Below are 72089 nucleotides of genomic sequence, written 5' to 3'. Positions count from 1 at the left end.
ATAACTTTTTGGAAAAGAGACTTACACAGTGGAACATTCAGGAGCCTTATATTCTCTTGCTTAAGTGAAAGGAGAGCAGAGGAGATTCGTTATTTAAAATAGTATAAAGAAAACTGTCATTTAAAACATCTGGTATTTTTAAATGTTCCTGGTTATGTTTCTGTTCTAGCAAAAGATTCTTTTCTTAGTTAGTGGAAGACAAGAAATTGTTTTTGATTTCCTACTTTAGTCCATAAGCCTTAGCCAAACTGCTCATTTGTGATATTGTATAGAAAACCTGATATCCTTGGGAATACTCACTGAAGAGCTGCTGTGCTGATGTTGGGATTTTTATTACACTAAATGAAATTCAGGACCTGTTAGTGTTCTGTTTTCTAGTTTTTCTAGTCTTGTAGTACATGTTGCAAAACACTTGAACTAAAATCCCCATTGATTATTACCAGTTAACAAAATACCAGTACCTGGTCTCTGTTATTAATTTATACTAAACTAAATTTACAGGTTAATAGGGAAGTGTAATGGCTCTCTATGGACTGTGTTGCTTTTTAAACCTTTAGAATTCCATTTCATGTACTTACTTTCTCTCTGTTTCGTGTGTTGGTTGGGGTATTTTTCTTTTTAATTAGTTTAATATACAAGCTGTGTTTCTGAATATGCCTTGATTACTTCCAAAATTTCTGAAGCAATGCTTTTCTCTCATGCATTTTGTATTTTGAATATGCCCAACTAGCAGACTTCAAACATGTTCATTTCATTTAACCTTTCAACCATTGTAGTTGAAAGTGACATCAAAATGCTGTAGCTCTGCTCAAAGAAAAGACAGTTTCATACCCTTCATTGAGTTTGTGAGACTTAACCAGTGTAAATCTTTTGAATAATGGAAAATTTTGTAAAGTCCAGGTTGCCCTTGTCCCAGAATAGAATTATGTAGTTCTTTCTGAAACACATTTTCTAAGTGCAGATTTTCTGATTTTTTGCAGGTTCATATTGATCCGATTTAGACCTGATTGGATTATCTGCCACTGTGGCAATATATTTCTATCAGAAACACATGGGAGGGAGATACACTGCATTCTTAACTGGATTCTGATACATCCTATGAATAAATTGCAGCTTCATCTGCTCCTCTTAGCCAGTCTGAAGGGCACTGTATATAGTCTCAGCCCATAAGGATTCTGCCCTTTGCTTGAAATATTACATCTAGTAGCACTTCAGCTCTTTCACTGACAGTTCAGAATGGGTAAAAAAATACCACATTTCACTGCTAAATAACATGTTAAAGCTGAGCAATTTCTATCAGTCCCCCCGAAGTTTAAGTGCTTTATAAGCATTAATCTGTGTTAAGCAAGTCTCACCAGCAGAACACTGCAGTGATTCTGACATTGGTGGTGTAGTAATTTATGGAGCTCTCACAGTCCCAGATCATCCCCAGTAGCTACAAAGATACTTCCAGACTAATATTTAAAGCTGCTCTTGTTTCACGTGATTCCTGTATTCCTTAAAGGAATGGAATAAAAGCTCTGCATATCATTTGACACAAATTAATTTCACTCCTTCCATCCACTTTTTCAATGACTGCAATTTTATTTTGCGTACCTGCATCTAAAATGATGGGTGTGCGTGCAGTAACTGTTCTTTCCATGTTGTGTATAAATCAGGCCAAATGGAATTTTTCTACAAATCTTTTTGTAAGAGGACAGTACATGTTGCTGTCAAAGTTAATATCTCCTCATTGACACTGGTCTGTTAGGATTCTTCATTTCCCATGAATGCAGTTGAAGACATACAACTTTACTGCATGTCAACCAGATCTACTAATATTGTATTTTTTATAGCATCTGAGGGATTTGTGTTTGCTCTTTTTAAAATACATCAATAAGATTTTTTAAAAAATTTTCTTAGTTACATTCACATTCTGGTGATGATAATGATGTTATAATAATAAATATAATAATGTTGATTGAGGAGGGATTATATGCCAGTTTTGCTGTATTGCTAAAATAAAAATAATCTTTATCCCAGAAGTAACTAGTTTTAGATGCGTGCTTTAGGGGAACTAAATGAAATATTAAAATTACACTTTACTGAATCCAGGTTAGAGTGTTGTTTCCTCAGACCCCTCACTTTCCAAGCTATTGGGACTATATGCAGCATCAGCTAGATCAGACTTTAGTTGCCAGTGTTTCAAAAAGGAGATGATGATGGAAGACTAGGTCTGAAAAAGTTTTTTGTAAGTGGAAATCTGTATTGGATTTGGATTATTTTGATGTAGATTTTTCAAACATTCTGTGATTGAAGCAGCTGCAATTGTTTTTTACCATTTCTTTTCTGCACAGGATAAGATACAAATTCTGAGCAGTAGTTAAAGCAGAAAAACTTGTTACCAAATTCATGTAAAGAATACATAAAACCCAGTATCAGTACTGCCCTGTATAATGCCCACCCTTTTTATTTCCTGTTTGCACTATCAACATAAAATAGGCAGTATAGTAGAATCTTTATATATAGTCATATCCTCAAAAATGTCTGAAACAGAATGTACTAAGTTAAACATACTAGTATTAGGTGGATTTTTCTTAATGACAGTAGAAAAAGCAAGAAGTACAGCTTAATTTCTAGCCTATTATGGGATTGTTTTCAGCTCCATTAGGACAAAGCTAATGCCACACTTACTTTCTATTAAATCTTATTGGAACGTATTATAATGCATTAAAATGTCTCCCCTGTGTGAAGAGGAATTTCTCTCTGAATGATGTAATCAAGATTAATTTTCTGTAATTTTGTCTCACCTGGTCCCTCCCAAATTATATCATATAGAAAATATGCCCAAAGAGAGAGAATTCTGTTATATTTTGGGGATGTTACATTTTGAGTATGTCACTTAATATCTCATATTATGAGTAATTTTTATTTTAAAAGAAGAAGTTATTTTCTTGTATTTCTGGACTTATTTTAATTACTTACATTCAAGCATATAGTAGCAAGCAGAGCAAAGATGTAAAATTCTGTGGTGCTGTCATCATGTGTTCTGAAACCTAATACAAAATCATGTTGGCTTTTAATAGTGTCTAATATAAAGATAAATGCTAGACATATCTGTAGGCCATATGATTAAATATTTATGCCTATATCAAGAAATAGTGGGAAGCTTTTTATTTATTGATAATTTTGTGTCTTTTCAAGTCATATTCTAGAATCAATGTCCTACAGTCTGTTCAACTCTCAGAAGAGCTCCTAAAGAGCACAAGCACTGAAGCAGAGAAGCAGAACTCCATTTTATTTGATAAAGCTGCCGAAAACCACCCCTACTACCAAAGAGGAGAATGTCTAACCTTTCCCTGACATAGTAGTAAGGTCATGAGTTCTATTGTGAAATATGTATTAACTGGAGTAGATCGCATACTGGTTTCAGAGTCATAAAGGAAAAGCCATTGGCAGTAAGAAAACAGTGCAAGAGAAAATGCCTGAACAGCCCAAGTAAGCAGGTTGTGAAAAAATTAAAAATAATTTTAAATGAATTAATTCTGTTTAACTAGCATATTTCCAAAATTAAATGTTACCATTTTAGATACAAATTTCAAGACATCTCTTTTTACTTATCAATTTAATCTAATTAAGCCAGTTTAAATCAAGACAGCTAATAAAAGCTCAGATCCTTTGTCCTTTATTAGTTTTATTCTTAAACATCTACAAAGCAACCCACAACCGTATGTCACATTGAGTAGTCACTTGGCATATTACTATATAAATAGCTCATCAATTCTATATGAGGGAAAATTTCTTCTTAAGAAATATTGGAAGAGGTTTTGGTTTTGCCTACAAGCCTAAATAATAAAACATTTTTTTCTACACCATAGTTGCAGGATTCATGTCAATACAGTCATGGCCTGTAGCCAGAAAGTAAGTAATTGAGAATAGTAGGGTTTCAAGAAGGGATTCACTGTTTATTCATACCATTTTCCACTACTACCTGACACATAATGTGAGTTATTTGAATAACAAAAAAGTATTGTAAATGATATTGTTAATAGGAAATGGAGTCTGATGATATTGAATATGCACATGCAAAGGATGTAGAAAGTACCCTAAGAGCCAGTGCCACAACACTGAATTGAGTGAACCCTGTGTTCGATGAAAATCTCCTTGCTTACTTAACAGGATGGGGAGGAGGAATAACAAAAATTAAAAAAAATTTAATTGATTTTTTTTTTTTTTTTTTTTTTTTTTTTTTTTTGGTATGAAATGGCACATTAATGTTACATGACTTCTCATACTAAATAATTAGGGACCCATGAATTCCACTTCAAATATGAAAAACTGTAATTTTCTGTATTTTGCATTTTTGTGACATTATTGTAGAGGATTGAGAGAGATCAAGCAAGGACTCTAAATATCGTAATGATAACTTCCGATAAAATGCTCTTTTATATTAGTCTCAGCAGTCAATAACACACAACTGTTTGCTGTATATGCTGGGGGGGGGTTCTCTTTCACACATAGTTATTGGAGGAATAACCTCTTTACCTAATGCCATTGAAAACTAAGTTTTTGTGAAAAGAATGGCAGCATTTTTCATAGCAGTTTACACAGCTGACCATAAACCAAGCATGGATCAGTACATCACATTCTGTAATTCCTGTGCAAAGCCTCGCATTGATTGGAGTTGACAGGGAAATGCCCACTGTTAAAACCCATCCACTGTTTGCAGAAATGTGGCATGAAACAGGTTGAACATGTGATAGCTGCTGGCACTTTGAACGTAGTCTATTCAAATGTCAGATTAGTAAAGCAGTTTGGGGTGGGTTTTTTTTGCATTGTGCTTAGCACAAGCTGGAAAAATCTAGTGCGATGGTCATTTCCTGCTGAGTCAGAAGGCAGCAAAGCTGCTCCAGCATGAATGCAGTGGCCCACAGGAGATGGTTGCTTTCTGGTCTGTGCTGGAGAAGAGACTGCAGTGTGTTTGGAAAAGTAGAACTGATCAAAGAGCTTCTATGACATTTGTGAAGGAAAGTATTTCAGTATGTTTTTACAACTCTTCTTTCAGAGCATGGTTTATCTTTTGGATGCTCTGCCTTGAGGATGAGTTTTTTAGTGAATTACTAACATTCGTGAATATGTGGTTGCTAGAAGAGATAGCACTTCAGAGTGTTTAGCACATAATATTGAAAGAGGCTTAAAATCAACAACAGATCTGTAAAGATAACTGGATTATATTACAGAAATAATTTTAGTAAATGAGATTTACCCAATATATTTCTCTAAACAGAAGTCTCGACATATGGCTATTTCTATCCAAACTGGAGAAGTTGGACTCCTTCCTCTCTTTCAGAGAAAACAGACTGAAAATATCCCAGCTGTATTCCTGCTCTACTAATTTTTTTTCCCTCCTTTCCACCAGTTTTTGCCCATGTGGAGAAGAATAGGCATTTCTTGTGTTCCCTGCAAGTGAACCTTTGCAAGAAGTTCTTTTTTGTGGAAAGTAAGTTTCTCTGTATTTATTTGTCTATCTATATTTTTTTTTCCTTCTCTTATTTCCTAAATATGCTCAGCTTCTATTTAAAGGAAACTTTTTAAACCTTTGAAAATATCACATGTTGGGTAGGTCTGTGGATGATATCTTATGGAAGTTGCTGAGCTCATATATTCATTTTAGGTTATGTCTGAAACGTTGGCAAATTCCCTTCACAGAACAAAAAAAGTGCGAGAGATGAATGATAAAAGATTGGTTTGATGAACTGGGAAAAGATGATCTTCCATTAGGGAAGAGAGGCACAAATTTCCCATCTACTTTGCCCTGTCAGCATGACTGAGCTCCAATACTGAGAGTTTCATCTACAAGTAATTGCTTCTGGCCTCTCATAAGAACACTTCGTCTACACAGTGTTTGATAGATGAGTGCAAAGAAGGGCCATACATGTTGCACCGCCCATTCACCTTTCTTTCCATGCCTGGGAAGAAAGCCTGCAGTTGCAGAACAGTGATTAATTCAAAACTGATCATTGGCCACTGGCCTGTTTGGGCTGATGATCCACTGCACTCTGTCTGGCCATATGTGGGGTCATACATTAGAGCTTGCAACTCATTGTGGTCCTGTGGGTCACCTCCTCTCGCCCTCAAGGGAGGGTATTCCCCCTGATTCTGGGACTGCCCTCCAGCAGTCACATGGAGCGCTGTAGTGACTGCTTGTGCTCTTCTGCCATCCGGAAGATTCCTCTCTGTCTTCAGCTTTTCTTTCTTTTTAGTAAAAGTTTCAAGTAGAGGAGTTTGTAAGGTACAGGACAGGTGGCACCAGGACAGAAAGAGAAGGAGTCAGAGCTCAAGCAGCAGCAGGAATGATGGATTCATTCCTGCAGCACTTAGTCAGGACTCTTACAAAAGACAAGTGCTTGTCGTAGGATAACAGATGTGCTTGTTCTTGAATAAACTGCAGTGGATACTGTCATCATTGGACGTGTCTTGTAGTTTATATTTTGTTCAGAAAGCTGCTGTGTGCTACATAATAGTCACAGGAATGAAACATTCTGCAGTTGCATTGTGTTGATCCCATCAGATAGATTCTGTGGAGGACAGGATAGCAGAAGGACTCTAGGTTTTGTAAAAGTGAATTTGTTTGTTAAATGAAAGAATTATTATCTAGGAGAGTTGTTTAGCTACGTGAACAATTGTCAGCCTGATTCTTTATTCAGTAAGAGATAAAGCTTTTCAAACAGGTCACATAGAGTGAGTTCAGGATACCAAAACACTGAATCATAGAATAATTTGTTTTAGAAAGAATCTCCAGGAAAATCCAGTTCCATTTGCTCAAAGCAGGGCTCAAGTCCAAGGCAGAGTGGCAGGGTTGTATCCAGTCAAGGATATCTGTAAGGTTGCAGATTTCACTTACATCTGTCTTGACATGTATTCAGTGTTTGAATACCTTGTGTACTATTTTTTTTTCTAATCTGTAATTGAAATTTCTGTAGTTACAGCTTGTGTCTCTTGATATCAAACAAGCAGGTGAGACAAGTCTAAGTTCAGGTGAAAAACTGGACATGAGAGGCAGCTTAAAGTCATGACAAATATCAGAATTAATAAAAATACACACATAAATAAATAAAATAAAATAGACATGGGACTTCACTTTGATCTCCAGTCACTACAAATTTTTTACTTGAAGTGAAAGAGGTTAGACTCATCATGACTGCCCCTGGATTTCAAGGTCAAAAAGAACATGCAGGTTGCAGCTCAATATTTAAAATAGCCCAAATATTAATGGAGTATTGGAGCACATAATAGGGTTATACCTTCTCGTGGCATCATAAAAAAAAAGTGTCTCAAAGAGGAGGATACAACATGAACACATAGACACAATCTCTTTTTTTTTCCTACATAAAATTGTTTTTAACACTCAACAAGAAGAAGTATGTGAATTGTCACCTTTTTGGTGAGGGAGCGGGATTCAGAGGGGCAGTAGTTAACCTCTTCCTTTCTTTAATTCCTTATCCTGCTGGCTACCAGTAAATACTCACCTGGGAAGCATGCAAAAGACCAGCTAGGAAGTCTTTGATATAGAGAAGAATTTGCTTGAAGGAGTAGCTGGCCATATTTCTTGAGAAATGCTTCATTTCTCAAGAAATAGGAATAATTTGAAGCCAAATTTCTTTAAAAGCCTCAGTTTCCATATATTTTTAATAAGTCTCTGATTGGAGAACTTTTTAGTTTATGTGATCTATATAATAGCAGAGCAGCATTAATTATTAATGCAATTAAACCCAAAAATGTGCCAGTTCCCAGGAGAGGAAAAAAATAAGCAGTAAAGTAGATATTGAAAAGGAAAAATTTCCATAAGAAATCAGGAAAGCAAAAAAGACAGAAGAAGCATCTAAAACCACCACAGAGCTGAGAGGGTAAAAAATGCTTGAAAAGCCTTAATAGGAACTAGTGATTAAATTTTAATTTTCAAAGGAAAAGATGTATAAATAACGAATAGGAATAAGCAGTATTCACACTAAAACACGTAAGGAGAAATCCAACATCTAAAGTTAGCCAAAGAAAAAATAATCAATGATGTTTTATTACAGATGGATTTTTTTTTTTTGAAAGTCTGTGAAGTGAGAAAGACGGTGAAAGTCACTCTTTCTTGTTCAGTACATTATATTAAAAAAAAAGTTTGAAAAAAATATTGTAGAATAGCTCGTGACACAAACTACAATAGGAGGATCACTGTGCTCTGGAAATGGAGCTAATGATCTGCATTTAGCAACTGGAACATTGCTAGTCCCAGAGACTTGTTATTCCTTGTATTAATGTCAAATTTTGGCACTTCAAATCAGGAAAACACATGCAGTTTGAAAACTGATTCAGGGAGAGGTTCTCCATGTCTGAAGAGAACTGGTTGGAAAGTGAGTTGGGTTTTAGGAAAACCTGGAAATATTAATTAGAAAGATAAACACTAAAATATCAAGATTTTTCTAGTTGGAAGTTTTCAGAGAAAGGTCATAATTTTCTATGAGAAACAGACACATATTTTGGGAGATTTTTGGTTATTCAGGAATCTAGTTTTATGTTGTAGGACAATGTTTACCAGCAGTACCTTATTAGTAATCCTAATTCACCTCAGATACAGAAGATAAATGATACTCAAGATGTAAAAGTCCAAAACCATAACTTTTTTGTTTGGCATCTTAATTTTGCAGCAGTTCTTCACCTTCCCATAGGCTGGCATTTCACTTTTTTTGGTCCATTTTGTTGTTTATTCATCCTTTGGAAAGTTAGCAGCTCATGTCATTTATACCTACCTAAAAGTCATCTAGAAGATTATATTTGGGATGAAATAAAAAGAGTAGCAGAAATTAATAAGGAAGCACACAGTGTAACAAAGGATAAAGGATAAATTTTAAGTTCTGTAAAAGATGTCCTTTTTGTGTCTTAGAAGATGTCCAGCTTGTACACTTTGAAAATTGTGGCTGGTCTTATGTTTGCCTTGCCCAATGCAACATGCCACAAATATATCCACAGTACAAATAATAGAAACAACAGTAAGGCAGAGAACTTTTAGAGCACTAAAGACATAAATTGGAAGTGGCAGGAAAGGAATTATTGAAGTAATTGAATGGAAAGGGGGCCATGTCTGTAACAATTCTTAGAGAAATATGTGGGGTTTTTTCACTATGCTGTCATGTTATTTTCATTACTGCATTGTCTAATTGGTTGCATCTTTGTTTTAAAATCCAGGAGGTGAGTTTTACAAATTATGTTGCTTATAGAAGTAATATATCCACCTGTCTCATATCTCTCCATCTTCTGATGGATATGCAGAAATAGAAAATACTTAAAGCACAGTAAGAACAAGAGGCCCATGAAAGTGACTTTACTGTACCTGATGGTTGGCAGATAAAATGTATTGACAGAAGGAGCACATTGCTTAAAAGAGTTGCTTCCTGCCTTGGCCTCAAAAAAAAGAACAAAAACCTGAATGCTAGGAGTGAGTAGAAACTTCCTAATGGATATGGAAAGAAATCAAATATTTACTAAAACAAATAGTCAAAAAATAAGTTTCTTGAAATAGGCCACTTTTTCATATTCAGTGTGCCTGATACTTACTGATAATGCAAGAGGCAGCTGGACACAAGTGCTGACTTTGCCCGTCATTTGACTGTGGCAAATTCCTTGCTACTCTAGGGATGAGTCTGAAAGCCTGCAAAATGCAGTGCTGCCCTCATTTCTGTGAGCAAGCATGTGCCTGAATCTGGAAGAAGTTTTTATCTTCTGGCAGATAAGAGCTGGTTTTGTAAATGCTGGTGATTATTGATCCCCAGAGCACATACTCCTGGTGAATGTTTTGTTTATAATACATGGACTGTTTCTGAAGTTATGTTACAAAATATGACAAGACATTTGTTTAAGTGAGGCAGATGGGTCTAGTGGCAAAACCGCTGCGCAGAGTGGGAGTGCAGCAGTGCATGCATGCCACAGACCTCTCCTTAGCTGAGGTGTGAAACAGCTGTCACAGCCATGACACCCTTGAAAACCAGAGCATCTGGTGAATGCCTTTGAGAGACACATTAGCCTTCATCCCAGCAGCCACATATCGAAGGAGGCATTTGTTGCAAGCTAAAGAACACTCATTTTTGTAATCGTATGTCCAGAAGCTGGGTGGAGAAAAAGAAATTAACTGCTCCACAAACAGAAAAATTAACAAAGCCTAATCCAAATTTGACCTAGGTCCCCACATAACTCTTTGCAACAACCCTAGATCTCTTTCATACCTACTCCACTCCCCCAAATTCTTTATTTCCCCAGAGTATCACTAGCTTCCCTCAGGTTGCCTTCCTCTCTGGCTGAGCTACAGGCAGTATGCTGCCCCTTCAGAGCAGAGGTTGGGGTGTGCCATTGCCCTCCAGGATAAATGGTACTTATTATAGATATCTCTCCTCTACCCAATAGCCAGTGTTCATTTCTTTTTAGAAACTTAATTATCTTCAGTACTGCGACCCTTCTGCAGATCTGTTTGAAATTGGACAGCAGGTTCACAAGTTACCAGGAAAGACCAAAAGCTCCAGGTGTCAGGTCTCATTTCCTTGGGAAACCAGAGTTTAAACAAATGGTCACAGCTCAGTGATTAGATTGCAGCTTCTGCTGAGACTTTCATGGGCTGAGCCAGTCAGGGCTTCAACTCCAAGATAAATCTGTGCAGCATGATGCTAAGTTTTATCAGCATGACTGCTATATAGGCCTCATGTGCCACAGGAAAAAGCTACCTTTGAGGTAGTTTTAGCAAAGGAAGCTGAGCTTATAAAAAGTAGAACTTGTGTATTTCATTTGCTAAAGCTTTCCCTTTTCCTCTCCATTTTCCTCTCTCCCTTTCCATTTTCTTTTCCCCTTCCCCTCTCCTTTCCTGTTTTTGCCTTTGCCTTCAACAGAAATTCCACTTTGGCTTTTTCAGATGGATGCCTGGCTCAGAGTAAAGGACATGCAGTGCACAATCCCTAGTAGAAGATGAAAATGTCTACTGATGATGTCTACTGATGCTTTTCAATTATGTCATCTCCTCTTTTCCTGTTTGAGATGGGTGATAGGAAAATGTTCTAAAATAAGCCTGAGTGACCTCTTCATCCCTTGACTTCTCTTTCCACAAGTCTAAAAACCATCTGAAGAAATGACCACTCAACTACCAGAGGAGTCCGTGGAGACCCAGAGCTCAGATGAGCTTGAGTGCAAGATCTGTTACAACCGCTATAACCTGCGACAGAGAAAACCAAAAGTGCTGGAGTGTTGTCACAGAGTGTGCGCCAAATGCCTTTGCAAGATCATAGACTTCGGTGATTCCCCGCAAGGAGTCATAGTGTGCCCGTTTTGCAGGTTTGAAACATGCCTGCCAGACGATGAGGTTAGTAGTCTTCCTGATGACAACAACATCCTTCTGAATTTAGCTTGTGGGGGAAAGGGGAAGAAGTGCCTACCAGACAATCCAACAGAACTGTTGCTGACTCCCAAAAGGCTGGCGTCTCTGGTTAGCCCTTCTCACACCTCTTCTAACTGCCTGGTTATAACAATCATGGAAGTACAAAGAGAAAGTCCCCAGACTCTGAACTCAACCCCTGTGGTGGAATTTTACAGGCCTACAAGTTTTGACTCTGTTGCAACTGTGTCCCACAACTGGACAGTGTGGAACTGCACATCTTTGCTCTTCCAGACCTCGATTCGGGTGCTAGTGTGGTTGCTAGGGCTGCTGTACTTTAGCTCCTTGCCTTTAGGGATTTATTTACTGGTATCCAAGAAAGTCACCCTTGGGGTTGTCTTTGTAAGCCTTGTTCCTTCGAGCCTTGTTATTCTCATGATTTATGGCTTTTGCCAGTGTGTTTGCCATGAAGTTCTAGACTGCATGTCATCTTGATAACAAAGACAGTAAAATAAGATGTATTACCAGATGTGTAGCATAGTTGATTTATCCCGTTTTTGTATTCTTTGTATTCTTATTTATTCTTATTGTCCATCCCTCTAAATGGAAGCAGTGGCCGTAGCTACATGGTCCCTTTTGTTCCAACTGAATTTGACCCCACTCACCCCAAGCTTTTTTAGATCTAAGAATTGGAAATAAAAATTACCTGTTGATTTTGAAGGGCTGAGTTTTAGAAAGGGATAAAGCAAAACCTCCAAACTTGGTGCCTGCTGCTGCTGCTGCTGCTGCTGCTACTACCACTGTTCAGACGAGTAGCACTTTGCTTTGTATTGACTTGATCAAGTCAGTTCAGGCTGTAGGATTCACCCAAGAAGAAATTACTGTCGCAGACACCTTCTAGATCTAAGTACTGCATCTCTTCACCCAAAGCATCTCATGCTCTGGAATATCTGTTATTTATCATCCATCATCATTTACAGCTAATTAAATCACTCTATTAGTTAATATTTTAAGAAGAATAAAACAAATTACCAATTTTTTTTAGTTCTTGTTATAGCAAAATACTTGTGGCAGGCAAACTTTTTTTTGAATGTTAAAAATTTGTCTCCAGAACACTTTCCCCAATGAGAAGCCCAATTTTCTTGCCATACACTTGCAGCTCACTGTGAAATATTCCTGCTAATGAGTACTTCTGGGGACCCAGCCACGTGTTTGCTATTCTCCAGATGCACTTATTTCAGTGTACACACCTTAGGCATCCCTTTGAGGGTTCAGAGCTGCAGATTTCTCTAGCTATGTTCTGTTATGCTTACCCTCCCTCCCAGCATTTCTACCACCACTAATGACATTTCCATGCCACCAGCCCTTCTAACAGATTACCAACATCATGCACATGTACTCTGTGGTAGCTGTGCTGGAGAATTTGGCTTATGTGACTTTAGCTCTTAAGATAGACTTTTATTCCCAACCATTAGGAAACAGATCTTCAATCACTAATACAAATTTGAGAAAAAAATCTGAAATGGTTAACTGGGGTTTTGTTTGGTTGGTTTTTTTTGGATTTGGGGTTTCGTTTGTTTGTTTGTTTGTGTTCTGAGTTCACAGAGTGAGCACTGTAAGGAGATACTATGACTTTGGAAAGGTTTCTGTTTAAGGCATAGTACTTCAAAATGTTCAGTACTCTGAACTCCCCCTGTCACCACTGTGAGTTGATGGCAGTCTAGATGTGGCAATTAGCGTGTCTCAATTAGTGGAGCTCAGAGGAATTACTGATACTTTACCATTCCACAAATAGAACCAGGCCCTGTAAGGCTTGCTTGTTTGTTGCATGGTTTAGGCTGCTTTTGAACTACTGGAAGAGCACAAAAAATAAGTAATATTTAATGTTTATGTGTATAATTAGGTCTAGCAACACCACAGCTGCAAACTGGTTTTCTTGTGCACTGCAGGGTGGACTTGAGCAGTGCAAGCCTGGTTTTTGGGTCTGGCACAAGATTTAGTCATTTCAGGACAGTGTAAAAGGGAGAGGGGTTTGTTGCATGCAAATTGAATGTATGGCCTAACAATATACTCTTAGAGCAAACAGACTTTGGTAAGAATGAAAAATGACAGTGGGAAAAGCAGAGCCTGTCAAGAGGATTTGAAGTCAAGCTGGTTCAATTTTTGTAGATGGCACAGGTGGTATCTGCAGTTTTATTCCTATTGCAAGCAGAGAAAACATAGAAATGTAAAGGTCCTGCTTTTCTTGACACTCATTTTATAATAGTGCGTATATATGTGTGTATGTACATATAGACACATATGTAAGAAGAAAACTTACAGTGAAATTATAGTTTTCAAGTGTATGGAGTTATGGAGCTATGTATTGAATGATTAAAGGAAATGTTTCCGAGTTTTCTGTAATGACAATAATTATATCTAAAATATTTTCAGAATTCCTAGAAATTACTATTCCAAAGTAATTGTTTTTAATGTTTGTGGTAAAGCACATGTAGTTAGAAGAGGAATCATCTCCAGTCAAGGTTTGACTCATCTATGAACTCATAAATTTTAAGTAGCCAACAACAATCATGTCAAAAAGAAAGAAAGATAGAAACCTATGTGGTTTTGTAGAACTTCATAACTTTGGGAAAAGATGTATTTGTAGTGTTAGGGGTTTATATGTTTTAGGATTTGTTCAGTTTGTTTGGATATAGTGTCTCTAATAAAGGGCTGACTAACAGAGGAAATAGGTTTTGCAAATGTGTGATATATATGAATTACCTCTGCACAACATGCTCTACAGTGCTACCTGTTGTCTTTTCCTTTTGATTTTCAGCTGATTATCTTAGCTCCAGCACCAGGTATTTTGTACTCTGTGTTAAAACAGAGCCTAATTGTAGCAAAATTACAGTGATACTGGTTACACATCACAGCACAAATTAATACCCCTGTTGTTGTACTTCTCTACTTTTCGGACTGCCAGCCCATTAAATTTATGCTGTTATTTCAGACTGTGCTGCAATACAAACCCACTCAAAGATGAAAGCGTGCAAAAGCATATTGATTGTACAGCTATCCTGCCACTCAGCCAGAGCATGCTATTGCAGCTTTGGTGTCATAAAATACCTGTATGACTTACAGTATGGCCACTGAGAATTGCTGGGAGATAAATCTCAATTATTTGTGGAGAAGAATTTTTGCTGTGTGACTGAGACTAGAAGAACTTCAGATATTACTCTTTCCTTATTTTTATTCTCTACCGTCCTTTAGACTTTGAACTGAAAATTCTTGTGTCTTCTGCAGTAGAATAGCTCTGCTGAAATCAATGTACGTGGGGCTAAAATCAAGACTTGCACACTTCTCTGCCTGCTTTTCCTTCCTTTTCTCTGACTTTTTCTCTCCTTGGAAACTAATGGCTCTTGGGGCTGTAAAATATTGCCTGCGCACCAAGACAATTTCCTTTCAGTGGGATTTATTCCTGCTATGCCCAGACATGACTCAACCAAGTAAAAAGTACTAGAAATTCATTTCTACAGGATTAATTTAGTCCAAATGAGATTTGTTTTGTTTTGTTTTTAATTCCTGTTTATCCTATGGATACAGAGTGTGTCCTCACCAGCTGCTCATTTATGGTATGATATCATGGTATCCCCCGAGGGCTGGGGCAGGATAATGCAGAAGCAGCTGCTGGGCACAGCATAGGAAGGATGTGCTGAGCTGGACCATCCTGTGAGCAGGACTCAGTGAGGGATGAAGCTCTGCCAGTGTGGCCTGAGCCCAGAGCCAAAAGGGCAATTGACAAAGAGTGGGTTAACAGAGTCTGTGGGTTCTTACATAGGACGTGGGGCTGGGGTTGGGCTGGCTGAGAGGCTGAGCAAAGCAGAGAGGGGTTTTTGTCTATGCCTGGGACAAAGGAGCTGTGTTTTGAATAAATATTTTGGGGTAGAGCTGCTGCAAACAGTTTAATGTTTTTCATACTGACCCTTCTGGGGTTTAAAATTAATTTGGTAATTAAATTAATTGGCTTCTGTTTTTACAGTTGAGTACATTTACTTTCCAAATGGCAAAGTATTGAACTTAATTCTAATTTAAACAGATCCTTAGATTTGGGCATACTCCCACTGTTACGTTAACTATTTAAAGCTACAGGACTGGCCAAAGTAAGGGCTGTCTTTGATTTAGCTTCATTGTGAGCTTTGGTAGCTCCTACTATATCGACTAAAACTGTATATGCTAGTATAAAACATTCAAAATAGGCAAACTGATAACATTATTGGCAAACTTTGCTGTTGCCAGCATTTTACAATGTATCCAAGAATAGACTTTTTCAAACAGACTTGATTACCTGAAGATACAGATAAGTTGGTCAGGGCATGATGCTGATAACACCAAGGTCATGGGTTCGATCCATGTGTGGACGATTCACTTAAAAGTCAGATTCGATGATCCTTGTGGGTCCCTTCCAACTCAGACAATTCTCTGATTCTGTGGAGTCCAGCAGCCCACAGCCAGATAGACAAGCACAGAACAGGAAAACACAGCTTTCCACCTAAGTGGAAAGCGCAAGCAAACACTACTTCCGCTACACTTCAACCTGAGGAGGAGGAACTGAGGAGGTTCACAGGAAGGTGGATGATGTTTCTGAGGGAGTTCCTTGTCACTGAGGTACAGGACCATTGTTTTTCTTAATTTTAGCCAGTTCTAGTGGTAGATTCAATTCACTATTCCCTTATTTTTCTGCCACCTCTGCTGAGACAAGTCTACATGGAGCTGTGGATGAACAGTATATTGAAATGAAGCAACCTTTTCTACTACACTGAGTTTGCAGCCCAGTCCAGCAGAGCAAGACTAATACTGGAAATATGGCAAATTGCAGTCAGGATGCAAGAGTGAACAGGGTGCAGAGGGGAAACAGCAGCATGTTGTTAAAACAGTTTTGATGTCAAAGCAAGGAAAACATGTGGCTATATCCTGCCTTGTCTTGGCTGGTTCAAAATTACCAAGAGTCTGTCCTAAGCCTGAGGGCCACCATGGCTCAACACGCACCCCTGCATTACCTCTGGGACAGTTCACTTCAGCTGAGCATCCTGATTTCTTGTACAGGAATTCTGCATCATGATTTCATCTTCCTGCATGGATGATGGGTGGAGTGAGAGGTCCACAGTGTTACACTCTTAAACGTTTTGACTATCCTAAGGTTTCTCAGGGTTGGAGTTTTTTCGATTTCTTCATATTTCTACAAAGTAAGACAGTGCACTTTATTTTAAATAAAGCAGTGCCTGCATGGATTAAAAAAAAAAAAATTAAAAATGTGGGGAAGAAGAAGAACAGAGAATTTTAATTTAATTTTAAGATATTCAAAGTGATAGAGACTGTTCTGAGAGTCTATTTTTACTTTCATACTAGCAGACTAGATGTTATCCTTTGAGTGACATCAGTAAATATTTAGTGTTGGAAATTCCCAAGGGAGTTGATAAATCTGCCAGACCTTAGGCACAAACCCCATACTCCACTGCTTTTCTGTAAAGCACCATTCTTCCTTTTGCATCAGCCACCTTTGTCAAAAGTTGAACCATCACAGTTCACAAAGAGTTCTGGCAGAAAGAATAAATCCCCAGTCTGGGGACAGTAAATCATCTTCTTAGAGACAAGTGTGACAGTAACAAAGCTTTCAGTGCTAGACCTTAAACAAAGAGAAGTCATCTTGCAGTCTGAATTGCTAACATAAATTTAATTTTAAATCAAGTTCCATTGTGCTGGGCAACACTACAACTAGAAAACGTTTTTTTGTTTTTCTGCCTTTTGCTTGTGCTATACAAATGCGGTTTGCATTTTAAAAAATTTATTAAATCATAGAAATCAGAGATGGGTAGAAAGAAGCCTAACAAGTAATTTTATCCATTTCCTCTGCCCCTGTAGAGATGAATGCTTTGTCTAGTCTGGTTTTAAATATCTGAAGTGATGAGGCCTCCACCTCTTCCCACAAGGGACTTTTCAACCATTTAATAGGCTTCTTCGTTAGGAAATACTTGCCTCATACTGATCTCATTTTTTTCTTCTGCATAATGTAATCCCTTTCTTCTGTGCCCACTATTTTAACTTTTATGAAATCTGGGAAATGTATATTTATCCATTTCATACTGTAGCTGAATAATTCATAATCTGAGTTGTTCAAGTAACAAAAGAGATAAGCAACCAGTAGCTGAACAGCTAATACTTCAGTGAGATGGTGTACCATGTACTAGTAGATGTATTTCCTGGCAAGTCCTGCCTGACACTGCTTTCTACACTAGGGAGTGAAAAATGTCAAGTGAAATTGAAGAATGCATCTTCCCAAGTGCATGCATGGCAATATTACTGAAATTTCAAGAGGTGCTGAGGCAAACAGCCTACTTCTTTGGATAGAGCTTTTCTTTCTAAAAGCAGATGATTTTATTAAAAGTACGCTTTCAAAAAGCATTTGAATTTTTCTTTTCATAAGCAAACCTCTAGATGAGAACCACGCTATGTCAAAACTCTTTAACTTGTTGAGAGACAAGGCTGGATTGATTGCCACTCACTGCTAAGCAGTTTTTGCTGACAGCTTAGCTTGGAAGAAAAAATTAATCCAGCGTTATAGTTTCAAAAGATGCCTTTGCAACTGTGTCACTGGAATCAGATCTGCGCATGAAAAAATGACTCATGTCTTGACAACAGTAACTGCATTTCTGATTTAATTGCAACCTATTAGATAATCCTCTGTCTCACTCAAAGGACAAGAAGGAGCAGTGTGACTAAGGAAATCCTAGGTGAACAGCTAGATTTTATGTGGTTTTGCATTCAAAAGATACTTACTTTAAAAAAGCAGTGCTATGCTTTGTGCTGACCCTGGGCCAGTGGGAGGTCTGCTGGGTCTCTCTTACCTCAGAGCAATAGTAGATGCATGTAAAAAACGTATATGAGCAGCCCACATGGATGGTGAGCTCCTCATATACCTCCTAATTTATGGCAATCCGCAGTTTGGAGATCTCTTGAGATGGAGGTTGTGTTTGTATCTGCGGGTTTGATCCTTGCCTATGGATTTCTGTGGATTCCTTTAAATGTTGTGTTTAACCCACTTATAGTCTTATAAACTCCCACAGCATAGAGTCCCACAATTTAACTCTATACTTTGTGGAAAAGGTCTGCTTTGTCTTAAAAACTCCTGGGATACTTGTTACATCTGCCCTACTTGTTCAAATAAGGAAAGGAGTTCTGAGGTATGATGGCACATTGTTTCCTCTACACCCCTCAGAACTTCATCTATCCTTAGAAACGTTAACATCATGATTTTATCCCTCATACTTCTCCTCGGCTGCCTCTTGTCCAGGCTGAACATCCTAGTCTATTTGATCTCTCCTTAAACAACAGGCTTTCCATGCTCACCACCAGCCACTGCACTTAGCTGAAACTTTTCTACTGCTGCTTCTTTTTTACATTGAGGTGGGATGAAGCACTCAGAAAGAGATTCTAATTAGTGCCATTTGTTAATAAGCCATGTGACCACATAAGACACCTGTACTCCTATGGCCATGGAAATCACTTTGTCATTGATATTGGTCCTGACAGCACATCTGAGGTTACAGTTGATTACTGTTAGTTTATCTATCATGCACTATATGGATGTGCATTGATAAACTTGCTAATATGTATTTATCCTGTGTGTTCTAATATCCCTATTTAAATTGTCCGGTTCATATTGGTGCAGGAGACAGTAGATTCTGGAGAATATTTAATTTATTCTGGGCATAGACTGTACAGATTTTAGCTCTGTTAAGCACATGGCCTGACATTGCTGGACTGAGCAGCCAATCATCTCTCTCTACCATAGTGGTGCACCTACCTCACCCATTGCTGCAGCTATCCCGAACTACAGCCTAGAGCTTTTTATTGCAAGAATACATTTTTTTAAAAAACACCTTTTACTGAATCTTTTATTTCCTCAAGACCTGTGGCCTTTTTCATGTCCTTCTTCCTTCATTCCAAGAAGAGGACGTGCTCTCAGATAAAATTAATAATAATGATGCTGTTTAGACAGTAAGCCCCTTACATTGGGTCCTTCATATTTCCAAGTAGGGCAAAAGTTTGGGTTCTCTGCCTTCAGATGGCCTAGCAGATATAAGCACAGACCTCAGCATCTTGCTGTTCTGGGCCTCACAGAAGGCTCCTTGCAGCCCCTGGAGGTCTTCATGCTGATGCTCTTTATATCAGTGTCCCAACTTCCAGTTAGAAAAACTGAGTGACTCTAAGGAAACATTATTATTGTATTACGACAGATAGGGCTTATTTCCTCTTAGCAAAGAATGAAATTCTGAGGCTGAAACTTTTTGTGGCACTTCCAGGGTCAGCTGCAAATCTCTAATGGCTTTTTTGTTTGTTTTAGTAATTAAATGCAATAATAAAACCAGGTCAGTGAGGCTGCATGAATCATGCAGGTAGTTAATGAAATTTCACAAGTAGGTACTGAAAAGGGGGGGGGTTAAGAAAATGGAGAAGAAGGCTTGATCATACAATAGGGCTTGGGTGAAGAAGGCAAATAGGTGTAGATCTTCTACAAGAGATTGTAGAAATAATGCACAAAGACAGGTAGAATGTGAAGAATGTGTGTGTATGCTCCCATGAATTATGGACACATTTTAGAGTGAAAGTCTCAATCCAACAAACTCAAAATATATGGAAGTTTTAATCATATATTGCTTTACTTTTTACTTTGTCACCAGAAATCCATGGGTTTTAAATTCCAGATGAAGTTGAGGCTTACCAAATGTAACATGAGTTTTATGAGAGGAGTTTGGCTGCTGTAACTTTGCCTTCTCTAACTGTCTTTTTTAGAGTTATGAGGAAAAGTCATAGTGTGGGAACTTCTTTTTGTTTGTGTTTATTGCATGAGTGGACAAAATCTACCATAATCTTGCAGACAAGAAAACTACGACATGGTAGCAAATGGCAAAAATATAACCATTCCTATCTGAAATAATGAAGTACTAATGTAAAAGCAATTGTTTCACTCAATAAAAATTTAATTTTTCAGTAAAGATTTGTCATGATAAGCATATTTCTTAATGCCTGGGTTTGAAGGTCTTTCAGATTTCATTCCTGTTATTCACTGGAATAGTTTAAAAAATAGACTGAAGGTGAGTATGTGACAGTATTTCACAGTGTTTTAAACAAATAAGACAAAATATTTCTTTTTACTGCACAAGTATGTAAAGTATTCTGTGCAAAGGAAGATTGCAAAAATCCTAAATGAAAGCTAGACCAATTTCTAGATGATCGCTCAACCATGTATTTTTAAAATAAAATGACAGCATGTATGAGGGAGCATTCCAGGTAGCAGCCAGAAAGTAGTTTGCAGCATGTATTTTGCATTGGAGTCCTACATTTTCTGGCCTTGCCAACTGACTGTTATTAAAAACACAGGGCTGATTCCTGGTTTAGAGTACTTGCTTGGAAACCCTTAGTCCAGGCATCTCTAAAGCCTGAGTCAACCAGTGTTTGCTGCTGTTGGAGGCTGTGAGCTGCAGGTTGTCCCTCGCATAGTCAGAGAGGTGTTGGTGGAGCCTGGTCACAGGGGACATGGATGTGATTTGCACACATGTGCACAGGGAAATAGAGCTGCTGAGCAAACACACACTCCCCTGGTGTGAATTATTCCTTCTTTTAGCAGGACTGCAAGGAGTAGGTGTGTTGTGTAACTCTGCTGGCTTCACGTGCAGCTGGACCACAAAGGAGTGCAACTCACAGGGGTGCGGTATGTGATCTTGTAGAATTGGGTAGAATAGGAAGATTTATTCACATTAGCAGCATGTGGCCACTGGTGTAATTTGCATTTTGAATGGTTGAGACTTTGGTTTAGTGATGGCTAGATATAAAACTCGTGCAGTGCTTCTTTATTTTTTAAATTGCAAAACCTTGCCTGCCACACTTTGCTTCCTTTTTCTCTGTTAAGCTGAGGGATGGCCCAGAACTGATAAGCTTTCTGATATCCAGATCTCATGAACCTCTAGAATTGCAGATATTTGAACCCTGGATTGTGGGCTAAACCCACTCTTAGCTGAAAGTAACCCATCCTTGGAAAAAGGTGGAGGTGTACTATCTATCCTTCTTTCTAGTGTAGAAATAAAAGCTCAAATTAAAATGTAGGCATTTGTTTTGTTCCATGGTAAATTAAAACATGAAGCTTCTTTTCAACTTCATTTTTACCACCTCAGAATTTCATATATTTCCCCTGTTTTTTCCTGACAAAACTTGATGCATAGGTTTAGGAAATCAAGTGCAGTACATAAACAAATGAGAGAGAATGTGATCTTCACTTGCAAGTTGTTTCTTTATTGAACGGAACTCATAAAAGGGCCATACAAAAAAAAAAAGGGAAAGTAGGCAGCATTGTTAGATATCCAAACTGCTGAACTTTTATCACTTAGCCAGCATTGCTGGAACCTCCAAAGAGCAAAATAAATGAAGTTTAGACCAATAATCTTGATATTTTAAGGCTAAAAGTCAGCTCTCTCCCTCCTCAAACACAGAAAATATCAGTAGCTGCTTATGCATCACAAAAGGATGCAAACCTGTTCCTCTTGCCATTGACACATTATTTGAAAGGTGAATTATTTGATAGTTAGTTTTGCTGGAGGCATTGGTGTTTTGACCTGGGACTAAGCCTCTGGCAGGAGCAGGGGAGTGCACCTCAATGTCACCTGGTTGTACGTCCCTATGGCACCAAGGGCTGGGGAGCACTGGGAAGACTGTGACTCCAAGACCTTGAACAATGATGACATTTAGAGATGCTTCTTGAAGGATATTACCTGCCAGCTGCACCTGCTTGTCTGGAATGTGAATCACGGCCGTCTCCTTGACCAAGGAGATACAGCTGAACATGTGATGTCAGACAGCTCTGGGAAATCCTACAGAGCAAACTGAGTTGGCTTCAAAGGGAGAATTGGGAGGAAGAGCCCTGTGAGTATCACAGCACTTTTTACACAGCAGCAAGAGAAACAGCCCTGCATTCTGGTTAACAAGAAGAGAAATGGTGCATTTCACTCCCAGCACTGCGAGTGATTATCTGGTACACATGGCTCATGTTGCATGAAGCATTCTGCTCCTCTGCCGTGCTCTGCACTGGTGCTGTAGCACTGACTCGCATTGCCTGCACAGCTTTATCCTGTGCCACACTGCACAACCCTTAAAGCTGTAGGGCAGTTGCACTTGGGCATTGGCAAAGCCAGCACCTCCTCCCATCCTGTTCCCATGGCCAGCACACACCTGGCACTGAGCACACACAGCTCCTCCTCTTCCAGATGCCAGCACCATAACTCTCCTTGCCTGTCCTCTCCCAGCTCCCTCTGCCACCCCTGCCTGCCTTGTTGATGGATGTCTTTAAGGTCGTATAGGATTGGAGCAAATTTATCTGAAATGAGAATGATTATTCTTAGACGAAAAAAAAATCTTTGCAGTTTTGACACATATGGAGGCTTCAGGTTTCTGGACATCATAAAGTGAGAAGAGTTAGGTACATGTCCCATGTCACTCCTGCAGGTGGCTGTCCCAGCAGCCTGTGCCACATATGCTGCTCTTCCTTGTGAGCACACCCTCAGACTACACGAAAAACTCCCTCAAACCTTCTTGCACACTGGTCAGTGGTGGTTTCCAAACTCGGACAGAATAAACAGGGTAACATGGATACCGTTGCTCCAGCACTTTGCTACTTGGAAAGTGTAGGGCAGCATCCGTGGGGAAGCACAGGAAAGTGCGGGAGCAGGAGTGGGGCCCCCAGAGGGGACAGTGATGTGCAATGAGTAGGGAAGGCTGTGTGGTGGGGAGGCGAAACCGGGAGGCGGAGGCTAATGAAAACTAAAGAACTGAAAAGAAGACTCTTTATGCATCAGTCTTCCTTAAGGAAAATTTGTCTGTGAGCAAATGGCTCGTAAAATTAATACCAGTGACAGGTAAAATTGGGCAGGAAAAAGTGAGACTGTCACTGGTTAGCGTGGAGGCTTTCCAGTCAGGCATGTCAGATGAGTTTTTCCTAGGCTAAAGATCCTGCTAAAGCTGTCTCAGACCTATCAGTGGTCCTCTTCAAAAATTCAGGAAGGATAGAAGAAATATCAGGGAGAAGGGAAAAGACAGGTATGTATGCTTCTGTTTTTCAAAGACAAGTGGGTAGGAGCAGGGCATTAGTGACTGGTCAGCTCTCTGCAGCTCTCTTACACTTGAAACCACTCTTATACTTGAAGGTAGGTGCAGGGCTACCCAGTGCTCCCACCATGATTGTGTCTCTGAATGATTGAAAAATTCTGTATTTGTTATGGTAAAGGAAAAATCCAAGGTGAAGGTAAAAGCATAAATGGAAAAAATCTACTATAAAAAATACACTGCAGGAGTTGCATGCCTCTGAATCACCTAGGATTCATTTAATAACCAATTGTTTCAGTAAAACTGTAGTAAAAGAAATTTCCTATTGACATGGGTTTTCTTCAACAGCTGCCAAGCACAAATCAAGGAGTGTTTACTTTGGTGCCTTTGTCTGACAGAGAAGGATTGTTTCTGGAAAACACTTTATATTGTATTAAGATATCAGTCAAAACAAACAAGAATGTGAAAATTGCATTTCAAAAGTAATCTAAAGCCACCATGCAGAGTCTCAAACATTAAAGGACACAGTGAGGGTAAGTGTGTGGGTATTGTAAGAATGGCAATATATTTGCCTCTTTTAAGTTCCTGATGTGAGTGAAACTCTTCTTGATCCTTGGATCTATTCTTTTTGCACAGAGAATACTCTCAGGCTTTACAATGGCAATGAGTATTTCTCCCTGCACCCGGATATCCCAAGCACCAATATGTTGGTGCAAAAAATTTTGATAGATAATTTAGCTGCGGGCAAGTCACAAGTAATTCCTGTATTTCCACCATCAAATACCAGACAGAAGGGTTAGAGAAAAGGAAAAACAGCAGATCAGAGCAGTGTCATTAATATATTTTAAATCCTTTCCAATTAACAATTTATCTATTGCATATAGCAAAGAGTAAGTTAAAAATACTTCAGGTATGTAATTTCTTCTTTCAGCTTTACATAGTTTTCTTAACATATGACTATTGAAAGAGATTTTCATGAGTGGTTTTTTCTAGTTGCCTTGCTGTGTGACTTCACCTTTGAATTCTTCAAGCTGACAAATGCTCTGGTAGCTCAGTGTACTAGAAGCTCCTGCTGTTAGTCCCACTGCAGCATCTTAATTGCAAGTCAGAGATGATAGCTCCTGTTCAGAGAGCACAGACAGAGGTAGGACCAGTGATCTATCTGAGCTCTGTTACAGTGTGAAGTCTTTCTGGGAATGCTGCAGGCTAACATAGAAAGAACAAAAATTAAAAATGGTGTATCAAGAGTTCTCCCCAAACCAAGGGAGGCGTGTGCAGCTTCCTCAGGTGTGAAGAGCTGTACACTCCATCTGTCCTTAGGCATAGCAGCACACCAAGATGTGCCTTCCAGTAGTATGTGAAGTGCCTGATGTTACTGAAGTCACTGATGGGTTTTCTCCTTTCTTTTCTGTGGGTGGGGGAATGAGTGTATAGGATGCCTCCTACATCTAGTGGATTACAATGAAAACCTACCAGCATGCTTTAAAAACATAAACATATAAGATTATCGTTATATTAAAGGTGATGCAGTCAAAGAAATGCACCTTGCAGCTGCAGCAGCTGCAGGTGAAGAATGAAGATGGTGGATGGGAAAGTATGTTCCCAGAGCAGCTTGTTAGATCCCAGAAGGAGGTGCAAGGGAAGCTCTGCCTGCGACACAGGTGAGTCCTGCTCCTACCTGAAACTTCCATGGTGCTGGAGAAGGAGCCTCAACAAACTGGTCCTGGGTAAACTTCCAGTTACCATAAACCATGAGGTGCATGAATGGTAAACCTAGAATCTAACACCTTAGAGAAGGCAGCAGAGAGGTAATTTAGATTTGCTGATGGGACCTGCTGTTGTAGCCTGATGACCTAAGGAGGTTTCCCAAGCCTGGAAACCTCTGATGTCTGCCTCCCCACCTGTATCGGGCAGCTACAGCTCAATGGACACAGGTATGATTGGCTGAAGCCACGTCATAGCCCGCCAGAATGGGGCAACCTCTGAGCCAGAAGTGGTGGAAAACAGCAAGTACAAAAGCTGCAGCATGATGCAGCAACACACACGTACAAATGCTGCAATGCAAAGTGATCCAATTTAGGATCAGACACTTGTACTGTACAAGCTGAGGCAGTAAATCAGTGAGGGCAGCTCTATAACAGCATGTTTCTCTCTGAAAGCTTCCCACTGCAGTCTCATGGGATCCATCTGACACAGGTATTCCTCTTTCCTGACCCAATCCCACATATAGGAGCTGGACCTTACTGATAATGGTGATCCTTGAGCCTATGCTGTCCAACCAGCCCACCTTGAAACCGCAAAGAGAAATGGAAAGGAGGTGGAGACAGATTTGGATCTTCATGGAAACAGATTTGAGTCCTGTGAGTCTTCACAGGTGAGCTGTCCTGCACCAAGGATGGTCTCTGTAAAGCACTGAGGTTTTTTATCTTTCTAAGTTACTTTGCTAAATAGGTCCACAAGCCCTGCCACTTCTCTAAGGCAAATGGTGCCATGCATTGGTCAGCAGTATTGAAGGTCCACAGCACAATCTAGAAAGGTGTCAGGGTTGCCATTTCCCTGTGGAGTATTTGTTTGAATTTGGGGTTTACACAGTCTACCACATTAGGTAATCCTGCCATTGGCCTCCAGCTGTCTTTACTTTGATGAGCTCCTCTTATGCTTCTAATTTGTTGTTCATCTTATATAATCAGTAACTTCCTGTTAAGACTGGTATCCATTGCCATCTTTCTAAAATACAATTAGAAGGTCCATAAAAGGCATAGAATTCACAATTTTATAAAACCAGATCAGCCCTGAATCTTCACAGTAGTCTTTCCACAGGGCCTGACTACATGTGAATAAAACTGTCCTCCTTTTATTAGGTCTGTTTTGGAGAGAAGTATGGTTTACATTATAAGATTCCTGTTAGTGAAGTGACTCTGAATTCTTATTTGCCTTGCTCGGAAGGGGTTTAAAATGAGGATTGTATCCTTGTGGCTCTAAGTCAGGAAAATATTCATGTGTGTGCTGCTGTAAGAAATGGGGTCTTAGCACATGCTACTGTCAAGCACATGTTTAGGAAATTTATTTTTAGACAGAGGTGAATTTTAACAGCATGTTGAAACCTGTCTTGAACTGGGACATGGTAAATAGCATTAACCTGGCTAGATTCCCCTACCAGCATTAAGTTTACCTAAGCCATTTGAACCATTAGCAGAAGGGAAAAAAACATATGGTATCAAAACTTTGCTAGCAAGGGTGTTTGTGTATACTGTAAATGTGTCATCAGTTGCCTTTTGATAGTGTTTGTAACACTGAACTGTTAATTACAGTCTTGTGTAATCTTGAATTAGTAATTACAGTTTGGTGTAGTCTAACTCTTTGAAATTATTTTTTTATTTGTATTTTTATTTTACTAAATTCGCTGGTGTTGCATAAACTTTTCATTAGTACTGGTCGCAGTTGACATGAAAATAAGTAAGTAAATTTAGCACAATACACTAATGTGCAAATAGAATCCTTCTTAATGAGTCTTTGGGGGATTTTTTAGATGATCCCTTTTTTCCCCCCTTAAGACTACAGCAGCAGTACAAAGCATCTTTACCTTCCACAGGTGCTGACTGCCTTTGTGCATTCTTGCAGCCTTCTGCTGTGTTTCCACAGCAGCAACAATCTTCACAGTTCACACAATAAAATGATTAAGTAAACTGTCATAATATTATGATAAGATAAATCTATCTACCTGGCGACTGTTCATTTGCATTTTACAAATCATCAACAAATTTTATATGGAACATGTGAAAACAAAATGCTTTTGACAAGAGATGGAGGTGATCTTGGAATCCTTTATTAGTGTGGATGATGGTAACAGAAGAGGTGTAAATCACTGATATACTCCTGCCCATTATGGAGATTTTTAAAGATAGTAATAGACACATTTGTAGCACTTAACGTTATCTAAATCAGCTCAAATAGAAATCAACCCATAGATTTCTGTGACATTCTGTCTTAGGTGTTTAGAATGAAAATGATAGAGAATGAGGAGCTGAACAAAAGGTGGTTACCTAACCTCTCTGAATCCTGAAAGCCTGTAGATTGCAGATTATTACAGTCCCTAAATGATAGGAATATTTTTGATTAAAACTTTCTTCTACCTCGCTGAAAAGCCACAGATCAAAAAGCAATGCTGGAGCATAGGGGATCAAAGCCAATTTAGGCTGGCTGCTTTGCTTATTTTTATGTCTTTGCATTTTCAAAATGGGTTCTAATTGTTTCTTGAAATGCTCCCGCCTTTAGCATTTCAATATACCTCTGAATTCAGTTTATTTTAAGAATTTGGTGTGGTTCATTTACCAGCAAACTCCCAGATAAAAACAATGCAGGATGCAACCGTAGCTCTTTATATCTAGAACATGTAATCAATACAATTCTTAGAGAAAGGAGAAGAATGTATTTTTCTAATAAAGATGAGAGAATTCTAAACAGGAAAAACACACCAAGCTAAAAGTGAGTAAATTTGGGCTGGGTGTTATTTTGTGTTTGCAGCTCCCTCAGGAGTGAAGAGGAGGAGATTCATGTTACAAAACAGCAGATTCTGGTCCCATTTTAACACAAACTGCTATTTATCATGGTTATCACAAATGTCTACAAGGACTGGTCTTGTCCAGTTCAGTTCAGGGTTCAGTGATAAAATACAGGATTCGAAGGTACAGGATCTACTGAAATAAATCACAGCTTCTTTGAACTACATTTCACATACCATTTTAAATTGCTGACTGCAAGATTCCAGTCACTGGCAAGTTTCTGTGCTCTGTGGCATCTTTGGAGTTCCAGTAGTGTAACTGAGGTGAGCTTACAGTTTCTTTTCAGCACTAGGCAGAAAGCCATTGCTATCGCTAACTTCATGTTATTGCATCAGCTTCCATTTTTTTGTGTCACCAATATTCCTGACTCCCTGACCAAATTCTCAGAAGCTGGTCTGATCCTGCCTGCTAGCAGAACACACACATGGGCCTTCAGAACCATCAATTATTCAGTGTGAACTGCGTGGTGGAAAAACTTCATCTTGTATTTCAGATTCCCAGCTCTACCTTTATTTTTTGTTTAAATTACTGTTTTTTAAATTCTTACTGAAAAAAATCATATTACAGAGAATCCAAAGTCAACAGCAACTTCTGCAGAAACAGAGATGGGACTTGCAGGAGCACCTACACTGCAGGGAGAGGCAGTATGTGATGAAAGAGCTGGAACAGAAACTGGGGTTGTTACCTTGCATTCCTCTGTAAGAAGATGGAATCAAACTCACATAAACACCTGATGGAAAAACAACAACAAACTGAAAGAAGATGCTAATGATAGGCATGAATTTGAACCATGGTTATCTGCAAAGCTAACAAAAGCCTCATTTCTTAAATGGAAAAGAGGAAATACTTCATATAAAGATCACTGAAAAATCTGTGCAATTAGCTTCTCAGCACAGATGTTACTCAATTGAATTCAAATTAGGGAGTAACGACTCCTAAGCTTGCTAAGATTCATCTGAATTTGAAGTATAAGATTCAAATGTAGATGATCAAACAACAGCGTGATTATCTGTTAGATGTATCAAAAGAACTGAGCCTGGGGTTTGAATGCACACATGGCTTTAAGCCACTTCGTGCAACATGGTATTTCTGCTCTCTGATCATTTCTTCATCTTTCATTTTCATTTTACAAGATTTCTTTTTGTGTCATGAGCAAAGTACACTGCTCATTCATAAGGGGATTGCTCAAATCTCTTCTTTATTTCTGATTTCATTGTGTGAATGTTTTACTCAACTCCTTCCCATTCTGGACTCCAGAATGAGCCAAAGAGGAGCCATGTAGAGACTCCTGCTGTCTACTCCAGCTGGTCCTGGATCAGCCATGATCCAAGCCTTAAACTCTCCCCTCCTGCTCTGCTCTCAACTTGCCAGTCTCAGAAATGGCCAAGCATCTTCCACAAGGATGTGAACCACTTTGATTCCTACCAAACTGACAACACAGCTTCTTCTCCCAAGATTTTGCCTTGACATAATTCTGTGTATAGAGGGCATTAGGAATGCATTATTGTTGCAAAGTGTTCTTCCTGAGACATCTGTGGAAAGTACTTTATAAACATATAAGGCTGTATTTCTCAATTGTAGAAAAGAAGTATGTTTTCCCCTAAATATTTGATTATCTGTGTAAAAAATGCTGCTTCTCTTCTGTAGCATCTTAAGGGACAAATACCTTTCCTCATGATAATTATTTATTATAAACAGAACTTCCCAGAGCATTAGAGAAGATGAGAAAACAAACTTGGACCAGATGTTAGTCACACTATTTAATGCATTATTGGAAGGTACTCAGATCTTGTGGTGATGGCTGTCGTATAAAAAGCTCTGCAGAATAGAAACTAGCAAGTGAGAAGCTTTGGAGCCGAAAGGACAATAGAATTAAATTGTCCAACTGTGCAGCTCTGGTATTCTATTTTCTTGTATGTAGTCTGATAGGCTTCGCTCTATTCTCCAGAATGCTTCACTGGGCCAAATTCATTTGTGTGTAACTCTGTTGACTTTAATACACTCATAGAAGAGTTCAGTTTAGTCTGTTGGATGCTGGATGTTTTATGCATGCAGCATCATTCCTAGGAGAAGACTACTTAAAGATAAAAATGTTACCTACATTTTAAGACTTGGTCCATCTTCCATTTGAGATGCAAGAGAGCAAAATAAAAATATCAACAAATTAAAAGTTGGAAATTGTCCAGGAAAATAAGTTTAAATGCTTTTAAAATTATTTTTCCATAGTTCCTTGAGAAACATTTCTATGATGTTGGAGAGAAAGCTGTTTTGTGAGAGGGTTTTGTTTATCCTATATTTAATTCATTTCTATCTTCATGATTTAAAACCTTAAGTCAGCTACAGAGACTAATTAGGCAATGCTATAACAAGGATTACTGAACTGTAATTATTATTTATTCAAATGAGTGGAAGAATTACCAGGGCTTATGTTAAAGACAATAGAAGCTAATGGAGGAAGAATCAAAGGAGGCCAGTAGTGATTTTAACTGCATATTGTTATAATTTAACTGCATATTGTCAAGTACCCAGCAGTGCAAAAGTAGCCATCTAATTGACACCCTGAAATAGGGGCCTGCTGATATTGGCTCGTCAGTTATTCATTTCAACCCTAATTTTTAAACATGACCTCTTTTTAAAGAAAAATCATTGGTAAAAAATTCTATATAGGGTATGAACACTAGTATTACTAGCTGGTTGATGAAATAAAGTGCCAGGAAAAAGCTGCAGAGATATATTTGCCTGATATTTTCACTGTATTTAAAATGTGTGGTTTTTTGCTCATTCTGTGAAAGACTCCAGACTGCTTAATTGCTGCAAGTGCCCACGGCTTTTCATCTGCAGTTTTAACCCACCAGTTACTTCCCAGCTGCACTTCTAGCATTCGAAAAGCCAATTCCTGCTGCATTTTAATTTCACTGAAAAGTTTCAATGCTCCCCAAACAGAACGGTGCCCAGCTGAATTGCCCAAGGGCCCCTTTCCCCTCATTCCCTTGCCTCCGAATATGTTCCAGCTGATGAACTTGTCAGGGCTGGTGTAGTCTACAGGCACATTATGGTATAGTACCAGGGTTTAATCTAGGCAAAGATCTTGAATTAGAGATAAACTGGCTGATGCAGAACATCAGTATTAGCATCTCAGATATGTTCTCTGATCTAGCATGAAATGCTCTGATTCAGTTGAACAAAAGCATTCTCATTCTGGTCAATCAAAAAATATTTCTACTTTACCCATTCAGGTAAAAATGGAGATTTTGTGTAAACTGTCTTGCATTTAGTTGTACTTTCTGGAAATGGGGCCCAATTCCACTTAGGACTCTAGATGCTAGTAATGAAAAGAGAAGAGGTAGCCATTTAAAGCTGCAATTCCCTTTCTAGTTCTCGCCTACTCTCAAGTTTCCCAGATGCCAGATTCATTTCTTTGCCTGTCTGGTAATGTTACTCCCCTAAAGTCAAAGGAGATGAAGAAAGCAGGACGTGTGTGTGTGTAATTTCAACAATGCATGCTTCTTGCCAAGGGAAAATCAATATGTAAAATCACCTTATAGAGATTATTTTTCAGATTGATAAAGAAGAGATGTGCTTGCTTTCCTCCCATGCAGCCTCAGGTTGTGCATTTCTCTAACTTCATGTGCATACACAAGGAAGGGCACATGGCAGGGCACAATCACAGCCTGGAAGGGTATCACAAAAGACTTGAGATGCAGACATGGCCAGGGCATGACTGCATGAAGAAAAGTTCAGCATGTAGGACCCTGAAGTCTCCTGCACTCCTGCAAATTTGGGGACTGTCACTTGCCACAGGGATCCAAGAGCTAAAATCCTTTTCTCTCAATGAAAGCACAGCTGTCACTTTCAGGCTAGTGAGACCTTGGGGCTCCAGCAATGTATCACCACAACTATGAGATTTGAGAGATTAGTCCATTTATCCACAAATATATGTCCTCACTGTCCATTTATTGGAACTGTGCAGTGTCTTCAGTACTAGCCTAATAATTCATAATTATTTCCTTGCTCCTAGTAGTGTGAAGCCCTCAGTTCAAACCTGAAGATACAGGTGATAAAAGTTAATGTCCAGATGGATTATATATATTGAAAACACAATTTTGTATTGTTAGTTTCATATAATGTGTCTGATTTTTTGTGTCTGAGCTCCAAAATGCTGCAACAAAGATGTGGTTTTGCCACATAATCTTCTTATTTGTTTTTTAAATCTTTCATTCAGATTTATGCAGATGTTCAGTCTGCAGCTATGCAAAATTTCAGATGGTTGTAGACATAGAAAACAAGATCACAAGTGTGTACATAAGCAAAATCCCGCAGCAATGCTGACTTGAAAACCTGAGCTGACTGTCCCCACTTCATCTCTGCATAGCTGGCTGATTAGCATTTGGTTTTTTAACCTACCTCTTCAAAGTACAGCAAGTGTACAGCTTGGTTCTTCTGAAGCATTTATGAGTTTGTTCACAGCATCTGAAATGGAACTCCAGATATCATCACACCTACCTACCCCATCTGTCCTTGAGCTGGCATAAAAAGAAACTGCTGATACACACTTCCACAGTCAGAAAAACGTTCCTGGGTCTTACTGACAGACATTGCTCTGTTTCGACCACTGCTGTTATAAAAGCCCCTTGGAACAAAGACCTCCTTTTTATTTTTGTGTGGCATTTAGCATCGTAATGTCCCAGTCTGTGACTAGGGCTCTGAGATGCAATGGGAATAGAAATAATGTTGTAATACAGGCGCTTGGAAAATTCTGCTCAGCTGGCTTTCTCTTGCTAGAATTTGGCTTTGCTCTTGATGAGGTCATGTGAAAGGAGCATTTATTTATTTATTCATTATTTTTGCATATGTACAAAAGGGTTCTGGAAGTGCACCCTCAGCACCTTTTACACAGCTACAAATTATCTTTATAAAAATAACACTAAAGCAAAGTGCAGAGCAGCCACTCAAAAATAAATAGTTAAAAATACACTTGGCAAATGAAAAGCTGGAATCACATTTCTATATCAGTGAGATTCTTCCCCCATCACGGTCCTGTTCAGGGAAAAATGAGGGTCTTTATGCTGAACCCATAGAGCCAACAGATAGGAAGTCTTTCAGAGTTTGAGAACTCACTGAGGTCCAGAGCCTGAAGGACAGATGTAAACTCCATGGAAGGCCTTCAGATTTCAAGTGACTTTCTTGACACAGCAAAGATGGGTGGTATCAGTGTGTTGCAGATTCCCCTGATTTTCTGTGCTCCTATGAATCAATAAATTACATCTATTCTTCCATCTATTCATGTCTTCAATATTATATAAAAATAAGAAGAACAAGACTCGCAGTGGATATAAAATATTGAGATAATTTTCCCATCAACAGCTGTGGAAAAGTAAAGATACAACAAAAAATGCTGGGTCCTTACTAGGTTAGGGTCTCTCCTAAGACAGAAATGATGGCTATCAGCTTCTGTTGCATTTCAAAGTATTTATTTGGATTAGAGTTATATAAAAAATCTAAATACTTCCTGGAACTAGTTCTGCTGAAAGTTTTAATGTGATGTTCTTTGTGAACAGCACTGTAGTCCAAAAAGTTATAATGATTTAGTCATTTGGGCTGACTAGTTTTGTCAGGCACTGCCAATTGAGTCATCTTCCTCAGGTGGAGTATTTAGGATATCTTTGTTTTAAATATGAATTCTTTTGTTTTAAATAAAAAGTAACTTTTTACCTTGTTTTGTTTAAAAAATGCACATACATCATTTGCCATTCCTTCAGGAGAAAAGCATACAAAGCAAAAAATTTCAAGTTTCTTCAGACATTCACAGTAACCTTAACAAAGGTGAGATAACTCAAATGCATAATGAGTTTCTGTTTGTCCTACTGAATTGTAGGGGCTTTTGCTTGTTGATGGAAATATATGCACAAAAGTCACCAACTATAATTTATGGGCTTTACATCTGCAATGAATGATAATACAGGAATGATAATAATATTGCCATTTCTCACAGCGGTGCCAAAATGGTATTCATTAATTTTTAGCAGGTAGAGTACATATCTACATAATACTCTCAATTAAAAGATGTAAAATTAAAATCTTCAGTGTGTATAAACTCATACAAAGCTCTTCCAAAAGCCAGAGTACCTTGCTTCATCAGATGGTCAAGTCATAACTGAAGTAATTCTTTTTTTTTAATCTATTTTTTCATTTTGGCACTCCAGCAGCATTTCACATCAATTAGGTACTCATTTCAGCAGCTGTACCTCACCTAAATGTTTTTCAGTGAACGCAAAGACTACTTTTGTCAGATTTTTACAAAATCAACCAGCTTGAACCTTACAGCAACAACATGGATATTCTGTAGGGTTTCTGCCAGTTCTGGAAAAGGTATTTTCTGCTGACAAGCAATTAGCTTTCTGCTATTACTAAAAATTATTCAATGGCATTTTTGCCATCTGTTACGGTGTGTACTCTTTTTTACTGCAATGAAATTTGACACTTAAGTGCAGGGGAAAAAAATTCTACACAAGCAGGACCTATCTCAAAAAGCCGGGCACCCAGAACTCTTTTCACATATTGCCAAAAATGCAACGTTTCACACACAATTATGTCCCCAAATGATCTTACTGATGCAAAATCTTTTATTGGACTGCTTTCTTCCATCTGGAAATGCTACGAAATGTTATAACCTAGACTATTGCTCAGTAACAAAAGGAAACATGTTACTTCTCCCAGCCACAGTATTAACTCATACTACCTTGAAGTTTGGGGCTGAAGTTGTGTTTTCCGAGTGATTTGCATTTTATTCAAAAAGGAATTGTGGTCTAGTGGAATCCTAAAGAAGTGGGGCTTAGTTGGCAATTTCCTTTCTCTTTCTAAATAGTTAAGCAGTTACCTATCACAATTTAAAGATGTTTTCTTCCAGGTCTTTTGGCCTCACAATATTTATTTTTGGAAAGCTCTAGGTGATGTTGACATTTTAATGTTTTTCCACATATATGGGCATTTATTTTATGTAATTTCTATGGTTATAAAGGAAATTGTATCTCAGTCCTCTTGTGAGTCACTCCAAGTGCACCCCAGCAGAGATCACTCTTTATGCCAGCTGTAGAGGGGAACATTCCCTATTTTCAGATGAGTCTACAGTGCTCTGTAGTGCAACCCGTCTCAGCCCAGACACACAGTCAGTTTCTGGCATTTATGTCACCTCCCCAGGGAGTCTATGACCAGGTCTCATATTTAAGTGATGATTAGAAGAAACAAAGCATTAGATAACATCTAGGGTGTTTTAAGTAACTTACATCTGTCTGGCCTATGCACCATTCCTTGGATGGACTGTCTTCTCTGAGCCCTCACTAAGTCTGTGTGACTCTACACAGGCAAATGACATTTCAGAAAGTACATCATGGACCTCATCCATGTTTCTCAGAGTTTGTAGAGTCATTGGTCATTCCTAAACAAATAATGCTTTCAGACTCAGAAGGAGCTCGACTCCATGTCCTCAAGGCCACTGGGTTGGCCATCTCTTTATGGGTCTTCAGTGTCAGTTAATAGGCATCTGCCTAGCAGCTAAAGTTCTCTGAATTTAAACATTGCAGTTGTCCAGGAAATATTTCCATAACCAGCTCAGTCTATCTACAGTTCCTATGGAATATTACACAAAAGAGAAACTCTTCATCTCTGGACTCCAGAGTTTGCATTTTTCCATGGAGGCAAAAAGAATCATTTGGATCCAACAAGAGGGTACATTTAACAGTACCCTGCAATATATTAATAATTATCAACCACAGAGCCTTGGGTCCAGAGCCAGCCTCTAGTCTAGATGTACTAAAGACATCTGCAAATACTGGAGGCTGCTAGGAGGCAGGTCAAAGTTAACATAAGGGAAGCAATTTCCTAAACTGCGACTACAGTCAAAGGTATTGCTTGTTGCCAAGGGGTAAAAAAACCCACTCACGAGTTACAGGAAAGGAAACAAGGCTGTTTATTCCCCTTTGTCTATGTTTTGGTAAACAAGATTGTGAGTTTTTCGTCTGATTCATGCTGGCAAATTTCCCTCCCTCTATCCACAGCTTTAAAACTCTTTGAGCACTGATCAGTGTTGCCGAAGAACAACAGTGTTACCTACAGTGTCAGTCATCTCTATAACTCAGACCTTGATGGCAGACATTTAGGGCTTTTGCATCCTTGTCTTGAGGTGTATACATAATTTTTAGTTTTAAGCATACGATAAGAAACTAAGAAGGTTTAACACTAACAGCATTAAACCAATAACATGAGATTAAATTCAGCCAAACAAACTCCATAGTTCTAATGGAAGATAATTCTAGAAGGGAGATGTCTGGAAAGAAAGCAGCAGTGAAAGAAACAAACTAATGGTGTTGAAAGCCTGTTTTGAAAGCAAACACTCAGTTTGAGCCATTTCGCACAGAGCATGCCACAGGTTTGCCCTACTGACTAAAACTGAGTTTCTAGCTGACATGAAAATGTGGAAAAGTCTGCAGGAACCTTTAAAAAAACCTAGAGGCCTGATGAAAATGATATATGTAGGTGCAAACACTAACAAAAAGTGTCTGCGTGAATAACTGATTAATACTGATTCCAGTTCTCATACCTTAAAGGAAAAAAAAAGAGGAAATGTTTAGTTGTAACTGGCAGCTTTGCCCCAGCAAAATCCTCCAAAATAAAGAAACAGAAAACTGCAGAATAATGCAGCTGAAATTGCATCTCTTGCCTTTATAATTGCTGCATATTTTCCACACAGAAATGTGCATTTTCTATTTATGTGTACACTGTACCTGCATAATGCCCAGTTGCATGGCTGGGTGCTTACAAAAGTACTGCTAACTTCAGCAGCCCTGACCCTCAGAATAAAGCTCTTGTCACACTGCCTCAGAGATAATCCTGTGCAATTAATACCGACTGCATGTGCCAGATCTGATTCTGATGTGCTGTACCAAAATGGTGACAGAAAGCCACAAATAGGAGCAAATACCAAGAGCTGAAGCTAACATTCTCCATTTCAGATGAGAATAGGAGCTTACAGCATTTTTAACATGGCTGAACAGAAATAGGGTGGCATTGTATCCAACCACATCAGTATGCTTCTGCTCCAGCAGATCCCATTTTCCTTTACACTTACTTTCATGTCACATTTTTCTATTTCACGTATTTCTATACTATACTTTTTAACAATATTGGTTAATGTATTAAGAAGTTTCTGTTACTAGTTTCACAACACTTTTGCTAAAAACATAGGAATAGGTCTTACTATGTTTGTATTATTATCACCAGAACATGCCATATAACTTTATCTCTCTAACCAACAAATACGACATTAAACCTTGTTGGAAGAAACAATAACTGGAAGAAATAATAACTGCTAGCTTGAACCTATATCTTGACTTGTTTGTGTGAAAAACATGTTTTAGACCTGAATATTCTGTGCTTACATTGCAGCATTGGCCTAAGGGGAGGCTATAGGTTTGGTTACAGTTAAGACAGACCCACTATTGCTCTTCTGAGCTGTAATGAGAAATAGCAACGTTAACCCTGGTGGGGCAGGAAAATGGGAGCAGCAAGAATGACTTTTTGCCAGCCATCTTAAGAATCCAACTAGATTTGGAACAGATAACAGATGGAAGAATCTAGTTCAGCATTTCTTCTCAGTTGGATCCAGCAGTCAAGCCAATATCGCAGGATTGGATGGAAGTGTTGTCTAGGTAAAGGGTTTGGGTGTTTAACTGGTAAAACATGTTGTTTTCTCAAAGATGTTACAGACTTCCTTCTCTCTTGCAGGGTGTTTGGGGTTTAGATTATTTTTTCCTTGAAAGAAAAAATGATACAGCATATTGTGTCCCCTGTATAAATCAGTATATTTCATTGATACCACAGGAATGAAGACTTGGAAATTTGTTTTCCACCACCTTGGGGTCTGTCTTGCATTTTTGTCTGTTTAAAGTAAAACAGTTGTCTCTTGAAGCAGAATCCTTGTATTTGATACCATCAGAGAGTGTAGTATCCAAAAGGTCAGTTGTTTTTCATCCAGCTGTAACAGTAGAGAGGGCTGACAAAATGGAAACATTTCTCTGCTGAGGGTTGACACCTATTTATTAGAGGTGGAAACCAATGCAAGGCAGAGGAGAACCCAGCTTTCAGTCTCTTTGGTAGAAAGTACATGAAGTTTGACCGTGAGTAATCCAGGGGCCATGAAGAACCCTGAGCCTCCCTGTGCTTCTTAGATGACTCCAGGGACCATGGGCTCCTTCTACATCCCACCTGTCAGAGCCACAAAGTCATCTCTGAACTTCCTATATCTCATGTCCATGTTCCCAGTGAAGAAAGGCTTGGTCAAGAAACAGGCTTTCTCTGCTCTGTTTCTGCAATGGCTTCAGCATCTATTGCAACACAGGTTAGTCTAGCCCAAAGAGATGGATGAGAGAATGTCACAAAGGGTCTGCCAACTGGTGCAGGACTTGTGTCTTCATTAGTTTTGCACCTGTTTTTATGGTTCTGTTTTGAATTTTTTTTCTGTGCATAAAGCTGCCTCAGACATGCCCATTATCACAAAGGAAGATTCTGCATAATTAATTCTCAGCATTGGTCCCACTTGATAATTAATTTATTCATTCTCTTGCTGTATAACTGTTTCTCTACTTAACTGACTGACTTTGGTAATAGTTCTCTGCATAATTGATTCATATTGCTGTTGATTCTCCCCATTTTTATTTAATATCAGAAATGATCCGCTGTATAACTGCTTCATTGCTTAACTCATTATCTACACAATTGCTTGGTATCATAATTGATTCACTGCTTAACTGTCTCACAGGATAATGAACAGCTAGTAATCGCCGTCCACTTTTCACCTCCATTTCCCTTCCCTACATCTGCCTCTTCCTTTCTTTACATGACAACCCAAATCTTGCCTGACATCCATTTTACCCCCTCAGCCCAGTACAAAATGTCACTGCAACCACCATCCCCTGGCCCATACTCAGATTCCTCCAGCCCCCTTTAGTGTCTTTCCCCATTGCCCTCTCAGTTACATCACACAGAGTCAGCACAGCTTCAGCTCTGGGTCTGTTGTACATTCACAACATATTCTCAGCCTGGTTTTGAAACCTTTACGCTCTATCTCTTCTGTCCTCCTTTCACTACTTTACGTTCATGTCTGTTCCCTCTATGGACATTTTTACCTACTACTAACTCTTGTAATCTTTCCCTTGCACATTTACACCTGGAAGACACCTCTGGACTACTCCACAAAACCTCTGTTCTGCCTCCTCCTTAAAATCTTCCCTCAAACCCACACTTTCTGCATTGCAAACAATGCCTGCTACACCAGAGACCACTACAGTATTACTGTCCTCATATGACAGTGGTAAAACTTTAAAACTGCTGGCAACACACCCGGATTGCTCATGCATCCTTGCACACACCACCACACTGTTCCTGATCCTAAGTCTCTTCGCAGCATATCATGCCCTTCTTAAAGAGCACACATAGGCTGCTGACTTTGTCTTGTACGTTTGCACTGCCCTGAGATACCTGGGAAAAACTGTAAATAATAGATGCATTTCCAGAAAGTTAAAAAACCAATCCTCAGGAAGGAAATGTTCCACCAATAGAGATGAGCCCCACATTCCAATCTACTCCTCCCTTTTTCACTTGCCTGGATTTTTTTTTTTTTTCCAAATCTTCTGTCAGTATGAACCAGATCCCTGAGGAGCTATTAAAATGCAGCACAGAAAGTCCTGCCTGGCAATCCCCCTGCAGGACTCCTTTATGGAATAAGTAAGACCAGGGCTGCGGAGACATGAAATTCTTATTTCCAACTTTTATGATTCCCTGCATGTAAAGATAAAAAATAAGTCCTACTGTCTTCCTGCATACAGCAGTCAGAAGCTGCTGCTGCTGCCCCTCCATGTCATGACAACAATTCCTCCTGCCTTTATTCAGTCAAAGGTGGTGAATACATAAATATTTTGTATACAAGGTAATTCTTGGGTTAGCAGGAAGGGATATTGGTCCAAATTGTCCTCCATTGTAAAGGCACTCAGTCTTGACAGCTTTAAACACAGATGGTATTATCTGTTCATTCTACAGGAAAAACACATCCAATGAGAACATAGCAGGATTTAATATTCTAATATAAATACCATTTCTTACTGCTGTCAACCGTAGCACTTTAATAAATATTATACCTCCTTCCTTCAAGGAATCACAGCAGGGTTATTTCTGGCAATTGAACCAGCTTCCAGGGAGATGCACACTACTGGTGGTTTCTGCAAGGAGTTCGGTGCACGACCCCATTTTAAGATCTCTGGAATGGCTGTTCAGCGACTCAGAGGATCAAGTCAATTGGTTAAAACCCTGTCTGTGTCCCAAGGCTGAATTGGAGCGGCACTGACAAGCAGCATCAGAAGCAGTTACTGCTGCCACCTATGGGTAGGATCATTTTGGCTTTATTCCTCAGCGATCCTTTCTTCCTTCCAAGCCATGAATACCTACCTGTTCGCGTGCGTAAACAAATAGAATGGAAGGAATCACATACTCATCACTGATTTGTCCCCTAAAAAGAAAACAAAATAACAGCGGAAGGACTTCGCCTATGCATCCCCCTGAAAAGAATCGGAGAATATTTTGAGTACTTAAAACTATTATCTGCTGTAGATAAGGAAAACAATTATATCTTTTCGTTTTCCGCCTTCAGTGTTTAGGGTGCTGCCTTCACTTTAAAACCATTGGGGCACGCTCATCCCTGACATAACAGCACTGAAATTACTCGAAATGCACCTTATCATTTGCATATTTATTCGAAAGCTGTTATAGCCCTTTTCTTCCATTCAACGTGGGAAAGCATTCATGCTCTGGTGACTCTCATTCTTTTCCATCCTGGGAGGTTTTTAGCTTTTCCCACTTAGAATTAAGAACAGTTTAGGGCATTCATCACCCCTGACAGCTGTTAATCCCCCTGAACTCTATACAATTACTGGTTTAAAATATTTGAAGTAAGTACCAGTACTAGTCAATGCTATTTTGGATTGTACTTGTGGTACTTTTAGCTCATTAGTCTTTCTCTGACAGTGGCTAGTCCCAGATGCTTGAGGTGGAAAGCAAAGAACCTCAATAGCAGAGAATTAATGCAAGGGCACAGGAACCAGGCTCTTGGTATTATAGGGAACTGCATTGTAAAAACCCTTTCACAAGTGAACCACGCTCATCTGAGAACTGATTTCAGTTTTTGATCCCTCCTGACTCCTGTGGAGAAGCTTTTCACAAGCTGTACTGTTGAGCAAAAACCTTTTAATTTCCAATCTACATTTATTTACAGCCACTTTACACCAAATGTTCTTCTACCAGTAATGTTCTTTCACATAAACAGTAGTTCTTTTTTCTTTTCTTTTCTTTTTTCTATTTTTACTCTTCCATTTTGCTTACAGACGGAAACAAGAACCCCTCTCAAGTTTTGTTTTGCTTAGTTAAACAAGCCAGTTTCTTTTTAATCACCTGTGATTGAAAGGATGCTTCGCTCCCCTTTATTATCCTGTTTACACAAGGGTCTCAGTTTGAATATGGATTCATCTTTACTGTACTGAAGTGACCAGAATGGTATTTCATACTTGAAATTACATTATACTCAAGGGTCAATGAAACTTGCCAGGTGAACCACTGAAAATATCCTACTTGATACACCTTGGGGTTACATTTGCTTTCCTTGCAGCCATAGCACATTAGTGGGTCAACTAATATGTCCCAGAGCTCACTTTACCCTCCTTCAGTCTTCACTTAAAAGTACAGAAGATGTTGTAATTAGTCCTTATTTTGCACTTTGCATTACTTTGCCATTTCTGTTACCCTAGTTTTTAAGGTCATTCACCACTTCTTCTTTCTCTGCAGATCTCACTTTCACAACCAAGGGGGTTGTAACTTCATAGATCAGTGAATGCTGTGTGCCTGCAGGGATGAAGTTTTCAGGACACGAAGCATTTGCTTCATTTATAGTCTTTAAGCAGGGTCTATCAACTTTCAAGGGGTAATGGATAGATTAAAGCCAAGCATTAAGCAACTTAGAATCATGAAATAGCAGAAAGTTTTTGTCCTGTCCTCTCCTGGCTTGCAACTGCACTGTTGATGCCTTTTCATGCAGAAACTAGTCCCCAGTGCCCAGTTACTGAAGCTACTGTACCCTACTGAAGATGCCTCCAGAACTCAGTGAATCTAACTGCTGGTTAGTACACAACAATCTTCAACATGGAGAAAACGATCAAAAATGGGATATGGAAGATCATAGAATCATGGAATGGCTTAGGTTGGAATGTCTTGGGGTGACCTTATGATGTGTATCCCATATCGCTGCCCTATGCCCAGAAATTAATTTCTGTGCCTTTCTATGCCTCTAAACTGAGCCTGAGAGGGGGAAGGAAAAAACTGAGCAAAACTTTTTCAAAGCAGTTTGCAGCTTGTTCAAGGTCACACACAGATAGCAATTTGTTTCCCAGCAGTGGCAGGGGAGGGAGGAAGCACCCGGCTTGCTGCTCCTGGGACAGTTTTTTTTGGCCAGTGGTTCAGCTGCTTTGTTCTCTGGAGAGAGACTGAGAGCTGAATTTTTCCTTCTCTGGAATTTCGGATTTTCCCCCTTTTCTACTGGACTGCTTGATTGCTTTAACATCAGAGCACATTGGGAGGACTTTCCACCGAGCACAGAGGGCCTGGCCCTGGGCCAAGCCCCAGCTCCGAGAAGACCAAAGGGAGGACTCTAACACTTTCCTAGGTTTTTCCTCCACAGCGAGAGGTTTTATTATTTACCATTATTTTCCTTTTCCCGTGTGTTTGTTAAATAAATAGTTTTATCTCATTCACTTTCCTTCGAGGAAAATTTATTTTTCCTGAACCTGGTGGGCGAGGGATGGTTGTGCCTTCTCTCAGAGGATATATTTCTAAATTTGGCCAAACTAGAACAGGACCTTAAAGAGCATCTAGTTTCAGCTCCCCTGCCATGGGCAGGGACACCTTCCATTAGACCAGGTTGCCCAAAGCTCCATCCAACATGGCCTTGAGCACTTCCAGGGATGGGGCATCCACAGCCTCTCTAAACAACCTGTCCCAGTGCTTCACTACCCTCTCAGTAAAGAATTTCTTACTAATATCTAATCTAAACCAACTGTCTTTCAAATTTAAAGCCAGTCCCCCCTGTCCTGCCACTACATGCCCTTGTAATTAGAGTCTCCCCATCTTTCTTGTAGGCCCCCTTTAGGTACTGGAAGCTACTATAAGCTCTCCCTGGAGCCCTCTCTTCTTCAGGGTGAACAGTCCCAATTCTTTCAGCCTGTTCTCCTGTAGAAGAGGTTCTCCAGCCCTTTGATTATGTTCGTGACCCTACTCTGGACTCACTCCAGCAGGTGCATGTCCTTCATCTGTTGGGGACCGCTTAGCTGGACACACTACTCCAGGTGGGGTTCCACAAGACCTGACCAGAGGGAGAGAATCACCTCCCTCAACCTGGCAACATGACACTGGAAAAGGAAAAAAAAAGAAAATGTTGATCTCTGACACAAAGATAGAAAGTCTTTTGCCCTAGGAGATCTCTGTAGCTCATGGTAGTGACTTTGCTTTCATTAGAGAAGATGAAAAGGGCCACTGTGTGATAGCCAGCATGTGTGGGTGCATTTGACCCTGAATGGGCTGGCTCAGGTTGCAGTCGGAGCCTCCATCTGTACAGCACTTCTTACACACATTATCTGCCTCATGTCCAGGCACAAAAAACCAACTGCAAAATGCAAACTGGCAGATGATATAAAAGAAGATACTTCAGTAGTCAAAGTTTTTGCCTTTCAATTGCCATAGCAAGTGCAGGGCTTTGAAAGGGATCATTGAAGAAAGTATCAAAGAAAATACACTGCACCCGTTTCTGAATCATCCATAGAATGAAAAGACAACTGCCTGCAGACTCACAAATCTCAGCAATTAGTGCCGTGCTACTGCCAGGCAGTGTGCACGGAACAACCAAGCAGATGCAGTGAACATTAGGCATATTTCTACTTTTACTTACAATGAAAACAAACACGGCTGTGTGAGTCAGCCCACTGATGTCCCTGACCATCAACAGTGCCAGTGGTTTGAGAAATGGCTGTTCATGCAGTCTGCAAGTATAATAATATCTCTCTGGTACACTGAAGTAATATTTATAATTTATTCTGTAAAAGCATCAATGGCTTCCACTGTTCTGCTTTATCACCACAGCAGCTGGAGGCAGGTGCTGCTAAAGACTTGCTGGCCTTGTGCACGTGCAGTCTCAGCTGCAGTGACACTTCCATGTGCCACGGTGGGTCACCTACCTTTGCGTTTATATAGATACACCTAAACGATGCCATCTTCATACTGATTTGCTGTAATTACTGAGTCTAGCAGGAAGAAGAAAAGATGCTGCATGCTTTTTTCTGTGAGCTTGTATCTAACAGAAAGAGTATCAACTTGCTCTGAAATAAGTGCTGCCTGGAGAAAATGGCAGTGGGATGAACCGACCTCTTCTCCTATTAATTTCCTACAGATATTGTGTCTTAACAACAGCACATAAGGAAAAAACCTTGTTTTCCTGTATTTCCCAGAAACCTCCATTTTTGGCAGAACGAAACAAACAGCACAGCTGACCCACTCTAGTGCTTAGGGCACCTGTTCAATGGTTAAGGCCCCAGACCCACCCAGTTGCCCACCCCTGCGCATTACTCGGTTAATAACTTCGAGCCCCGAAATCTCAGTTCCACTGCACAGCGACAAGTTTTGTCTGAAATTGTTTGTCTGGTTTAGTAGTTATGGGGTTACAGTGGCCGTGCTGCACTGACGGTAGAACTAGATGATCTCAAAGGTCTCCTGCAGCCTTGACGATGCTATGACCCCACGATTTTCCGATTCCATGACCGGGGGACTGCCCGTCTCCACCGGATCGAGCCCGCACCGCCCTCGCAAGCACCGCCCCGCAGAAACCCGGGCCCGCCCGCGCCGCTCTTCTCGCCGCGGCTGCCGCGTGAGCCGTAGAATCAATCGCCGTCGCTGGCGGCGTCACCTGCCGTGTTCGGCTGCGTCCCGGAGGCGGAAGCGGGACGGCGCCTGTGGCGGAAGTGAGACGCCGGGGCGGCGTGTGCTCAGCGATGGCATCCCAGTAGTGGCGACGGCGGCAGCGGCAGCGGTTTCCGTCCTTCCCCTCCCCTTTTCCGCCGTCGGGACCGGGTGGCGTGGCCATGGCCGGGGCCCAGGCGGCCGCGAGCGGCGGGGGGCGGGCGCTGCTGCTGCTGCTGTTGCGGCCGCGGCCGCGCGGCTCGGACGGCGCCTCACGTGACGGCCGCGCGCCCGCGTCCCCCGCGCGCCGCTGCCTCGGCGACTGGCGGTGCCCGCCCGCAGCGCAGCCGGGCCCCGGCGGCGGCGCCGTGTGGGGAAGGGGCGGTGGGAGCGGCGGGGGGAGCCGGCGGCACCGCGGGGAGCGGGGTGAGCCTCTGGGAGTGAAGTGTCCTGAGAGCACAGAGAGCTCGGGCAGTGGGCATGGAGAAGGGTCTGAAGCGCAGGTCCCATGCGGAGCAGCTGAAGGAGTTGGGGCTGTTTAGTTTGGAGGAAAGGAGGCTCAGGGGGGACCTTATCGCTCTCTACAACTACTCGAAAGGAGAGGGTTGCAAAGGGCAGGTCGGCCTCTTCGAGACAACCAGCGACAGGGTAAGAGGACGTAGCCTCAAGCTGCGCCAGGGGAGGTTTAGGTTGGACATTAGGAAGAATATCTTCACAGAAAAGGTGACTGGACTCTGGAATGGGCTGCCCAGGGAGGTGGTGGAGTCACCGTCCCCAGAGGTGTTTAAGGAAAGACTGGACGTGGCACTCAGTGCCATGGTCTGGTTGACAAGGTGGTGCTCGCTCGTAGGTTGGAGTCGATGATGGCAAAGGTCTTTTCCAAGCTAATTGATTCTCAGATTCTGCCTCTTGGCGACTCACCTCTTGCCCCACCTCACGTTAATTCTGTCAGGGTGCTTTATACACTACATATTCCTGTGGAAACAACGCACTGTCTTAGATCGGCATTCAATGTTGAAAGTATTTTCTGCAAAAACAATAAATGGCAAATTGTGAGCGATTACTTTTTTTTCTAAATGGCAAGTGATGAAGGTTCACTTCTTTAACAAAGAAAGGACAGAGCGTGTGGATTTAGCCCTCACAGCTTTGAAGTGCTCACAAGTCCCATCTGCTGAGGTGATTCCAGTAAAGGAACCAGATGCAGGACCCTGTCACTTGGTGGGATTTTTCCCAGAACATTGTATTCATGGAGAGCATCTTGTAAGGGCAGCAGTAGTGTAGTGTCCTGTTTTCTAGCTCTTGCACATAGAATTTATTGGTCAAATGTCTTTTGACTTCCAAGCAGGCTGTGTGGTAATCTCAACACAAAGTATTTTGTCATAAGTGAAAAATATTCCGGGTAGTAGGGAAACTCCTGGAAAGCAAACATGTTGATAAAATAGTCTTAAGAAATAACTTTGATTTTGTTTTGGTTTTTTTTTCCAGATGTAAGCATCTCTGTGTCGTCATCTCTACAAAGCAAAGAGAATATTTCCTTATTGGGAAATAGGAGGCTTTATTTTGACACTCATGCGCTGGTATGCCTCTTGGAAGCAAATGGTAATTTGTTTGAACAAAGTAACTACTTTTAGTGTCTTTCATGAGTGGTTTTTTAGTTTACAAAGTTTGTTACTTTTCCTTGACATGTAGTGTTATATCTTGTTTCTGATGGATTTTTTGGGGCTTATCTATATACTAGGTAAGAACATACAGGGTTTTCTTTCAAAAAGGAAACAGTGAGCCTATATAACTTTGTTTGGAATTATTTATTACCATATTGGTAGTTACAAATGCTAAGAAAAAAATGAAATTTTAAGAACTGAGAGCAAAAAACTCCAGAGTTTTCAAGATAGTGGTTTAAAATGTATTAATTGGATTCCTTCATATGTAGTATATTGCATCTTGAATATGCATCAGTGTGTTACAATCAGATGGAATACAGGCTACTTTGTACAGTGCAGCTTTTAGGATAGAGCATAGGATTCTCTATAAAACAGTATTATGCTAAAATATAGATAGGGGATTAGATTATTTTGGATTCAATGCTGAGGTGGGAGAGGTACCCTAAAGTGAAGCTCAGTATACTGAAGAGTCTTGTAATAGCTCTCCATTCCTAAAACAGAGAGGTCCTAGTCCCCTTCCCCCTGCCAGGTGGTTTCTTCTTTTTCCATGTGCCAGGAATGTCTTAGGAAACTCTCCAACCCTTCTGCTTGGTTGATATTCTGAGACACTAATGAGCTGCTGGCTCAATTGAGTGAGCACAGGTCAGAGTGTCAAAAGGAAGGATAAGTGGAGAGGGAGCCTTTTGGTGGTAGTAAACTTTTATATCAGCTCAGCTGTTGAAAGTGACTTGCTCTCAGCTGTGCTCGCTGATGCTGAACTGGTTAGTTTGAAATAATCATGCTTTTGCAAGTGTTTCTTTTCAAATGATTAACTCTTGTTCGTGATATTTTTACTCCTACATTACGAGGGTGGAAAAGATGAAGGTATATTTTAGGGACAGTGTTTTACTATAGTTTCCAGTACATTCAGTTTAAAAATTTTCTGATAAGCACTCAGAAGCTGGCAGACCTAAAATCAGGGCAGTTGGCTTTGTTTTTAGTTGTTGAGTTTTGTACATCTTCAGTGGTACTGAAGTTTTATAGTATAATGAAGTAAGTATCTGCTTTTCAGAGTCAGAATTCTTGCTTGCTCGTGGAGATAACCACATGTGAGAGGTGACGTTCCACAGTAACTCTAGAAAACTCCCTGTTTATCCTTCTGATAGTATAATAGTGCTGCACTACGGAAGCAGTCATCCTATGTCACAGGCTTAGTTTTGGGGTGGGGAAACTTGGAGGTACTGACTGTGTTCTTTTGTTAGTGCTGGATCAAGAGGTCTGTGTTTTATTATCTTTCATAACTGACATTTGTTGTAATTTGGTGCTGAGTATCAGCAAGTGGTGTTTCTGTAAACTGTCCAGATTTGGATCTCTGTCTGAATGTCGCATTTTGTTTCGCTTAGGGTTCACTACTCAGCAGTCGGAGGTCATTGTAACTGCATTAGTGAAAATCATGAACACCAACCTGGATATGATTTACAAGGACATGGTCACCAAAGTACAGCAGGTTAGATCAGAGGCAGTGGTGGAGTTAAAGTAAACTAAAGCCTTGTATGCCTGCTAATGAAATATGTGTTGCTATTTGTTACTGTTAGACACTGCATTTTAAAAGTTTGAAGGTGAAGAGAAAACATTCCTCTGCATCTATTGACTGGTTCATTTTGTCTTGAGTTTATCACATAGTTACCAAAGTGTTGTGACGGACCTTGAGATTTTAGTACTGTGGGTGGGTATGCGAACCACAAGTAGTTTTTTAGTTTCAACCTTACAGTATGACACAGTTACTGAGAAGGCTTAGGCAGGCATAAGAGGTATTCAATGCATGGATTTTAATTTCTACATGTATTCTTTTGTAGACTTGTAACAAGGAAGTACAGATCCACTCAGTTATTTACCACCCTGTTATGTGGGACTTTTTTATTTATCTCTATGTCTCACAGTGACCTTTTGTTGTATTAGAATCGAGCTGAAGTACAACCGCTGGGGCTGCTCTGTGAGCCTGGGGTTCCCAGTCCCAGGTCACCTTCTGAACTCAAGTAGTAACTTGTTTCATAGTAACAAGGCTGCTGTTTTGAGACATGAGAAAACAGCAGCTGCTGTGCCTGTAGTATAATAGTCTTGGCAGAAGGGTATCTTATTAAAAAGTGGAATACTGCAAAGGTGGATTTTGTGCCACTTTCCATCTAGGGAGGTTTCAGGCCATCCTTACTAGCATTTAGATTGTAGGCAGACCAGATGTGGGAATCTTTCATCCTCTTGTGCTGAATTTGTTCCACAGTCACTCAGAGAATGCCATGTCAAAGGGTCCTTTTCTCCCATGGTTAGCTGTATTTTACAATAAGCAGTCTCAGCCTCCTTCTGTGCCTAGCTTTTTTTAATGAATGTTGTTTTGTGTTGAGTTTAATGTTGCTACTGATAGTGGAAGTTTTCTGAAACTGTTAGATTTTACCCTCAGGTGACTTTCTGCCATTAAGATGCAATGTGTAGGTTTGTATGGCAGCTCAGGAAGTGTGTGTGCCATCAACACTGGGCCACATGATAAATCTGTACTTCCTATAGTCTTTGCACAAGGGCTTCTGCAGAAAGAGAACAGAGAATTGGAAGAAAGATATGGAATGTTGTGGATGAGCTATTATCAAAGTATTACCTTGGTTATATAAAACCTTAGGGTAAAACTGATATGCACGTGTGTGTATGTATAGACATGAAGAGGAGAAAGAATATGGAAGATTCTGGTCTCTGTTTGCTGAGTCCACTGAGGAGAAGAGAGAACAAGAGCAATCTGGAGACACTGAGGAGTAAGAAAAGAGGTGTCCATGCAGTACTCTTTCTGTAGACCTTGTAATGTGTCCAGACCACTGACCCATTTTTTTTAGTCTTGTGGTCAGGTAGCCTGGAGAGGCATCTTTAGATGCTACTTCGAAATAAAATGCTGCAAGATAGAATAGCATTTTGTGACAAAACTGAAGCTAGAGTGCTGTGTCAGGTTTGTAGGGTCTTAGTCCAGAACCAAAAGCAAGGGACTACTTACTGGAGGAAGATCTTTAGTAGAGCAGGCAGTTGCTATTTGCACGTGTGGGTAGTGTAGGACCTAGAACAATGTCTACAGACTTTTCCATTCTTGAAAGTTGCAGAGAATTCTTGTTTGTCTTCTGTCAGTTCAGTGTAATGGACCTAGAAGAGCAATTCAAAGCATCAGTGCGTGATTCTGAGTAGTGAGGCAGAGTGACTTCCTTGCCGGGAGAGGCAAAAAAGGAGGTAATTACAGAAGAGTATGGTTGTGCTGGGGAATTTTGGATTGAAGGCCAGCTTTCCTCATTTGGCTCAGAGACAGCTGAGCCAAAAGCAAATGTTTCCTAGGCTAATAATTGAATTATTCTGATCTGTGTTAGCACTGCCAGTTTTGTCAGACATTACCAACGTTTGAGCCTAACTTGCTTATTTTGTCACTGTCACTCTATCTTGCTTTCTGAAACTTGGATAATCAATCTGAAATTGCTGAATTAAAAATTTCAGGGTACCAAAATATTCTTTGATATTTGTAGGCACAGATGAGAAAAAGCATGATAGTTGTGATATGTTCTGAGATTCTTCTTCCATCTTTTAAAGGAAATTGCACTTCAGCAAGTAATGTCCCATATTGGTGGTGTGAAAAAGGACATGATTATTTTGGAAAAAAGTGAATTTTCAGCACTTCGCTCAGAAAACGAGGTAAAAGTCACTGTCTTGGAAAGTGCTGCTCTAGAACTTGCCTTTGGTTTTTTTTTTCCTAATGATGTAGAAAAGCATCTTGTACCTAAGGAGATGACTGGGGCTGGGATGGTTTGGTGGCCATTCACTAGTGGGGTCCCTCAGGGGTCTGTGCTGGGGCCAGTTCTGTTCAATATTTTTATTGGTTACACGGATGAGGGTACTGAGTCTTTCATTAGTTAATTTGCAGATGACACTAAGCTGGGGTCGTGTGTCAATCTGCTGGAAGGTAGGAGAGCTCTGCAGAGGGACCTGGAATGGTTGGATGGGTGAGCAGAGTCCAATAGGATGAAGTTTAGTAAGTCCAAGTGCCGAGTCCTGTGTTTTGGCCACAGTAGCGCCCTGCAACATTACAGGCTGGGGGCGGTGTGGCTGGACAGTGCCCAGATGGAAAGGGACCTGGGGGTATTGGTCAACAGCCGATTAAACATGAGCCAGCAGTGTGCCCTGGTGGCCAAGAAGGCCAAGGGCATTCTGGCCTGTGTCAAAAACAGGGTGGCCAGCAGGACCAGGAAAATCATTCTTCCCTTTTACTTGGCACTGGTGAGGCTGCACCTTGAGTGCTGCGTCCAGTTCTGGGCCCCTGAGTTCAGGAAGGATGTTGAGATGCTTGAACGCGTCCAGAGGAGGGCAACAAGGCTGGTGAGGGGCTTGGAACACAAGCCCTGTGAGGAACGACTGAGGGAGCTGGGGTTGTTTAGCCTGGAGAAAAGGAGACTCGGGGGTGACCTTATCACTCTCTACAACTTCCTGAAAGGTGGTTGTAGTCAGGTGGGGGGTGGTCTCTTTCTCCAGGCAGCAGCTGATAGAACGAGAGGACACAGCCTCAAGCTGCGCCAAGGGAAATAGAGGTTGGATATTAGGAAAAAGTTTTTCATGGAAAGAGTGGTGAAGTACTGGAATTGTCTGCCCGGGGAAGTGGAGGAATCACCATCCCTGGATGTGTTTAAAAAAGATGGGATGTGGCACTCAGTGCCACGGTTTAGTTGAGGTGTTAGGGCATGGGTTGGACTCGATGATCTCAGAGGTCTCTTCCAACCTGGTGATTCTGTGATTTAATGACCTTGTTGACAGTGCAGAGCAGAGGGCACCTTCAGCAAGTCTGCAGATGACCCAAAGCTGGGAGTAGCAGCTGATACATTAGGCAGTTGTGGTGCCATTCATGGGAATATCAACAAGCTAGGAAAATGGAATGACAGCAATCACGTGAAGTTGAATGAATGGAAATGCCCAGTCCTGTCTCTGGGAATACCCTCAGCCACCAGGACAGGCTGGGGGTAACCAAAGGGAAAGCAGCTTGGCAGGAAGGGCCTGGCTGGACAGCAAGTTGACCATGAGCCAGTGATGAGTCCTTGTGGCAAAAGCAGCCAATGGCCTCCTGGGCTATATTAGGAGGGCTGCCAGTGGGACACTGCTAATTTCTGCCTTGTGCTGTTGTTTGGAAGGGCACAGTACTGAGAAAACATGCATATGTATTCATCTATGTGCATACTGAGGACATAGAATAGTGCTTGGTTTGCCTGCCTTTTCATATTATGGATTATAGTCACTGTTACCGATCATGCGAATTCAGTAGATTTCTAGATTGTGTGGTTTTATATACAGTAATAAAGTCTACAATTTTTTTTGTACTCTCACAGAAAATAAAACTTGAACTCCAACAGATGAAGAAGCAAGTCATGGTAAGATACCGTACCAATATAATTAAGAATTAACACCTGTCTAATTAGCTGGAAAAAATACGAAGTGTTCCTTTCAGAATTTTATTTTCTAAGCTGTGCTTAATTGTTATGATACATGTGATACTGAAATTGCTGTTGACAGTACAGTGTGGGCTGCAGCAAAGGCACTTTCATGCATACTTCATTTATGGGGACAGGAAACTGTGACTAGTACAAGAGGTGAACCAAAATATAACATGATATTTTTACTTATATGTCCTTAATTTAGATTCAGAAAGTAGCTGCCCTGTCACAGTTAAGGCTGAGTGAAGTTCTGCATTTAGGGCTGCCTGTACATTAAAGATGCAGCATACATTTAAAATTATAGTACTTACTAATTGTGGGAGTTTGATTGCTCAGTTTGGTGATTTTTTGTTTCTTTTTTCTCTGAAGGCTTACCTGTTACCTGTCCAGAATTTAAAACAGTCAACAAATTTAACAATTTAAAATGGGCTTTTAAGGCCACCAAGTTTGGGACCATTATGTTTGGTCCTGTTTGTTTGGAAGCAAATGACCATTGCACGAAAACAGGCTCTGTGTAGAAAACTTATTTTAAAATACATTTGGCATCTAATTTTTGAATTGTAACTTATTTTATGCCTTCAGTTGCATGTAAATGAGTTAGTGTAATCCACTGGTAGAGCATCAAGGATCTGAGTCATCTTTTCTCAAAAGCTAGATGTCTTCATAGTTTACTTTTAACTGTAAATTTAATTCTCACAAGGGCAGGTTGTTCTATGCTTGCTCAAAAAGACACAATGTAAATTTTCAAGGAAAAATATTTCTATTTTTTTCTTTATTGAACAGTAATGTATTCTGTTGCAATGACAACTAATGATAAACCAATTAAAAGTTCAAAATTCAAGCATAGAAATTGAGTCTAATTATTGTTAATGCTAACCTAATGAATTGGCATTGGCCTACTTGAGAAATGCTTACTTGGTTCTAGCAGTAGAATCTCCCAGAGCATCAGCAGTCTTTTGCTTCTCCCACATATTCATCTGATCAGCAGTTTGCTGCATGACAAACTGTCAGCTGGCTGAAATTCCTGCCAGGAGGTTGCATTAAAATGGCAGCTGTCACCAGGAAAAGCAGGAGTAGCTCACAGCTATTGCAAATAGAACAAATATAATGCAAGTGTATAACTTAATGGTAGTTTTAAGAAGTTAGGTGTATAAAAATGTAAATAAAAGTTTCCTGACTTTTAAAATGTCTGTAGCTTTTTCTGAAAACCCTAGATGTAGTCTTTGGAAACAGATTTTCTTTTACATTGGAAGGTGAGAAACTGCTTTGAAAGTTATTTTGAGCATCAAGATTGCTTTGTGGAAGAAATCCAACTTACAGGTGTAGCCAGGCATGTGTTTCTAGGTATCAGAGAGAGTTACAGGGTATATGAAACATGCTGTGCATTTATAGAAGGATGTACTCTCAGTTAAGTGCTGTTCTCAGGGTTAAAAGTAATTTCTAGTTTTTGATTTTGAGATCCAATTCATACTATAGAACATCATATTTCCCAGGCGAAGAATAGAAATACTTCTGAAAATTATATACATTAATTGGAGAGAAGCTCAATTCATGAGATACATACATAAAGATACAATATATTTGTCTAATTCTTTCTGCTTACGACTAAACAGAAAATCTTACCTGCTGCTTTATCAATTTTTTCCATTAGGATGAAATTACCAAAGTTCGTGCAGATAACAAGTTAAACCTAAACCTAGAGAAGAGCAGAGTAAAAGAACTGGTAAGTTTTGGTTACTTTCTTTTAGAAACATCTCAATACTGAGTAATCTCCAAATTTGGGTAAAAGCATCTTACCCAAAGAGCATTTTCATACTAACCTATTGCATCACTCAGCTTCAAGATGGTATTAATCCAAGTTAGTCATCCTTATGCTGGTATATGCAAGGTGCCATGTTTGGGTATGTATGTTTTCCTTATTTTGATCTTGTTCTAATATCAGGATTAACATATTACACTTAAATACATTAGATATTTAATCTAATATGCTGACTAGCTGCCTAGAGGGTTTTCTATTTTATTAGTATATCTCTTTCTCTATTTTCACACTTAATAAACATTTTAACTTAATTCAACGTTTTGTTGAATCATCATTGAAAATATTTCATTTCCCTGTATCTAGTTTGTCAGGAAATACCTATTGTGGAACTAGTTGTAGTTTTAATTGTAAGTTATCCTCGTTCATACTGGTTTTGAGCTTTGAAATACCTGGCAGATCTGAATTGATGTAATCTTAAATTAGGATAATGTAGATGTAAAATTAGAAGATTAACAAGTTTTTGCATTATACACAGCACTCTAAACAGAGTTCTGTTCTCATAGATTTTTTTTCCAGTAGCTTTTATGATCTCAGTGAAATGGCATCTTCTAAATTGAAGGATCTTTTAATGACTTTTTCTGTATTATTATTATTTCTTACTCAGTCCTTTTTCCCAGGTGCATCATAAAGATGTAATATTTATCTTCAATCCAGGTAGTAAGAACTGTTCATGTAGATATCATTTATCTTCTGTGTGTGCCCCTAGAAGTTTTTCACAGTGATTAGTTTAGGTAACAGCTGTGTTGGTGATTCAGTATAATGACTAACAGTCTGTTAGCTGTTGTAGATGCTTGAATAAAGTACAATTTGAGCAGGTACACTTCTTGTTTAAAGGTTAATACTTCATGCTAATGTTTGGAAAAAACATCATATGAAATGTAGTCATTGTGTATTTCATAAGATTTGCAATACTTTGGATTTACAAAACCTATATGAAACCACTGCAGCAGTGATAAATTAGGCAGCAGTGTTTTCTTGTATATTCATGTAGGAATCTGGACTTACGTCTATTGTGCAGAACACAACTTTATTTTGCCTCCCAGGAAAGGCAAACTGTGCACGTCAACTTTCTCTTTAAAAAGTTGACCAACTTTGTAGTCTGTTGTGCAACTATAATTTCATAGTTTCTATGGAGACTGCTCTTCTTTTTTTTCCTCCCCCCACCCCACCATTTAATTGCCAGCTCTGCAGTGTGGGAACAGAAAAGGAAAAAGGCAGCTGAATGGGGAGCAGGTTGTAGCACATATGCTGAGTTGGGGGAAAGACATAATCCAGTATTTTCTATAGTAGGCACAGCATCATTGTTATATTTACTTCAATTGTAATGTGACTATGGACTGAATACCCAGCTTTCTAAGAATAAAACTCAGGATAATTGAGGGTTACTGTGCATTCTTACTAAGTTACTTTTCAGAAGAGAAATGTCCAAAGTTTTAATTGATTTAACTTGAAGCAATAAGTAAAATGTTCTTATCCTTCATTTTTACATGGAAAAAGTGCTGAAAGAGAATTTCACTTATGTTGGCACTCTCATGTTTCAAACTCCAAATGCTTTATCTTTTATTTTTTGTAGTTTATTATCTTACAGCTTTATTTCTCAGAGAATCCTACATTACTTAGTGCACATCTTTTTATGCTGCGATTTATATCTTCAGTGTACAGATGTGATTTAAAAATGTGAAGTACAGTACAAAAATTTATATATATTCATGTGTTCATGCATCACAGTGCCTCTAAGTTTGCTGTTAAAAAACTCAAGATGTATCTGACAAAATTGAATTTTTTCTGCACTGTGAAAAAGCGGACTTCAGGCGAAATCTCCCTGTTGAATTGCAGAGGGGGAGATTTAGCCTTGTCCTTCCTTCTTTTGTTTCTATGCACTGTTTATGCTGTTGTTACAGACGTGGTGATGGCTTGCAGTAAAATGTCAATTTCACTGTCTTAAACCTAAGATTAAAATCCTTGGGTCTGTCCTAGAGAGTTCTAGACACAAAACAAAACTTTAAGAAACATCCAGAAAGAAGCTCGTAGAATATAAATAATTCAGAAGATGTGTATTTGGCTAACTGCACGTATCTAAATAAAACAGACAAACTATTTCAGTCCATAAAATTATTTTAATTCTCATGGTTCTTTTGGTACTGATCAATTCATTAATGTGAGGTCCAATTCTTGCATTTCTACCCAAACATAATTTTGATTAGATTATTTTATAAATACTCTGGCATCTTGACACTTTCAAAAATGGAGATTTATATAAAATATCTGAATTTCTTTTTTTATCCTTCTCTTCATTTTGCAGAATCTAGTGACTCTTTCATTAATTGTAGACATGCTGTTATTTGTTTTTATGTAGTTTTCTACATTTGTAGCAGCCTGCTGTCTTTTAACTTCAACTTGAGATCAGTCAAAAGTCCAAACAGAGCTCTAGATCTTTAAGGAGTGTTTTTCAGTGCTGAGGCATTTCTGTAGATTAATCTGATTTTAATGTTAAAATGAAATAAGCTTCCAGAGTGACAGAAAAATAAGGTGACTTTCCACATGGGAATGTCAATAGGTAAGGTTATTGCTGTTTAACTCAGGATTCTGAGATGGTTGCCTGATGACCTTAGTACTCTTCACTGGAGACTGGTGCTTTATCCATTGTCTACGAATAATTTAATTGCTCCAGTAGTGGGGCAGGAACCATTATAGGTGTCAAGGTAAATCAAGCCTGTTCATGAGTCAGAAAGGTAACCTGCTTTAAAGGCATGCTTCCTTATTTTGGATTTAACTTTTCCTTGAACCCAAATAGCCATAACTTAAAAATAAGCCACAACTTCTGATGATCCCCAAAGAAAAGGCTTCATGTGTGATACAAATGTTCTGTTTTTGACAAATACACCATGAAATGGCAGAGGTCAGAACAATTCGAATTTTGAGTGCATACAGTGCTGGCTAAACATTTCGTTAATAACTGAGTTTGATGTGATTTAAAAGTGTTCTCCCCTTCCTGAAGGCAGCAGATGGTTGTGTCTTGGTTGTGCTTGTATGCTCAATGGATTAGTCAACTGTTCCAGAGTTACTGCTCAGAGTCATAGGTCCTTGTTTTTCAGAAATGCAAATCTGCCAGCCTTTCTTCCAGCTGCTTACTAATATATACAGTCTTTGTGAAAGGTGGGTGTGTGAAGAACTTGTTGCACTTCACATTTCTGAAGTGTGCTTTTCAAAAGGACAGCAGGTACCCTACAATGCTGTCTTCCAAGTGCTGCCAGGCAATAATCTTGTCCAGATTGTGTGTTCTACGTAATTTGGAAACAGAGAAACATGCTCTTAAATGAAAAAAAAATAAGAAAAGAAAAAAAAGTTTAAGGACAGTATCATGTTTAACTTTTTTTTCCCCTCTTCTAGTATTCACTTAATGAAAGAAAACTACTTGAAATGAGGACAGAAATAGTGGAATTGGTAAGAACTTAGTAGCTGTTTATAACACAGCAAATCTTTTTATACTTGTGTTATAGACCTGGTATCCTTTGTGGACTTGGTGATGTCCTTATGCACTTTAACTTAAGTGTCTACAGAATAAAAATTCATATATATTATTAGACCCTCTGCATGTATATATAAGCTGTTCAGTAGTCACTTTATTTTGAAACCTCATGCATGTAGTATTTTCTGTAAATGAAGTTCCTCTCATAGCGTGAAATTAATTCTTTCCGCCACGTTCAGAGAGAAACTCATTGCTAGATTGATTTGCCTTCATTTTAGAGGAGGTTTTTACCAAGCACTACTACTTCTCTTTGTTTCCTTTCTGTAGTTTAGGGAATTATCCTTATGAAGTCATCTAGCAGTAAATCATTAACTGATTCACAATGTTTCAGTAGTGCTGATCTGAAACTATCAGCAACTCAGCAGCTGTTGTTCTCAGTTTACAAGTTGGATTTTTCAGTCTCTTCTGTAGTAATTCTATCCCATATTTTTTAGCAGAAGTCCTGTCTTCTATCATAATCAAATTCTGAATTTGTAGCTGGTTTTGTGGTAAAACTCATTGCAAGACAAAGACGTGCTTTCCTACAACAGAAGACCAATTCTCAGTTTTTTAATGATCCATAAATCTCTCTGCTCCAGTATGATTTTGTCACGAGAGGCTCTTAGGCTTGTCAATAGCTCTTACTATTGAGCAGTGACTTTAGTCAGTGGGCTGAATGACAGATTGAAGTTAATGTTTATGCTGTTAGATTGAGATAAGAAGGCATCCAGTTCTGCCAGTTTCTAGATTACTTGTTAAGGAGCGCGTAATCACATACATTTCCTGAGTTCACCAAATTACTCAATTCCTTGGATATAAGCAGCTAAGAAGGAACTTCTTCTCTTTGAATAAGGTCTGTATTATCTCAGTTGGTTAGAGCATGATGCTAATGACACCAAGGTTGTGGACTCCATCCCTGTACAGGCCATTCACTTCAGAGTTGGACTTATCTTTGTGGATCCCTTCCAACTCAGAATATTCTGTAGCTTCTGTAAGAATGCAAATTAACATGCATTTAAGGAGGAAGCAAAAATACAACTTGAAGGGATGGGTTAAATTTCTAAATAAACTAGGAAGTGTTCAAATTGCATAATTTTGTGGCTTTTGCTTTTTAGCATGCACAACAAGACCGAGCTCTGACCCAAACAGACAGAAAAATAGATACAGAAGTTGCAGATCTGAAAACAATGCTCGAATCACACAAACTTGATAATATTAAATACTTAGCAGGTAAGGAATCTGGGGGTTGTCTCTGATGGTGAAACTGCCAAACGCTGTTAAATGTTTGGCAAACTCTCAATTGACTCTATTCATAAAGGCCCTGATTAAAAAAAACCCAAACAAACAAAATTGAAATAGTCTTAGGCAAGATTAGCAGCCTTATTTCTGTACTTAACACACAGTTTTCTGTGATACACAACTTTATTTTGCATGGGCTTATTTCAGGTTTTTGCCCTTCTTTATACTGTTAATAATAATATGTGTGAGAAATTTAAATGACTGCCTGTTAACAAGGACCAAAAAGTTCTTCTGTGCCTGACTTAATTTATGTAAGCAGCCTGCTTTGTGCCTTATTTCTTCATCCATCTGATGGAGATCTATGTGCAAAAAGGAACATTTCAGCTTTTCTGACTGTTCAAGGCCACATATTCTTTAAACTTGCATATTTACAGAAGTGCTTGGAGAAAATACTATGTATGTGTGCCTACTATTGCCCTAGGTAACTTTAATATTTTGACATTTTAGTACTGAGCGTGCAGTACTATTAAATGAGGTTTGCGGTAGAAAATTATTATTCTTCTGATTTAGATTTTCTGATTATTTTTTCACGGTGGGTTTTATCAAAAGTACAATCACGTAAGCCTATTCATAGTGCTATATTTCAGACAAATCCTTTAGAGAGAACCAGTAAAATGGAAAATAAAAGGTGCTTTATTAAAATGAGAGGAAATTCTTTTCCCTGCCATTCCTACTCAAAACCAAGTTGAACTCTAAATGGAAGAAAAAATAATTAAAAATCATTTGCATTGTGTTTGAAGTACTGCTGTTGCAAATAAAGGCAAAAATATTTTGTGTGTATATCTTGAAAGAAAAATTTGTTTTCATTTAAGTAGAAATTTTAAAATTGGAAAAGCCTTGTTAGAAATGGCTTCCATTTATTTGTTTGCTAAATACTTGTCTGTGATTTATTAATCCTGTTATTTATTTCCTCATTTTACATCTGTAACTTGCTATATTGATCTTTTTGGATTGGTAAGCAAGTAAGGGTTTCTTTCAGCCTTTTTGACAGTTTTCCAACATTCTCTTTTGTTTTTTTCTCTCCTTATTTGTCATTTTTATACTCTTCCTACCTTGAGAATATGTTATGAATGAAATGGTTTGTTCTAAAAAAACTTGATTTCTCACGTGGGGGTGGGGTGGTTGTTGAACATTTAATATTGTAGTAAGAGGTGTACCTAGCTTTCTGAAGAGATGTTTGAGAGTTATTGATTTAATGGTATTTAATGTCAATATTAATGCCATTTTCCTCCCCATCTTTATTTTCTTTCAGGTTCAGTATTTACATGCCTTACTGTAGCCCTGGGATTTTACCGTTTATGGATATAACAAAACATGAATTTAAAGGGACTTCTTCGTCTGAGTTTCTGAAAAAAAGAACTTTTTAATCATTGCCTGGATTTTAGCCAAATCGTGGCTGTTTTATTTATTATTTTATAAAGCAGACTGTGTTGAGAATGTAACCAAAGACGTGCCTAGAAACAAACCGTGCACATACCTTGCATAGGTTGAACCTTACCTCTGACAGAAGCATTCTGCCGTTTCCCTCTGTTCTGAGCTGCAGGGCACCTGCTGCTGCCAAGTGTCCTGTATAGGCAAAGACTGGCATTCATGCCAGTCGAGTGGGCCTGCGTGCTGTAGAGAAAACCAATGGAATTATGTTCCTTTGCCTGCTCAGACACGCTGGGCAGACTCAGTTGCATGTATTGGAAGTATTGATGATTAGTGTAAAACTGAAGCTATGCGTTCTGTGGCTTGGAGGCACTCTTGTATAAGTGGAGTTTGTGCTAATTGAATCATGCTTACTTCTCTCGCTCTAACACTTGTTCATACAGTTACTATGATCAAATATTTGTTTGGCTATTTCTGTAACACAGCTATCAGCTTGTTTTCCAGATGGCTGCCCAATCAGTTGTGTTCATGAACAAGTTCTGTGTAAAGATAGCAGTGTTCACTGCTAGTTTTGTTTGTAAGGTATTTGTAGAGATTTTTGTGACTAACTTGCCTTTGGTACACGTAAGTATCTGATACTCATTCCATATGCTAATTGCTAGACTTACCACTGTAACTGGAAGTTTGAAACACAGTAACATACACTAGTTAATTCATAGTTAGTTGATACAAACTGTCTCAGGTGCTGCCTTCTTGATGCTTCTAGAAAGGAAAGAGATTTTCAATGATGGTTATGAATCAGGCTCTCAGGCAAGAGAACTGCAACAGTCTTCTGGGGCTTTATTGTTTCATTTTTTAAAAAATCATGTTGATTCTTCAAATGTGGAACTCTGATAGTGATTATAATAACTGAAGCAGTAGTGGACACCTGTAAAGATGTTTAATCCAGTTCTGAACAAACTCACGTGAATCAGTAAGTGCCACTGAAAGCAGTGAAGAAAGATGTCCAGTGTATCCAGGTATCTGTCATTCTTCCACTGATGAAATGACTGCTTTAGCAGCAGAGCTGCCATCTGTGTTCCTTCAGTTAAGGGAAACTTCCCTTTCCTGCTTGCTCTTAGGAGGGGCGATCAGTTTATGCACTGGTAATAAATGCTGTTAGAGCACAATAATGGCTTTGCTTAATGAGTAAAGCTTTTTGGCTACTTTGTGCCTGTACTGTAATAACTATTTAACATTTTTGTGGTTGGAAGTGCCAACTTTGATCATGTGCAAGTGCAGAGGAAGAAATGGATGCTTGTAACAATACTGGTCTGAAATAAAGAATTTTGAATATTTCATAGAATATTATGAGTTTTCATTTTAAAAGCAACTTTTTGATTTGAGAATGGTCTCTTTGGTTGAAGGTAAGTCACTGCCCATAGCAAGTCTTTTAAGCTAAGAATTCACAAAGTCAACAGCCCTTCTAAGATGCTGAAGAGAAGTAACATAAGGAAAATTATTATTGTAGACTAACTTAACAGCCCCTCTAAATTAATTAATTTATACTCAAGAATTCCACTCTTTTGTTAAAAAATTATTTTCTATACTAAGTTACAGGTTTCGACACCTCAAATTAGATAAGCAATAATTCAGTTTTTAGAATGACTTTGCTATTGGTCTTATCTTCCCAAGGCAGATGGTTCTATATATGTCCATGCAATCAGAACATGTTGGCCTGCAGGCTTGTGCATCTGACAAATAGTTGCTAAAATAACTATTTAAGACTAATTTTAAATATAGGGTCTATCCTGCTAAAAACAGATACTGTGCAAATAAATTTCTATTTAGGGCAGGTGGAAGGAGGAAGTGAAAGATTATAGAGCCCCAGCATCTTGGAATTACTGAGGTGTCAGCAAACCAGTACTTCTTGGTGAGTGTTTAAGCCAGGAATAAAGTAAATGTGTCGTTCAGGAAAAATACACTATAAATAGAACGTAATTATTATCTCCTAGCCCATGAAGTCTACAAGTGTTGTGTAAAAGCTTTTTACTCTGAGTCTGTGTGCATAGACACAAAATCTCTCATTTCCTCTGTCTTTCTAACACTGTCTCATCATACATACCATGAGTATTTATTGGCATTCAAAAAATTAAGAAAATCCCTCCATATATTTCCAAACACAAACTCAAGGAATGAGCATTTTGGTACAGGTGAGAATATGTTATGAATCACAGAATGGTTTGGGTTGGAAGGGACCATAAAAATCATCTAGTTCCAGCCCCCCGCTGTGGACAGGGACGCCTCTCACTAGACCAGGTTGCTCCAAGCCCCATCCAGCCTGGCCTTGAACACTGCCAGGGATGGGGCATCCACAGCTTCTCTGGGCAACCTGTTCTGGTGCCTCACCACCCTCACAGTAAAGAACTTCTTACTAATACCAACTCTAAACTGACCCTCTTTGAGTTTAAAGCCATCACCCTTTGTCCTGTCGCTTTGTGCCTTTGTGAAAAGTCCCTCTCCAGCTTTCATTACAGAATATTTGCAGTTGCAAGGGACCCACAAGGATCGTCAAGTCCAACTCTTAGGTAAATGGTCTGGATGGGGATCAAACCCAAAACCTTGGCAGTATTAGCACCATGCTCTGACCAACTGACCTAATCCTATGTATCTGCCCATTTCTTGCCTGGCATAAAAAGAAATAAAAAAGGAATAAAAGAAAAAAAATCCAGAAATGTTAGATCTCTCAGGCTCTCTCTTTAAGTCAATTTGCAAGCTGAAGCTGAGCTCCAGCCCTAACTTGCTTTCAAGAAAAGTCCATTTTTATTGTGAGCATGTAAGAATAAGTGTCTATATAGCACTAGTTGTGGGTTTTTCCTGAGAATTTCCCCATTTACATAGCAAAGATGGGATATTCTTTAAGAATTTTTTTTCCAGAGAAGGAAATTGAGAATCATTCAATTTGCTGGAAAACCTAAGTTGCACCAAAACTTCTTTGTGTTTTGCGGAACAAATTGAGATCCAGAGTTCTTACAAAATTGTATTTACTTGTGATACGTTAGTGGGAGTATCCTGAGTTTGTCTATTTTGCTTTCCTTCTTGTTTTCAAGTAAAAATCTGTAAGGGAGCAGTCTCCCTTTCACTGGTATGTATTAGACAAATTGTTTCCTTCAAATATTTTATTACTATTAAATCCCATGCAGTCTAGTCCCTTCTCTATTGGAAGTGTTGCTTGCATCATTCATTTCCCAGAATGTTGTAGAGTTGTACTTAAAACCACAAGCTGACAAATGGAAACATATTTTTAATGTAGATACGAAATCTGCTTCAATTTTACTAACCACAAATGTTTTCGTTTACTAGAATAACACTTCTCCTAGTTGTGAATGTTCACTTAAATGACCTTTCCAAAAATGGTGAAATCCTAGCTCCACGCAGCTATTAAAAGTACCTTCAAGATGTTTTGAGTCATACTGCTTTAGTGGACTTTTCTGGTCTTACTCTTGCTACCATCTGCAGGCCTTTCCTGCGCAGGAAAACTGGTGAGGTTTTTCACGTGGTTTGGGTTTTTTGGGTTTTTTCAATCAGCAAAGTTAGGTAAATTCCTGTAACTAGTTCTCTTGAACTACTGCAAGATGCGAACAAGACTTAGTTTTGCATCTCCTCATTGAGTTTTCAGGAATTAGGTAAACTACCTTTATTATGATTTCTAAAAATTATCAGAACTCTGCAGGACAATGTACTATTTAACAAAACTGCTATTTAAATTCTCTTTTCAAGGAGTAAGTACAAATAAAATTACTTTTTAATGGTTTAATATATTTTAAAATTATTTATTAGTTTGACGATGTTTTCTTTTTAATGGTTTTTCCTTTATTTATATGGACATAGAATTTAAAGGGTTTTTTGTTGTTGAGGTTTTTGTTGTTGGGTGTTGTTTATTTTTTTAATTTTAGAATAAAGATTTCTGTATAAACAATACATTTCCTTTAGTCTCTAAACAGAAAGTTCATTTACAATCAAATATGTGCCTGGAGTTTCGGGGGTCGCTTTAATCAGAAACAAATGCATACACCCATGGAGATAGATGGCCTGCTGTGACTTTGTTAGGGAAGCTTCCTTTGGCTTAGAACATGTTTTTTATCCCATTGCCAAACATTTTAAAGCAGTAGTGTTGATTCTTTATTTTACACTTAAGTTCTCTGTCAGAGCAGTCGTCCCTTATCCTCAGCATGCAGTGTTGTAACTACATAAAGATCATAGAGGAAAACAGACAGTGTTTGCATAATGTTCCTTTGAAATCTGCCCGTTCCAAGGAAGAAGATTTTGGTTTCCTTGGGAGGGTGCCCAGCTGGTATCGAAAACAAAATACTGGAAATAAGTAACAAAATATTGCAGCAAATATCAACCTTGGGCCAATGTTTATCCCCGTAGTGAGGCATGTCAGTGTGGTGTAATATTTCAAATACCCCATGTCCAATACGCACCCTGTCAAACTCTTAGAAGTTCATTAGGCTCTCCATTGTATTCTGAAGTTATATCAGCTTGATTCGAGTCATGAGTAATACTACTCGTGAACAGTCTCTTCTTGTTGCATGAGTAAAAATGTAGTGAGGGAAAAAAAGAAGGGTGGTGTGTTGTTTTGATTGTGGTTTGGTTTTTTTCCCTGCGGGGAAGTGGCACATGTTCTGTGAGAACTTTAAACAGAGCTGTGTGGTACATGAATATAACAGTGGCATATTTATAGCAAGCAACTGAATTTGGTCAAATCAAGCTTGTATACAGGGCTCCAGGGTTTGCATCAGAACCTACAGAGACAGTAATAGTTGTCTTGGCAGGGGTGGGGAAGGGGAGCGGGGCAGGTTTCTCAGCATGAAGGGAAAACTCAGCATTTATACTGCTCACATTTTAATCTCCAGCATACTTTGGTCTTTCTCCATTGTTAGAAATCCTGTAGTCCCCCTTATGCAGGACTGTTGGCAATGCATGTTACTTCATGAATAGGCAGCTATTAAATGTGTCACTTTTGACTGTGATTTTGTGCAGAGTAATTTGTGTCACTCCAAGTCATTCTCTTCTCTTTATCCAGGATCTGTTTTCTTGTGGCAAAGGTATACTATGCTGTATACGCTTACAAAGTTCTCCCAGTGATGCAAGAAATGAATAAATACAAAGGCACTTCTGAAGCTCTTTTTAAAGGCTACTTACCATAACCAGGTAGTGGCAGGAGATTTTAAAAATCTTTTATATGGTGGCTTTCAAAGAAGTCAATTCCATTGCCTCATGATTTACATGCAGAGTTCCCTTGTGTTCCTCAGCTCTAGCTAAGCCAAGGACCTAACCACCTCTTGTCTGAGCTACCAAGCCCTTCACTGAGCATTTGAGACCAAATAAAGTGACAGGAGTGAGCCTATTCAAAGAGAATGACCTCTGCTGGTTTTCCGAAGAGACTGAGCATGCCTAGTGTGGATCTTGCATGTTTTACATTTTTGTTCAGTGGGGCTTTTTTTATGTAGTTGGTTACCTTGTCTCATGTGTTACATTGCGCCGCCACTCAGAAGGACTGAGCTCTGGGAAGCTTTCTAAGAACAAGCTCAAATTGTGTGCAAGTTGAGAGGGGGGAAGTGCAAAATACAGCTCACACTTCCAAAAGTCCATAGGAAAATTATTGCAGAGATGTTAGGTTTTTTTATACCCTCTAAAAATGAACCATGTTTAAAAATAAACCAAGATGATTTATTTCTTTAATTCTTCTAGCCACCTTCCAGTCTCTGCATTGCAGCATGCTCCTCTATGTGAATTGTTTCATTTTTAATAATCTGGTTGGTCATACCCAAACTACAGGTCTCAAAAAAAACTATGCTAAGATATTACTCTCTTTTTACTACAGTAAGGATGCATTCAAGACTTCAGCACATTTAACAATGTATTGTCTGGTGAGCTGCTTAAGCAGTTAACATGTCTTGTTTGCAACAGGGTCCCAGTTTGCCCTGAGGTATCAGACCACGCCTGACAAGTTATAAATTTGGTGATTCATAAGGTGCAGCTAACGGGGGGGTTGGGAATGTCTAAGGAAGGTAATCCTGTTTGATAAACAGTGGTAGTCATCAGCTAACAAAGCAAAAATATGCTCACTGTGAAACGTAAATGTTTAATAGAAACCTCATCTCCATTTACTTAAAGGCCAGATTTTTTAAAAGTATTTTCTTTCTCTGCTGTTGCCTAGCAGGAAAAAAGAAAAAAAATCCATGGCTCTGTACTTGGGCACTCTTACCTCATTTTCCTTTGCAGTTTCTATCTTCAAATTTTCAATATGTCATTTAATAAATTATTTTGGATTTTTTATGTATGCCATTTGTAGTTTCAACACTGTTCTCAAGCTTTCTTGTTCCTGCCAGGTTGTATAGAGATTTGGAGGAGGCAGGGGGTGTTTTTCAGTGTGTTCTTAATGAGAGATTTAATGTATTTCTTAGTAAAACAGTGTTCAATGCATTGAAATATGACCAAAGGCTCCCTTGCAAGCCTTTACTTGTTGACTGAAGTTAAAGGCTTATTTATATGGAGGTTTCATATCAGCCTTCTGATTGATGCTTGTTTAAGTTTTTGTACAAATTGTATTTCAAGTAGCAATTTAAATATTTTTGTACAGTGTTAGTACATCACTACATGCAGCAAAACCACAAGACCCTGAGGTACTCAAATATCTTTGAATAAAACAAGCCACTGGATCACATATAAACGGATACAAATATGGGGTGGGGGGGAAATTGCAAGGTGCTAGAAGTCTGTGTACTGTATAAATATCTAAGATACCAAATAGATAAGACAGTAGCAACAGCGAAAGAAAACATAAGCAGAGCCAGTCTCTTCAGCCCATAAATGAAGGTTAAGGCATGCAGCTCCTCTTTGCTCTTGGACAAAACCCAGCAATGGAGACAGGCAGTGGTTTAACAACTGCCTTTGCAGCAAGTGTAGCTGCCTGTTCCTGTAACTGCTGGTAGCACTGTGTTAACCCAGGAATTTCTTTACTGTGAGGATGGTGAGGCACTGGAACAGGTTGCCCAGAAAAGCTGTGGATGCCCCATCCCTGGAAGTGCTCAAGGCCAGGTTGGATGGTGCTCTGAGTAACCTGGTCTACTGAAAGGTGTCCCCATCCATGGCAGGTGTGTTGGCAACAGATGATCTTTAAGGTCCCTTCCAACCCAACCACTCTGTGATTCTATTAAAATGGAGGATTATTTTGTGTACTTTCCTGCTGTCCTGGGATGAAGCACTTTATTACAAATAAGTGAAGGTTTATATGAACTGTATTAGACTTGGTGTGAAAATTGTAACTTTAACATGTGCTGGAGGTTGGCTGGTTTTTAGATCTTTTACCTATGTTGCTTTAGCATACTGTGTTTGGGTCCTGATTGCTAATGTCCAAAGGATGATTGTTCCCTGTTAGTTACCCCTTACTGAAGTAACAGCTGGGCTAAGTGATGTGGTGATAGTCTAAGTCAGAATGAGCTATAGCCGTGCTGGTGAGATTTCTGTAGAAAGATTAGAGATAGCCTATAAAAGGCCAAAACTAAGAAAAGTGAGTTGCTTCTTGAAGCACTGCCTCCGGGGGAGGAATACTTGAAATATATACAGAAAATGGAAGGGAAAAGCTCAAGAAATGGTAACATTAAAGAAGGCCTAGGACCAATAGCAGGAGCAAGTTAGTTGCTAAGTTACGAGGCCATTTTGGACAGCAGCTAAGGAGGCAAGGATTGTTTAACAGGTCTGTGGCGAATTTCCCATGTTCAGAGGTTATATGGAAGCATTAGCTCAGCATCAAATCATCACACACAGAGTACAGCAATTCTGTTACTGGGAAAGATACCTGCACTGCCAGGGAAAAGACTGCCTTGCTTTCCACGCCACATAGGGCTGGGAGAGCTGGGCAGCACCAGCCTTTATGCCTCACTCAGTCCCACACTCAGATGAGTCCCTCAGATTCCAGCTCCTCCTGGGATAATTATACAGGAAAATCCAGCTTTTGGGAGCAGGGAGGTAGTTCCTGACTGCTTTTCATAGCACTTCCTACCAGGTCTGCATGCACTTCAAACTTCTGCCTTCTCAGAAGAGATCCCAGCCTGCCTGAGGACAAGAAACAATGGCCCTTGGCATAATCTTTTCTGCAGTGGGGATGAAATAGAGCCATTGAATGATAAAAAGAGACTCTACTCTTTTGCTGGGATCCCAAGGGCTGAAGGGCTTTTCTCCCAGAATGGATTCTAGCATTTCCAAATACAAAGGATGGTGAATTCAGTAATGAGTCCCTACCTAGCCAGCGTAATAGATTCACTCTATTTAAACCTTGTCCCAAGAGACCTGTATGTGGGTTGCTTTTTTTTTTTTTTTTTAAATTTGTGGTCTCTGCTACCACAGAGCTCAGATTGATGGAAGTAATCATCAAATATGTAACTGGCACTTGTGATGGAGATTGATAAATATGACTAAGTATAGCTGTGTATTACAGAGACTTTGTTCCTTGCAGTGATGCTGTGGACTGACACAGTCTGTTGCCAGAATCTTGATTTCATTCTTTTTGGTATGTGATAAATGTTAGTCAGCTAGAGAGACTTATGAAGCCCCATTTGATCTGTATGACAATTATGATTCTTTGAGTTCTTTCCCTAGTACATCCAATTTAATTTACTGTGGATTGCTACCTCCACGCATTCAGGGAGCTGCTCAAATAATACAAAGGAAAGAATACTTGGAAATGTAAAAGGAAAATTGCACGAAAAGTATAGCTTTATCACGAGTAGATTGTGCCAGACTAATGTGGCAGCTTTCTTTGGTAATAACTGTATAACAGACTTTCTAGGCAAAAGAAACACAATGGATCTAATAGAGCTTGACTACAGACCCCACATTAACTTGAAGAAGGCACAAAGATAATGCTGTTAAGAAGTTACCTTGTGATGGCAAGACAAGAGTTCTGTTCACTGCTGTTCAAGAAAGACCAATTCAAACTGTAAGTGTTCTGAAGAAGGGCTACTGGGCTGTTCAGAAATATGATTCATTTACCCTAACAAATGAAAACTGAAGTCAAGATGACACTGGGAATGCTCTCACAGGTGCTATGTTAATTGCAAACAAAAGAAAAAGGAAAGAATTATTTAAGGTGAAGGGCACAGTCTTGCCAGAAGTACACTTAGCGTGGAAATTATATACTCCTGAACATCAGAGAATTCAGGATTTGGAGTCCAGTAGAAGCAGCAAGAAGAGATGTGGCTGGAAAACTTATGTGAACCAACAGTCACATTATACTGTGTCATTCTTATGTTAGCAAAGACAGGACTCCATAGGGAACTTACCTCTGTTGTAGGTTTATATAAACACCGGAGGGAAATGCTTTTTATTTTTTCGCTATCTGGAAACTTTTACCAGAGCTGTAATACAACATTATATCCACTGGTTCAAATGTCAGGACTATGTCAGCATTCTTTTACAGTAACTTCAGTAGATCAAAAAACACGTCATGCCCTAGTGTTCAATGAGTATGAAAAATGTGATTTTTAAAGGCTTGGGTTTTTTTTAGTCTTCTGATCTTCTACCAATGCATCTGAGATAATTTACTATAAAACTCCAGACTTCTCTAGTGGGCTATTCCCCTCAGTATAACATGAGTTTGAAAGGGCATTTATCTAGATTCTGAAGTGTGCTACACCTTATTTTGATCTTGAAATGATCTTCTAAATTTCTTTAGAGATATTTTATATATATATGTACATCTAAAGACAATTTGTCGTTCAATTATCCTCCCTTCCTGCTAGGTTCTCAGCAGCTGAACAAGCCCAAAGGGAGTCTTTAGCCTGGGTGCTCTCTGCCTCACCACAACTTGATGGATCCTCTCTCCTGCTCCCAGAAGTCCAAAAGTGAAAAAGGGTAAATGTGTGAGAAATGTGTGTGTGTGTATGCATGTATGTATAAATATATATATATATATATATATATACATGCATGCAGGGAAGGCAGAGAAGGACACATCTGCCCTGTTTTACATTCATTGTGTTCAGCCTTAGTATTTAAACAGTTACTTTTGAACACACAGCCCTGGTTTGAAAAAAGGACTTTCCCACACTGCTATGAAAGTCATTTCTTGGAGTGTCAGAATCCAAGGCAATTTGGTTGTTTTACAGTCTTCTTGATCTCCCTCTATGATTTGCACATTCTGTTCCTTTTTCTACCCAAAACTGCAGACACCTCATTTCACCACAGCCTAAGTGCCTTGCCCCACTTCAGTCTGGGCACCTCCAAGGGGTACCTCTGCTGCTCCCCACTGCCCTGGTCCTGCACAGCCTCTTGCTGGAGATCTGGGGTGCAATTCCATCAGCTGGCCTCAGCCCAACTAAGGCTGATGGGAAATTGCAGGCATTTTGAGGAGAACACATGAAATAGAAGCCTTTTCTTGTGTCTTGACAACACACAGAACCTCTGCTCCTTTTCCGTTCACCAACTCTAACTGCTGGCCACCATCCAGCTCTTGGATGTTGCAACACTGCATTGCAAGCCTCTGTGTTCTCACCCTTTGTTCTGAAGCCCCGCTCCTGCTGGCAACACCGTGTTTTGCCTCTGGCAAAATGACACTTGTCTGCTGCTCCTCAAGGGCTGCCTATCATTCTGCCCTCCTCCACCAATAAAAGAGTTGCCATAATCGAGATTTTCAGGTGTAATGGGAAGAGGAAATTAAGTGATTTGGAAGGTGCAAGCTTTTAGTTTGCCTGTCCTGTGTTATTTACTTCTTTTTTAGTTTTCCTGAGGAGAAATAGATAGAAGTCCTTTAAAGCAGGTTCTTAGTTGGCAGCTTGGTGATGGACCAGTGGGAGTATGTATTAAAGAAACTGGAATAAATAACAAAACCAAAACATAAGGTCACAATTCAAGCAAATAAGCCAGAGGGAACACTAGGAGCAGACAATGTTTATTACTCAATGTAGTCTAAAGTCCAGGCAGTGTGAGAATGCAGTCCAATGGAGCTCTCCTGAAGCTGGGAATGGAGAGGTGCACTGAGAGCAGGCCACAGAGGAGACAGCATGTTTTTCTTTGAAAAGGGTCAATAATGATTGTGCAGTAGGCTGGAAATATTTAGTCATATAAAAGGTGTCAGTGTTAGCAGCAGAATAGAAGCTTTCACACATTTCTTTATTAAAAAAAAAAGAATCAGACATTAACCATTAGTGTGAGACAGCAGGTCAGTCACCATTTCTTGCACAAACTATTGCAGCTGAAAATGACTGTGGGAAAACTTTCTAATTAGCCCTGTTGGGGTTTTTTGTTTTTTAACAAGAGAAAAGCAGCTGAACTTCTGAATCTAGTTTCCGGTGGAAACAAAGCTTACACAATCAGTGTTTGTCCTGTACCTAATAATTTTTGTAACCCTCTGGCAAATCAAGTTTTGACTAAAGTTGAAAGAGTGATAGTGTTGGACATGATTATGTTTTTTAAACATTTTGTGAAGTCTGGCAGCAGGATAAGGGACAGAGTCAAGTTACTGCCCTGACTGAAGAAATGGCTCTCAGCCTCATGTGTTGGTCGCAGCCAGCTGGCCAGGCAGCACACACGTGCCGACAGTGAGTATATCTGCAGTTCCAGACCAGCCCTAGTTTGTTGTCTCTTGGTAGTGGCAGGGTGATTGGAGGCATGAGGAGAGCTGGGATTATTGTGGTGAAGAGAAAGAGATGTGGGACAAAGGACTCAAATCTGTAGGAAATAAGGCTTCGTTAGCTGCACTGCTCAGGAACAACAAGTTCGTCTAACAATAGCTTTCTGCCCAAGCACATACGTCAGAGCCAGATTAGATTTCTATTTGCATACCTCCTTACCTTTCT

General features: G+C 39.4%; 2 protein-coding genes across 3 annotated transcripts; both read left to right on the top strand.

The window, feature by feature from the left end:
• Positions 1-11137: 11137 nt before the first annotated feature.
• On the top strand, positions 11138-11875 carry RNF182 (ring finger protein 182; the record flags this gene model as incomplete). The annotated part of the gene is made up of 1 exon (XM_082295154.1): positions 11138-11875. The coding sequence occupies one exon, from the start codon at positions 11138-11140 to the stop codon at positions 11873-11875; it is 738 nt and encodes a 245-aa protein (XP_082151280.1).
• Positions 11876-45171: 33296 nt separating this feature from the next.
• MCUR1 (mitochondrial calcium uniporter regulator 1) lies at positions 45172-61591 on the top strand. 2 transcript variants are annotated; one of them, XM_082276871.1, is made up of 9 exons: positions 45173-45540; positions 46600-46713; positions 48158-48261; positions 50364-50465; positions 52145-52186; positions 53901-53972; positions 57459-57512; positions 58692-58806; positions 60128-61591. In XM_082276871.1, exons 1-9 carry the CDS (start codon positions 45297-45299, stop codon positions 60181-60183), a joined length of 903 nt encoding a protein of 300 aa, XP_082132997.1. In that variant the 5' UTR covers positions 45173-45296; the 3' UTR covers positions 60184-61591. The 2 variants fall into 2 exon arrangements, with proteins under 2 accessions (XP_082132998.1, XP_082132997.1); XM_082276872.1 differs by lacking the exon at positions 57459-57512 and having other exon boundaries at positions 45172-45540.
• Positions 61592-72089: the final 10498 nt, after the last annotated feature.

Source organism: Coloeus monedula (assembly GCF_965178545.1).
Source record: "Coloeus monedula genome assembly, chromosome: 1".
Taxonomy (NCBI): domain Eukaryota; kingdom Metazoa; phylum Chordata; class Aves; order Passeriformes; family Corvidae; genus Coloeus; species Coloeus monedula.
The sequence above is the reverse complement of the archived record's forward strand: the minus strand, read 5'-3'. Positions and strand labels throughout refer to the sequence as shown.

Bases quoted from the DNA above. Each gene is read 5' to 3' on its own strand.
- MCUR1 (XM_082276871.1), top strand. From the start codon at position 45,297: ATGGCCGGGGCCCAGGCGGCCGCGAGCGGCGGGGGGCGGGCGCTGCTG. The intron at 45,541-46,599 runs GTGAGCCTCTGG...TTTTTTTTCCAG, and splicing joins GCGGCACCGCGGGGAGCGGG to ATGTAAGCATCTCTGTGTCG. The intron at 53,973-57,458 runs GTAAGTTTTGGT...CCCCTCTTCTAG, and splicing joins AGAGCAGAGTAAAAGAACTG to TATTCACTTAATGAAAGAAA.